This window comes from Pseudomyrmex gracilis, unplaced genomic scaffold (assembly GCF_002006095.1).
Source record: "Pseudomyrmex gracilis isolate BER0280 unplaced genomic scaffold, ASM200609v1 scaffold_147, whole genome shotgun sequence".
NCBI lineage: Eukaryota > Metazoa > Arthropoda > Insecta > Hymenoptera > Formicidae > Pseudomyrmex > Pseudomyrmex gracilis.
The window spans coordinates 56,929-129,017 of record NW_018020731.1 but is presented as its reverse complement, the minus strand read 5'-3'; the positions used below and the strand labels follow the sequence as shown (position 1 = coordinate 129,017).

Sequence of the window (72,089 nt, the reverse complement as noted above, 5' to 3'; positions counted from 1 at the left end):
TCTGACTGATCTTATCGCGCACGTAACACGACCCTTACGAGTACCTCTACGAGGGTTCGCATGTTGATTTATATCGGGATCACGAGGCACGAACGTATTCAAATGCTCGACCGGTGGCGTCACACGGAAGCAAAGGCCGGTCGGAAGTGAGGAAGGCATTCCCGGCCGCGTCAAGACAGAGACGAATGAGGCGGATATGTGGGATCTGGCCAGAAATTACCCCCGCGAGAGGAGAAGGAAAGGGAGCAAAAAGTGGAAAGAGTTTCCTCTCTGCGCGATGTCGTGTTTGTACAAATGCGAGCCGTTTGTAAATGAGACGCCAATTTCCTTCCCCCTCCCTTCCTTCAGGATAAAGCGAGCGGAATTACGAGAGAGCTAACTCTCTCTCCTGTATCTCCGCAACGAGGAAGATCACGTATCGAAAGCGAGCGCACGCGAAACGGGATATTTATGAATAAAGGAACCACTCGACTCGGGCGGACGTCGAGCGCGCGCGCTTCGGGGAAGATTCGTCACTCGAACTTGTTTCAAAGCATTCCAAAACTTCGACGAGTGGGTGCTTCATCGCACGCTACTCGTTTTCCGCGCATCGATCCGAAAACTCATTCCGTACAATTTAGAGCCGGTTAACGCTCCCGCTCTCACAAGCCTCTCCCCTTTTCTGTCTCCTCTTCTATTCTTTTCCAATCTATCTTGTTCGATTCGACGAGATTTGTTTGAAGAGATTTAAAAAAAAACGCGTTGGTGCTCCGGCGAGTTCGTGAAAATGAAGAAGATGACAATCTTTAAGATGATAACAGCGGTCACATCATCCGACGAGCAAAATTGCTTTCTCGAACACAGTCAGCGTCAAATTAGGATTCGACTGTAGGTCACTGCCGGCGTGGCAGTCACCCCTCATTCATCCGCGCGATTGCTATTTTCGATTCGAAGGGAGTACTCGGTTGGGGCGGAGGCCCCGGCCAGCTGCTGGTACTTCGCCGTTTGATCCCGCGGAACAACTCTCTCTCCCTCAGCGAGACATCGTTGTCTGACGCCGTAACACAGAGAGAGAGAGAGAGAGAGGAGAAAGAAAAAGAAGAGGGTACACGCGAGAGAAACGAGAGGGCGAGGATAAAAGGGGGAGATTTATTATGCAGAGGAGAGAGAGAGAGAGAGAGAGAGAGAGAGAGAGAAAGCGCGCGCAAGAGAAACGAGCGAGCCCTTTCGGGGCTTAACACACTTTGTACCGCGCCGCGTAAGCCCCGTCTTTATTTTTTCGGCTGGCGTTGATATACGCGGCGATGATACACACGCTCGGCGGTTTATATTCTGAATAATGCATCCGAATTTTCCTTGGCGAAACTTTCATCTCGTCCTTCGGGGTTACACACACACAAAAGTGTTCTTTCGCCGGGACTCTCTTTTTTCCAATATCACGCGAAAAACCAACGGACACTAACACAAGGATACGACACGCGTTAATTACGTTCCGGGAAATCTCATTTAAAGAAGCGCAACAACACGAATTTTCGGGATTTTACATCATCTGAACATCACAGAACGAATCGTCTTTCGGACGCATTTAACGCAGTAATATTTGCACCGTAAAACTCGATACACACGCACAATTCGCTCGCTCCCTCCCTCTCGCGCGCTGACATCGATCACCGTGTTGTATCCTTGCCAGAAAGGATCGTTGAGGGACGCAGGAGGGTCAGAAACGAGGAAAGAGAGAGAGAGAGAGAGAGAGACACAGGCAGCAGCCGAGACGAACGGCAAAGGGGATTTTAGCAACAGTGCCAGGAGGGTACATTTCCCACACACCCTCTATTGTATGCGCGCCGTCTCCTCCCTGATGCAGTCGAACCGAACTGCACAGAGGATTGCAGTGTGATCTATGTGTACGTTGTATTCAACGTACTCCGGCCCATACGGCACGTATTTTGCGACGGCACCTACTGCGTTACAAAGACATTCCCGCCGTCTTCTTCCCCCGATCGAATGACGATTGCGCGCGACAATACCAAAAACAAGCCCGCAATCTAAGCGATAAAGTTTCGCTCGCTTCTGCGATCGAATTTAATTGTTCAGAAGACGTTCGGAGATTGTATTGTACATGTGTGTATTTTAAATGCAATATCAGTTATTAACAACACGACAGTTCGATCGGAATTCGCACTTTGTGCGCACGAAGCTGGAAATCGGTTCGAGAAAAACAATCTCTACGGAGCCGATATTTGATATAGTTCTTTAAATATTCATCAGCGAATAAATAAACACCCGATGCGCGTTTCTTCTTTACACAACCGTGAGAAAAAAAAAAAAGTCAAGTATATTGCGGCGCAAGATTGTTTATTTAATATCGAGATATATTTGCACGTTCTCTTTTCTCTTTTTCTCTCAATTTTTTGTCGCACTGTCGACTCGATTTAATAAATTATTGAGTGACAAGATTTTTTTTGAAATCCCGGACGAACTCGCGATGGCTATTAATACTTGAATTCGAGCTGATCACGTGTCAGTTTTTCGTTTATTCGGCCAAACATAAAGAATAGTTCGACGTCAACCGCTCAATCTCTAATTATGCTAATTATCCGCCGGATTAATTAGAAAACTATATGAAGGGAGCGAACTCCGCGAGTAATTTCTATTCACACGCGCGTATATTTAAATTTTCCCTACACATTGTGTTTATATTCCACGTGTAAACAAATAAATACATGAACAAATATATACCCGTAAATATATACCCATATAAATATTTCTAAAATCATACAATTACACATTTGTTGTATAAATACTCATATTTTTACACATACGCGTTCACGTGCGTTATATATGTTCTCTCTCTCTCTATATGTATGAACACATAAGTGCCTCTGAAATTGTTCTATTACCCGATGAAATCTTCTAAGCGAATTACACGGTCGCGCAAGTTTGGAAGAGAAACGAAATTCGGTCGCGCGCCCTAACTTCTCCCGATGTGCGGTTTGATTCCGGGAGTGCTACTCTCTCTCGTAAGATCGAACTTCATTTCGAGTGTTCCCGTCAGTAGATAGACCTATCTCGTACATCTCGCCCTCCTCCTGACGGTTTCAGTGATACATACCGCCCCCGTTCCCAAGACCGCAGCGCGTTCCTCGAACATGTAACCCAGTCAAGACGAAAGGAGGGCGAGGGTTGATTGAATAGCTCGGAGATGGCGATAACAAGACATTGCGGTATACGCGAAGAGAATACCGGTCTCAATTGAGCATTTCGTGTCGGCAATAGCCGCACGGGACTTGAATCGCTTTGGGTAATTTGACGGGACAATATTAACAGCGAGGAAATCAATTTTTTTTTCTTTTAGGAACAGTAAACTGGAAGACTGAAGTAAATGAGCTACAAACGAATTACGTCAGCAATTATCTGAAGTGAGCGAATATAAACTTCTATAATCAAAAGACTCTGTTAACCTTTAGAGAGCCGGCATGTGTTTTTCCTCGAAATCTTGTATAATTGACCCAAAACTCGTCCATGCAACGTCTTACATAAAAGTTGTCGCAGAGCCTCAGAGCCTCTAAACCGGCTAAGGAGACAAAACGGTCTCTCTCGCACTGGAGAAGAAATATATCCCGGTAAGAATTTCTCAGATCAAACGTCCATTAAATATCCGAGAATGTTTTTCGTTTTAAATAATTACAAAAAGATCAAAATCGCGAATACAAAAAAAAAAGTAAGCTGCGGAAAACCGTCGATTGTTAAAACACACAGAGAGAGAGAGAGAGAAAGAGGCGTCTCTTGCGGTGGGATTTGCTCGAACTAAAAATCTCGCGGTTAAGTGGTTAATGACTCTGTGCGGAGTTTCCCTGGCGCAGAGACGAAAGTTTTGCTCTTCGAGAGCCCAGACTCTCGAAAATCGGCGAAAGACGAAGGCGCGGTTTCTTCTCCATTGGCTAAGCCAAGCGCCGTGTTTAAAGTAAGCGAGCCCGAAGAGACGAAAGCCTCTTGTCGCACTCGACGATCGCAAGAAGAGAAGGAAGAAGAGGAGAAGGAGAAAGAGGAGGAAGAAGGCAAAACTAGATTCTTTGCGACCGAGGTATCGCGGTCGGGATATACATTTCCTCCTTGGTGATCTTATTGAGAACACTCTCCTTTTGCTCTATCCTCTAACTACCACCACGTCGCGGCCATAAGACGCGGTCGTATAATAATAAAGGCGAGAAGATATGCCAGTAAGCAGCTTAACGTCCGTCAGGAGCCTATTACTCTCCTTGCAGACAAATATCGGTCTCTTGCTCTTTCTCTTACGTACATACACACACACACACACACACATACACACACACACTCTCTCTCTCTCATATTCGTGTATGAGAATATGAAACAAGTGTGCAAGGAAAACTATAATACGTCGTTTCGTTGACAGAGCCGCTTTGTTCGGAACTCGATCGACGTCGGAAAATAAGTACCGACAGTAAAAGAGACTCCCCGGAAGATGATTGCAGAGACGACAGTGGGATCAGGAGTCGAGCGAGAAGAAAGAGTAAAGACGAGGAAACGCGACGAGGAAACGAACGGCGTTACGTGCCGCGCGTGCAAAGTGCAAAAATATTCTTTTCGATGCGAATTTACGAACCGCGTGGGATTTTCGAACGGGTTTTCGTGTTTTTCGCGAGAAAAGAGAAGCAGTCGACGAAAATACGCGAAATACGTGCGTCGGGAGAGAACGTCGGGATGAGAATCGATAAAATCGAGAGGCCAACAGAGAGTGCAACCAGTAGGTTACTCCGCTGGAGTAATTAAGATAATGAAGGGCGGGTTTATAATTAGATGCAACGACGGATCGATGGGCTAAGTTACTGCAGGGGAGATGCAAAATGCTTTTTATCGCTCAAGCGTGGAGGAAAAGGGGAAGAGAGAGAGAGAGAGGAAGCGAGAAGAGAGAGAGAGAGAGAGAGCCCTTTGACCGTGTTGCGGCAGGGAAAGTCTGGCGTGATGCTAATTTCCATTTGAGCCCTGCCGAGCAATGGCGTTAATGCAAGCGACGGCAATGCATGCATCCATCCGCTTTACCGCCTCTTCGGCGAGAGAGACGAACGGTCGGGCGAGCGATTTTCCACCGTTAAAGGTCGGCGGGGCCCGAAAGTTATGACGCCAAGTATCCTACTTCTCGTGACAACGACGTTCTCTCCGCGCGACGTCGAGAGATAATAATGCAGCAGGCTTCAACCGTCGCGCACGTCACGGCCAACTCGCGCTCGTCCCATTAATAATAACCGCGTTCGAATTGCCGCTCCGAAGTAGGTCTCCTTGTTACGGAGACCGCGAGAGACTCCCGCGCGCGCGCGACAATTCCAAATTCCGCGTACAAAATGTCTGGGGAGGAGAGCACACACTCGGTGTGCCCTCTCCCCCTTTTCTCCCTCTCGAACACGCTCTGCACTCGGCGAATACGCGCCGACGGTTTGAATAATTCGTCAAGAGACAATTTTTCTTGCGCGTCGCGCGCTGTTGCGTGAATTAGTTTGACAACTGGTATACATCAGGAAGAAAAAAAAAATAGATTATTTGTCGCGTCTGTCGGAACTGTGTGCGCCACTTTAGACTTCTGCAACTTTCACCATTTGCGGCAACGAGATCGACCCGGTGGGTCTAGTTCTCGAACAAAAAAAAAAAAAAAAGGTTTACCAGTTTCAACTACACTCGTATTTTTCAAGGCGTGTCGCGAGACGAGAATTCAAAAAGAAGAACGGAAGAATAATTGCGTCTCGGAAAATCGACGACCGTGTCACTGGTCGAAATTAACGCACGTGCACCAGAACAGGCAATCAGATTCCGTGCGCTCTCTCTGCGAATTCCGAGCGTATTTTATTTTGTTTGTTTGTTTGTTTGTTTTTTTTTTTTTTTTTGGTCACAATTCCGGAAACGTCGTCGGAGTATGTCCGGTGAAACGCGAGACAAGCACTTGCTTGTTGCGTAACACACAAAAACACACAAACGGAAAGAGAGAACGAGAACAACAAACTCGCGATTGCATGCATTCCCTCGTGGAAACCGCGACGTCGCTTTGTCGCGGAATTGCGCAGATAGCAAAAGTTGGCCGCGTCGGTTTTGCGCGAATTTATATTTAAAAATTTGTAGAGATCATAGTCGCGCTGAATCATTATTATCCGTCGTCATCTTTTGGCGCAACATCTGACACAATGGATTGTGTGTGATATTCTCGCGTTCGAAAATCGACACGTGTTTGTCGAGCCCGGATGAAAGAGCCGGCACCGGCAGTCGTTTGCCATCTGAGGAGAATAGAAGTTTCGCAAACGACGCGACTTTATTATCGAGCTTTTAACACCGGGTGTCGAACGGATGGGCGGTTAATGATCTTACGCGCGCGCGTCCCCGCATGTTCTCTTCGAAAAACTACCGATATGCTCGCCTGATCTACGACCGATATTGGCGCGAATTCAATGGCACGAAGAGCTAAAAGTGTCACATCTGCAAATAGAGAAAGAATGTAAGTAAAAAAACAACTGGCTCGGTGCCATTCCCGCCCGGAGCCACGACGAGCGGAAACGTCGGAAAAAAAGGGCGATCGAGGGCTAACGTGTGACCATGCGCCGCCTAACGGAGGATGTTAGGAAGGAAGGTGAGTTTTGTTGTCGCTTATAATAATTACTATTTATCTTTAGTCACTGATAAGCGATTTTTCTCGTTGTACTTAAACGAAAGGCACCACAAACGAGCTCTCCTGAGAAGCCTGTCTTTTCTCGTTTTTTTTTGTATTTTTTTTATTTTTTATTTTTTTTCCTTTACAATCCTATCAGCCTGCGAGACTAGTTTCATGACTATATATTGGAGCCACTCTGCGACCCATATAAGAAATCAGTCTTCGACATGATTTTTCACAACCTACATTATTATATATTTATAAAAATGTATTGTGTATATATATATTACGACGTAAGTTCACACTCTCTCACGCATCGACGAGGAACGTCGTTTCGCACCAATTTCCGCGAAACGTCGAAAGACAATCGTACATCTACTTTTACACACGACTCTAAGTATAATTGAGAAAAAAATTATCAATACTAATTGTAATCTTACAATATAATATTAATGATTTTATAAATTATCGTACATTGTATTATATATGATAATTTATACAATAATATTATATATTTGTATATTATATGTTATATAATGATATTATGTATATATATGTATATATGTGTATATACATATACATATATATATCTTCTAAATGTAATACTGTCTCTCATCATTGTCTCTTTCTCCCCGAGATTCAATATAGACAATTTCAAATTGATGCGAAACTCTTCACGCGTGTAAGATCAAAATACTGATTTAAAAAAAAAAAAAAAAAAGACATCCATACAAGCCAACACGCTAATAGTTCGTGCGCGATACACACGTTTCTCGCGTGAAACACACAAACTTTATACTTAGATCTTTTCAAAAAGAACTTACGTGTATTATTTCTAAGGTATAAATTTACGTGTAATAAAATATACTTTATATAAAATAGTTGTTTTAAGAATACTTTTGTGTCGCAAACGATGCCGAGGATCTGGGAATTGGAAGCATCTCTGTAGTTGCGGAAAGCCGCGAATCTCTTCTTTCAGAGAGCGATTCGAGGAGATTTATGTGAGATTTGAAGTCGCGTCTTTCTCATTTCAAAAAAAGGAGAGATACGCGCGCGACTCATGCGACACACGACGATTAAGAGGTAGAGCACGTATACGCTTTTTTTTGTACTCGGCAGTTGCTACGAAGAGATCTTACGGGCATTGGTTTTTCTTTTGGGCACGCAAAAAGGAACAGATCTCGCATCTTAAATACTTAATAAGTAGATGCACAAGAGAATAAAAATATAGAGATTCTATTTAAAATTTAATTTAAATATATATATGTGTGTGTAATAAAATAAACGCGCGATACGGCGCACTTTTTTTTCTCTACGATGTAGATACCCGTCACGTCACGTCATACCGGTGCGACGAGATTTTCCATGGTTTTCTTATTTCGCGCATTAGACAAGTTAATGTGACAAAAATTAATGCTAATTGGTTGCGAAATCGCGAGCCGCGCCGGCTCTCGCCTTACGAGAACGCAATTTCGCATCGCGAATCTACGATCTTATACGATTATAGGAATAAATAATAAATTATACCTGCGGTATATGTATTATGCATGTGATATACGCTTGAAAATGCATACGACGTCAGATTAATAATTAATTTAGAAATTGGCAATTAATTACGATTTTTGCACACGAACGCACGGACACACAGATATTGCGCATATCGTTGTTGACATTAAATTACTATTAGGTCAAGTGAAATGATCTCGAGTCCGATTTGGCTAAAAAGTGCTTCAATTGTATATTGCTGTTACTGTACGAGCTTTCTTGCACACTGTGCTTTAGCTTAATGTGCCTTTTCAAATTGTCAGACCTGGTCAACGTTATCAGACAAATGTGACACGTGTGTTTGTCAGGGTTGTGCGATTTCATGTGTTTTTTAAGGTTCGACACGCTCTTGCCGCAGACCTTGCAGCATTCCGCGCCGAGTATCTGCGAGTGTTCGAATTTAGCGTGATCGTCTTTATTAAAACTCTTCTCGTTTTTCAAAGTCCTTGTCGTGCCTGGAATACAATCGTCCCGTTTTCAGTAAAATTTTTACCATCATGGTCTCTAACTAATGTGCCAACTCTGTCTATTGTCATCCCAAGATACTTCAAAGAATGGTCGATTTAACGTTATCACTTTTTTCTTTTCGTTATCCTATTGTTTTCTTTTCTCGTTTCAACCTATCTTCATTAAGAATATTCTTTTAATAAATTCCCTTTATAATACAAAACGACTGACAATTGACGAAAAAATAACCACGTTAATAAATTGTAGACGCGCTTTCGTCGCGTTGATCGTCTCAGAATTACACGTAAACATTAAAACGCGAACGACCATCAATTAAGCCTCGGCTATTAATGGCTCTTTTAATTATTTAGCGTTCAAAGTACACTTTGAAAAGCTTGTACAAAATTCGATCGCAATGACAGTCGCGTTTTTATATATTTCACAGACACGTTTCCCGGATGTTTTTGAAATTAAATTAATTGCCAACTGAACTTGTTGAAAAAAACAATAAAATTTCTCGAAACCGTATTAAACGCGAGATCGGAGGTGAAAAAAAAAAACACCAAGTTGGATGATAACGTTAAATTAAACATTCTGCATACTTTTTTTTCGAAAAGGTCATACTCTACTTTCAAATATAGTTGCAGAGAAGAGAAGATCTCTCAATTACGTTCCAAGTCAACAAGAAAATATATAAATATATATATATATATATCATAACGAAATACCACACACTTGTATTTATACAGGGTGATGTGTACTTAAACGGAATTGCTTGATTTTCCCTCGTGTTTACGAAACGCTCGGAATATACAGGAAGAAACAGCGTGCGCTCCCGCACACAAGAGAAACAAACGCAGTAACGTAACGACGAAACAAAATGTTTCCATAAATACTGAGGGAGAAAGAAAAAAACTACCCGGAAAATAAATATTCAAATAAATAAAAGATATCTCGCGGCGTTTCGTCGCGCGGAAACACAAGAGAAAATTGGTCAGATCCCATTTAAGACCTTCGGTCTCCCCGCATATTCTTTATATCTCGCGTCAAAAATTACCCACATGTAGCAAATGTCAATACCATGAGAAAAAATGCAATATTCTACTATACGTCATATCATCGCGTTCCAAGAGAGAGAGAAAGAGTGAGAGACAGAGAGAGAGAGAGTAAACATACTTTCACAATACGTACACAGGAGAGAGAGAGAAAGAGAAAGAGAGAGACACAAAGAAGTAAAGAAACGTTGAAACTAAAAAACAAAAAAATCATACAAAAAAAAACAAAACCAGACAGAAAATCAATCTCCTACCTACGTAGAGAATCTCAATGAGGAAAACTTGAGTCTCTGTGTAGCGTGACATCTCACGTGATGAATATGCTCTCGCAGAACTTCGAAAGAAACGCGAACGCGCGGACTATCAACTTTGTCCCCAACTCGTAATCACCGCGCAATCACACGTACATATACAGATCAAGTTTGTCGTCGTCACGGACCAATCGGACGCGTGCATTTCGCGATTGTGTTGCACAAGGCTCATGTAACATCTCGGTTGATTATATTACATATGCATGTATGTATGTAGGTGTGTATGATGAAATGTATGTAATTCGAGAATATGTCAATAGAGTGAACGTCGATAACGACGACGCGCCGATGAACATCAAACACACAGGGAGAGAATAAACAGAGAATAGTGTTAGCAACAAAATCGATTTGATGAGCGCGCTCCCAGTCGCGCACATATTTTTCTTAGTTTTTCTCGGCGATCGTCGTTAGAAGGAAAAAAAACTGACGAGAGCTGCGAGAGTTTTCCTGGTATCGCGAATTATTACTATTATTAATGCATCGATGATGCGCGATGACTTAGAGAGTCAAGTGACTATAAATAAGCGTGACATGTATTAATGCGAATAAACGATGGAAGGTACTTTGGTTAGGAATGTTTTTTTTTTTTTTTTTTTTTTTTTGTCATAAATTCGTCTGACACACGTATAAAAGTATCTTCTCGATCTCCCAATATTGTGAAATATTTTTCTCAGAAAAAAAAATCTGCGAGTGCGTTTCAAGGTGAACATTTGTTAATAAAGAGTGGGATTGTTATAAATCTCTGGATCCGTCCTTCCTCGCCGAACAGCCGCGTTGGTCCAATATATATTGTGGAAATAAATATTCAGTAGGCAAAGTGTAAGATAAAGATGTGTAAATAAGATCGAACTTACATAAACAAAATATCAGGAACGTTTCGGCCGCGTGTCCCGAGCCAACCGATTATTCTTATATTTCGGACGTGTCGAACGAGATAAAAAAATATTCACGTTGAAAATATTTCTGTTGCAACGCGCCTTAGATTGACAATAAAAATCAGTAGACTGTGACCTTCTGCTCTCATCGAGTCTACATTTTCGAAGAGCAACATTGAATTACTTCGTGTACCAAACAGTTAAATGCTCACACGACGGATCTTACTCGTTTTTTTTACGTCGTGATATCTTTGCTCTTCCAAACATCGTTTGCAGTTCATCTTTTTTAAAAAAAAACAAACAATAATTTAAACCGCGCGCATAAATTTTGAAATATTAATCAGTCGTTATGTTCAATCGGGGAAGTTACAAGTAGAAGAACAAAAGCCGCACGCGCGCGCGTCGTCAAGTTTCATCTCTCGATACCGCACAATTATCAGACGGCGTACATGTGTATTACGTACGGAAAATATCTTACGTAACGCGCGATTTTTCCCGCAGCCGCAGCAACTTTATATTAAACGCAACCGCCGACAGGATTGCGCAACGCGCGATGCGCAACAACACTGCACATTTTGTTGCTACTATTCTCGTTCACTTGTATAAGATATATATTCCGAAACGAACATAATAGAGAGCGCAAAGAGAGACGTGAGAATATAAGATCAAGATCGCTTAGGCACGGTGATACGGCAAAAGGTGTATATATATATATATATATATATGTATATATATATATATATATATATATACGTATGTATAAAAAAGAGACTAGAAAAAAACCAGCGTAAAAAAAAACATGCACAGAGTCCCGCCATAGAAATTGCACATGTGCGTATGTCTTGCGCCCGGGAAACGGGACACGCAATCGGTACGCATATATGCCGTGTGTATGACTACATTTAATATTGTTGCGCCCGGGGCTGCAATATATATTGCCGCGATATATTGCGCTCTTGTTTAAAACTACTACCTTTATAGGGTTTCGTATTGATCTCGTAGTTATATACAAGCGCGCGGGCGCAACAATATATATACATATACATATACACATATATATGGAATATACATACATATGTATACATATACGGCACACACGTATGTACACGTCATCTCGCACACACGGGACATACATTTGCACGCATTCGCTCAAATGGAGTTCGTTAAAATGTGTTGCACGCGGATGCGCACGCGCATGTGTGAGAGAAACAGCGAGATGAACTCAGCCAGTTCGCACGCACAACCCACACACCATCGCAATCTCGGAGACACAAGGAAAAAAAGGAAAAAAAAAAACAAAAACGAGGATTAGGAGTACAGTCCATTTGCTGATATACAACCATGTCCCAAACCAACGAGAGTTTTTGTTATATGTGTTTTCTGTATAAATATATATGTGTATATGTACACACATATACATATATATAAATATCACAACACGTGTGAATTATAAAAACTACCACAATGACGATAGCAAATGCACGATACCATCACCACAACACCAAGGGTTCATGTAATATACATTAATTAATTATATATGTATATGTATATATATATATATGTACATACGCACATATAGAGCGTGTCAGTATGTATGCATATATACGCATATACATATATACATGTACATATATGTGTATAAATATATGTACAGAAAGTGTTTGATAAAACTTTTCTAGAAAAAAAAAAAACAAATTTACACTCAAACTACACAAATTTGCCAGATTTGGAAATAGAGGGATGTTTGTTTTTCGTACGACACCTATACGTACGACTCGACTCGTGTCTCAAAAATCCATTGCAAATGTGCATGCACAAGATCTCCCTCGATTTCTTAGATGTAACATATTTCCCACACGTTTCGAGTGTCACAAACGGACCGTTCTTCTTCCCTCCCTTCCCACCTCGTCCCATTCGGATAACGATCGTTCATCACCAGACCAACGAGCTTGTTGCGAGAATTAAACGCGATATTTTACGGCATGATGACACTTTGCTGAATCCCATGAATAATATCGTGGTTTTGGAAAATTCAATTACGCATCATTTTATGCACGAGATAATACCGGATAATTATCTTCGCATCTATCGCGAAGTCGGTTTTTGCGTCGAAAACGCGCGCGAAGGAGAAATATGTTAAATCTAAACGAAATTTTGGTCGGAAAACTCTGTATTTTGTTTTTCTTTTGATATATGTGTGTGCAACTCTTACCATCATGTCCGTCGAGTAGTTCCGGGTGGTGAGAGTCCGATGATTCCATAGCCTGAATACCGTCAGCAAGAGCTCCAGCCGTCGCCCCTCCCTCTTCGCCCATCTGTCCGACAGGATGAGCCTGCACACGATAAGGTTACACATAAAAGTAACCACGCCGACTATAGATGTACTATTGATCTATAAATGTACCATTGACACACACACACATTTTATTTAATCAGAAATCGATTTTTTGTAAGATGAAAATTATTTGCGTCTCGCAATATGTAATCTATTTCTCACTGTGAACTTTTTTCTTCTTATCTGCGCGACTCTTCTAAGTCTCGTATTAAACTCGGAAGACATTTGTCAACCAATAAAATCTTGAACAAATTCTCGAGTAATCGAACAATAACACGAACATACATCGTAAAATATTATGTAACTCAAATAAAAACTTAAAAGAAACGTGTGTAAGAAATGTAAGAAACTTGGAATACTAATTCATAAATAGTTTTAAATAGTTTCATTCAAGATTATTATTTTAACAAAAAAATCAATGTCTCACTATTTTTATCCTTAATCAAAAACTACTTTTACTAAACTTTTTTTATATTAGAATAATACCAGCTTTAGGTTAATTTGGATGAGAGATCGGACATTTAGTGATTTTTGATTTTAAAAAATTTGTTTTTTAAATAATATTTATTTCTTTTTCATAAAACCAAAGTAAAGATCTATCACACAAAAAATATTTATATCCGTATATACATATGTATATATTATATATACCTTTACTTTTTTTCATATTTTACACAAAATCTTCGTTCAAACATAACAACAAATATGTAAAAACGCATTGTGTAGTTACAACGTAAACAGCTTTTTAAGAAATGCAAATCACTCTTGTCAGGTTCTTATTTCAAAAATATCCTGTGTCTGTTACCTTCTACTATTGCAAACATAATTTAACAAATTTTTATACTTCGTTGTCCGTATTAAAATTCCGTACACACTATGTGCGTTTCCGAATATAAAAACGGTAGTCGATATTTTTATGTATTTTACACAATCAATGCATTATATGCATTTATGTACACAAGTATGTGTGTGTGTACGTATAGATGAACACGTACCCACACAGCAAACCGAGACATCTTTGTAAACTACACATGTGCGCATGCGATCGCGCGAATAAAATATTAACATACCAACACGATCATATTATTTCTTCAACAACAAATAACGTACATTACATATATACATTGTATATTTATTTTATATACATAATGTACATTATATTTCTTTTATATATTTGTCGTGCAACAGTAACTTGAATAAAATTATGTAATAAGAAACACGGATCTCGAATACAATTCGCAGTATCAGCAATAAAATGCGATCAAACAGATAGACATAACAATTCTAACATCTGTTGAGCCACCATTTATAACGAACATAATGAGATAATAACAGATAAGAATAAAATCCAATAAAATCATACGTGCTTCGTGCAAGTAGATATACAATAAAAATATAATATTTGGTAAATATTACAAATTAATTTATCAAGAGAGAGAAAACGCAAAACCGTTGTTTTTTTAATTTGTTTAAACGCAAAATAGATCACACATAGATTCACACACACAGAATAAACGTGTACGATGTAAAAAAAAAAAAAAAAAAGAATGTGAGAGAAAGAACTCGATTGCCGTGAAAAATAGCTAAGACGTTTTCGTGGGGTAACTCTTTTTCGCCTCACGTTCCTTAGCCACACACAGATTGTGTGCTTTGCACTTAGCGTGGTGGTTCACAATCTCGAGTCTAAAATTGCCATTTCCCGCCGCGAACGAAGTGCGAATTTCTGGTATGGATTCGCTCCACTTTCTACAGTATTTGCAAAACATAAGATTCGATCGTTCGTCGTACTGCAGCCAGGAATACATGTCTAGCCACCCGAGTCTGAATCTACCGGCTTTTCTGCTCTGCGGAGTAAGACGTTGCAAGTTCGCCGCGCACACGGTCGACTGAATTACGGATATCCCCGACTCCTGATTAATTCGCAGCGACCCATGTACGTCCATGTTCTCGGCTACTTTAACATTCGGATCGCACTCGGTCTCGTAAAATTGAATTGCCTCGATATTGTTATTTTTACACGAACGGCGCGAGTTCACGGATGCGAATTGATTTAGCGGATTATGCAAATTCGCACAGAATTCGGACGCAGTCTCCGATATATCAACGCGTAGAGAAGTCAGGTCTCCGGCCGTGACGGCACTTTCGCGACAAACTTGCACCACAGCCGAATCTGGATGATTGGAAGTCATGTTCTGTACATCCATAGTTTCGACACTCTTCCCACCTCTCTGAACCTCCCACTCCGTATTAGTCTGTCAACAGAGAAGGAAAGGATATCAACATATTTCGACCGGTCTTTTTTTTTTTCGTTTTTTTTTTTGCTTTTTTCTTCTCTTTTTCTTTTAGCGCACGAAAAATCAGTTCCGTGATCTTTTAATTAGAGAATCCCTTCCTTCCCGTGTTTCTGTTTTTTTTTTGTCGGAGTAGTTTGTAAGACGATGAGTATGAGTAATCGTCGTCGGTAGTGGGAGCAGTAACGAAACTTCGTTATTGGAAATATTATGATACGTCACTTCATTCGCACCTCATTCACAAAAGCGGTTCTAAGCGAGAAGAGGTAAACGCAGCGTCTTCGGAGAACATGCAAGTGTGAAGTAAAAAATATTTTAAGAAGAGGGGAGTTTCAAAATTGTGCATGCTGCAATAACCTATTGCCTGCACTAATACTTTCTGACGTTTGTTGACGAAATACATCAGAAATTATTGACAGAGTTTACTATATCTCTATGTATATATATAACATATCAAACTACTGTTACACAAACATCTTACACCACGTAATGTTCAAGCATCTCACATGTGTATTACATCACAGTGTATTTACATTGTGTTCTGTTAGTTTTCATATAAATTTATTTTAAATATATGTTTGATAAATTATAAATGTTTGTGAGTAAAATGTGATAAAATGCAAAATAACAAAACTTAAAACGGCTTTTTGTTTATACAAAATATAAATTTTAGATAAGGAAGTAGAATCATAAACACTCTCTCCATTCTTATCTTTTTTTATCGTTCCCGTTATCACGATAAATATATCGATAAGAATTCTACTTCCTTCTCAATTGTATCAATACAAATCTCAATTAAGAATATTTATCATATAATCATTTTCTTTTCTCTCTCTCTCTCTCTCTCTCTCTCTCTTTCTAATAAAAATAAAAATAATACACATGTGCAATAGATTTATACAATATCATACATATGTAACATAAATCATGCGATCTAAAACACAATGCAAATAAAATTAATATTCACTTGCATGTCTAGCATACTGCTGTGTTAAAAGTGTGTATTCACGTGAAAGTTAAATAACTACAAACACATATATGTGTGCTATTATGTGGGTGCAAGATACATAAAAAAAAACTGATAAAATACAGTAGAACAATAAATGCGTGAAACATAGAGAATTACTTACAAAGAGGGGCATATTGTCATGAAAGTTGGACAAATGATGATCCACCTCCTGTTTTAGAACAGGTTGCGGTTGAGCTGCAGGTGATATAGGTTGACCACCATCTTCCATTTCAGCTCCCATGGCATTATTCGGTTTCGTAATCATAGGAGGACTTGACTTATAACTGCACTGAGGGGATGTCTAAAAACAAAATAATCAAACAAAAAAACTCTCTTTCATCTTGTCTGAGAATTAAATTTTTCAGTATCAAAATTATAGGTTTCAAGAATTTGCAGAACATTTCTTGTCAAGGAAATTGATTTTACATTTAAAAGAACATTTTTTTAGTGTAATATCTCTAACTTCTTATAAATAAAAATTATTCTATGTATTATATTTATAAAATTATGAATTCTATATTTAATTTGCCATTTTCATATTTAAATATATGTCTTGTTAAAATATTTAGCATTATGAAGATTTTATAAATATATTCTCAAAAAACTTAAAATTAACTTAGGCTTGAATAAAATAATACATATATATGCGTATGTATATATCAATATTTATACACACATGTTTTACATATGTTTTGGTAAAGTTAAAATATGCAAAAAAATATCAAAATTATCTTATGATAATATTTGTCTCATAAATTATACACTAAATATTGGCTTTTAGTCTGAACTTCTGAAGGTTACCAGTTATTTGGAAAGCTGAATAATCACATACATATGTATAATTCATTGATAATGATATATGGCATCACAATCAAACAGAATTTTAACCGGTAGCACCAGTCTACCATATATAAATAAAGAACAATATTAATATTCATTTAATCTCACACACACACACACACACAAAAGTGTTTTGAACATCTTATGAATTCTTATATTTAAGTAAATATATTATAAATTGTTTATATATATTGTTTATATTTTGTTTTATTATATTTTGTTTATAGTAAAAAATATAAATACATTCCTTTCATAAAGTTCATGCGTATCAAACTGGGGAACATATTGTCTATATATTGTTATAAATATGATATAGTTACATAAAAAGACCAGTGAGATAAAATTAAACTTATGTTTACATTGTATCAACTAACATTTTAAATACCCTATATTTGATCTTTTTATTATATCCTTAACAAGTTCACTGTATCATATATATACATTTGGTACAGTAGTTTTCTTCTGATAAAAACAATATTATAACAGTAAATATGTTACACATTTTAAAATGTCACATATGGTATATATACATACATATATATATGTGTCTGTGTATACAGGAATTAAAAAAAATGGATAGCAAGATGTCGCCTACTGTATATAGTATGATTAAAAAAAGACCAAAGAAAACAAATATTTACACATACCTGGGGAGGGGATAAGTATCTTTCATTAGATGGAGTAGAAAGAGGAACATCATAGCTGCCTGAACGTCTACGCTTCTTTTTCTCAGATTGTGATTGGAGATTAGGCGAATCCCTGATTCCAGTTTGCATTTCTGGCTCTGGTGATGGACTTTTTTCCTGTGTCTTGTGATTTACAGTGTTATTATCAGTGAGGCCCCTGATTTGCAGCGCCTCAGCAGTTTTGAGGAACATCGGGAGTAAGTGCTGACTGACATTGACTTCGCCTTTATACATGAAATGCAGCAGCGCCTGCATCTCAGCGTCATTGACATCCTTTAGGAATATGATTGGATGAGGATGGGTGTTTTGTAGGAAAATATGCTCGAAATAAGGACTGCAAGCCGAGAGTATAGTCTGATGCGCCTTGAAGGTGTCTCCGACACAGGCCAAAGTAACATCGCATAGTGCTTCTCTTGCAAGCAGTGAGCTCAAAACATCAGTAAGGTTGGATGGATGGTTGTTCCAACGTAGACAGTACTGCTGGTCCATCTTGTCTATCTCCAATCCTGACCCTACAACCAAACTAGGTCCCCTCAAACTGTGTACAAAAAATCAGCTGTACTCCTACCAAAGGCCACTAACTGTTTGGCATAACCCTTCTCCCTCTAACCATTTTCCTAACCCTAAACTAGCCTGACTCACAAACTTGCTCTGCGCACAATCGCCTCTATCCTGGTTTTGCCTATATATCTGTTGATTGATCAAGTCGCGATCTATCTCCGTACAGGTCCAACGCTCTACTGCAAATGTGCCACATTGCAGTCTAACTGTAAAACCCTACAGGGTTCAGGCGGCGCTACTATACGTGCAGACAACATTTTTTAACCTGCGCACCCGATCGAACTAGCGCGCGCCCGGATTTCTAGGCGATGGGATATGACACGCGCCGTCGCGACGTTTTCGTTTCACTAATCGCGACGCAATATAACATGTGGCCCCCCTCGTCTGTGTTCCCGTCCGCGCGTACACACGCGATCGCGATCCGATGATGTATACTCGGAGATAAATGTTTTCGGAAACGTCAATATTCGCGATGCTTGGGCGCCATTGTCGGCCGTGCTCATCTAGCCTTCTTCGCGAAACTCGATTTCGTCCGATGTCCGATTTCTAACCACTTCGCTAACAGTTACGCGTGATACCTCGTTCGCGTCGCTTATGATCCGCGCCGTGTGCCAACGCGCCGCACAAACACGCACTGCAAATTATATTTTCGCCACAAACGCACACCTACGGATTACTCACCTCTCGCAAGCTTTTTGCCATTACAACGCCACCCGTCCCTTAACAGCCACTGCCATACCAATCTACCAATGCCTGCGGCCTTATTTTTAAAATACTGACCTTCGTGCATCTGCCGGGGAATGGCGCGAAGGGCGCCCGAATTCAAACGCGCTTTCGGCCACGTGCTCCGCGTACTCGTGTACGAGACGCTTCGACGTGTGCGCGACACAACCGATACCTCACCAGGCCTCGTTTACGGGAACATATTCACGCGGAATTAATATTATCAGTCCGCTAATGTCATTCTCGCGAGATTTTATTGCGCGACACGCGTCGATCTGCAATGCCGACTTTAACCTTCGCACGTCAGCCGTGCGATAGCGCACCACGCGCCAATTCGTCGAGTTACATCGCGCGTTACATCGTAATGTGTTGTCCATGGCTCTCGCTACACCGATCAATACTCAAGCGCGCTCAAACCGGAAAACAATTAACGTGAGAAATTGTTGTCGCGCGTTAATTGTCGCGCGGATTTATACGGAAAAATTTCAAATCTACTTTCGCACATGTGGAACATTTTTTTAACTGTAAGTACTCGTTTTTATTTCGTCTCTTGTTTGTCGAGCGCTATCTTCTCTCTTCGAGAAACACATTTGAATTTAAAACGCTATTAATCTTAATGACCAATATTAAATTGCATTTGCCCGCTGATGCACGTACTGATCGATCAGAAATTTGTTGAAACGTCGATCGAAATTTGTTTTTGCGCAAAAAAAGGTTTATTTTTGTTATCAACAAACGATAACAGATCAACAAACAAAGGGTCGGTAAAGGGCCGGTGAACGGCGTCAATGTTTTCGTCAAATTTGGACCGCGAAAATGTAAAATTTTTTTTTTTCGGTTAATCGCAAACTGCACCAGTAAAATTACACTTTCTCGTGCGCGCTCTGATTTCAGTAAACCACATACAAACCCAAGCGCATCAAGTGATTACAGTATTCAGAAACAGAGTTGATGCGGCGGTTTCTACATTTGAGCAGTTCGCGCGCGCGAACCTCGGGAATATAGCAATTCCTTAATATAGTAACTCAATTTACTTATTCTCCCGCCGCGGTCTGGCATTCAATTTAATGCATACGTTAATTACAGCGCCAAGCTTGCGGCAAAAAGTTGGAGAACGCGCGTCTCTGTTATACGTTTCGGTTTCTTTTCATCCCTCTTTTTGGTAATTATCCGAGAAACGAAACGCGTGTTCTCAAGTCTTTCACAAACAAATCTTGCTTTATGTCTCTTCAATTATATATATATATATATACACGTGTGCACTTTGAACACAAAAAGAATATATTTTTTTACATAACGCCGAAAAAGAAGACAAGAAAAAAAAATCGCCGTTGATTAAAGTGCGGGAAATAAAAAAATTCGCTAGACTTTTTGAGGAAAAGAGACGGAACGTAAATACTGGTCGTCGAGACGCACAGCACGCCGTTTCGCAAAAGATGTTCTCACGCGGTTTTCATCCATTCGGTTTAAAACGCGTTTTTGCAGCACAAAAAAAAAAAAAAAATAAAATAAAATTGCACGCGCGCGCGCGTTTCGACCTTACGTTTTTCTCTCCGTTTCTTTTTTTTACCTCGATGCTCACTGCAATTATCGTAAAAAATAAAAACAAAACAAAACCCAACCTCATTAACGAACCACCGACATGTTGAAAGAAAAATTCTGCAGAACTTTGCGTGGTTTTCCACGCGAAATTCCATTGTGTGGAAAATCGCCACTACTCTCGTCCGGAAACCCTTTGGCTTCATTTAACCGCAATAAACGGTAATTTCGCGCAAATCGCTGAATTTCTGATATTAATTTGAGCTCTCTTCGTTCTTTGTGGAACGGTAATAGCGTTATTCGTGCCAAATCAATAGGCGTATCGGGGAAAATTGTTAAATCTCTATTCCCGGGTGTGTGTTTCCCCAACATGAGTTTACAAGCGTTGAACAATTAACACATTTAATCCGCTTTCGTTAGCGGAAGCCGATTCGCGAGCACGTAACATAAATCCGCGCGCATATTTTTTAAAAAAATCCTCAATGCGATAAAAATTAAATAAAAAATTCCGTCTTTTCGCGCCTTTATAATCGTCATTTTTTTTTTTCTAATAAAGTAGCAGTACATCGTTCGAGAAAATCTTCGAGATAAAATCGGCGAGAAACGGTCGCGCCAAATGACGAGAAGAAAAAAAAAAGTGCTCGATCGTGCATTTCACACAACTCTGTTTCCTAAATACCGCGCTCAGAAATCCCAGAACTTTGCCAGAAACGGAATTCATTTCGCAATCACGGACATGTCCTAATTGTTCCTACTTCCGTGTCGCAATATTCCTCGTTTTCCCTTAAATGAGACATTAATTGTGGAATATGAAAGCTGCGTGCGCATCTCTTCTCCCTCCCGTTTGTTTACTCCTCCCGTTTGGCTCAAGAGATACGACCGGAACGATATTAACGTTTAATAACTCCTCGAAGAAGACGAAGCGCTCGACACATGTGAGTCAATTGTGTGAATCCATAGCGCGCGCTTGTTCACACACAAGCGAATTTTTTTTTTTTCTACAGTTACGAATCCAATTACAAGAAACTTTAATTACACGTCGCGTCTATTCAAACACGTCCGAGGATGTCGCGGCCGGAGAAAAAGAAAACTTTTCTCTTTCTCCGGTACGTTATTAACGTGCAAGTTATAACAAAGTTATGTAATCGGTATTCTGTCATATGCTTTTTTTTTTTTATTACAAGCGGAATCACCGACCCGACGAAGCAATCGGCCGAGGCGATGTTAATATTTAAGAAACCGTTACAATTCGCGCTGGATCTTGAGCATCAGCGCGAGTTGGCAGATTGGCAGATGGCTAACAGCAAAAACCTTGCGAATCGCAACGTGGCACACATTCATCGAGAATCTTCTCGGAAACAAAAAAACTTTTCTCCTCTTAGTTTTCTTAATTACGTCTGATAAAATTTCTGAATATACGTGACCTGTGCAATAACATTCTCTAAAAAAAAAAAAAAAGAAGCACATTTATTATTCGTTCGAAACGGCATTCTCGTGCAAAAGACAATTATTTTCCAGAGAGAGAAAGTCACGCTGGAAGAGGCAATCGTTTCTCTTTTCTATTTTTGGAAACAGACCTGTCTGCGTCCTATTCGCCGGCGAGAGAGATAGCGGCCGGGGCATTGCCGTGAATGCACGCGCCGTTAGGCGACCTTGGCCTTTTGTCGACGGCCGGAAGTGTGTCCGACTCGTCGTCGCAGCACGTCGAAGTGCATTTTAGCGATCGATGCGCCGCAGCAACGCGAGGCTGTGTGTGGGCGGGCCTCATCTTCCGGATGAGACCACGTGATGGATCTTCAGCGCGTAGATCTTCGACGCGCAGCAGGCGCGCCCTCGCGCCTTTTCGCGATCTCTTCCATCGACGAATGAATCAACGGCGAAACGTAGTTTTTTGGTTTATTGCGCGCGCACCCGCAAATCCTAAGTCTCTAGGCCGACTCTATCCTAGCTAACTCTATATTCGAACCGATTATTACCTTTCCGACCGTAGGTAATCAATATGTTACTCCCGTTTTGCGTAGCTATAAATATATTGTTTATTTTCTTTGATCTATTGGTAGGCGTCTCGCTGAGAACTTGGTCTTTCTTGGCGCGCACCATCAATTTCTCTAATCAATTTTTTTTTTTTTTTTTTTTTTTTTAATACTTTCAAGTTAAACTAGTCATAGTTTGATATTTATCGCGCAACAAAGTCGTAACAAAATTTATCGAAAGATCTCGGTCGGAATTTTCTATTGAGCAAAGTACAGGCGTGAAAAAATATACATATACTTCGTCCGCTTTCGGAACATAGAAAAATAGAAGCTCTCTCCCGATTCTTGGCTTTCTTTTTTTTTTTTTTTTTTCTTTCTCTTTGTGTCTTCATCGTCGTAAACGCTGAAGAGTCTCCCGCGCCTCTCGCGCGCCTCTCTTTCAGCCGTGATTCCCCCTCGGCGGGGGCGCAGCGGATCGATCGGGAATTAAAAGTTCGTGTCCGCGACGCAAACACGAGCGATAACGCGGCCGGAGGAAGCGACCGGAATAGAACGTCCGCGTCGACAAAAGGACGCGTCTATGAGTTCGTGCGCGCATCTTCCTGACGACGACGCAATTCGCAGAGCAATCGCGCGGGACGACGATGTAGGGCGAAGAGCACTTAAAGCGCATTTTCTTCGAACGTGTAGCACAACCCTTTTCTCGTGAACGCTACATACACGCAAATCGACACACATTTTCATTAACGACGCTGCGCCAAATTCCACTTCGCGACGTGTGTGTGTGTGTGTGTGTGTGTGTGTGTGTGTGTGTGTGTGTGTGTGTGTGTGTGTGTGTGTACATGTACTACGCTCGCGAGAAAGCGCGAGCAAGTTACACGAAAGCGCGGAGCTCTCGAAACATCCCGCAAATGACTCGAGAGACCGAGTAGCGTTCCGAATAATGGAAACGCTTTGAGACGCTGCGAGTAACGGCCCTCGTGAAAGTGACGGGAGTCCGACAACTTCGGAGAACTAGAAGCTCACCCGGGAGTTTCTCCCCCGGAACCACTTCGAACTCGACTCCGCGCGAGATGTGCTCGTTTTCCTTTCTAATACAACCCAGAAATTACTATCAGTCATTTTCCGACCATCCTCGTCACTTGTTAATTCGTCACACGGATTCAGCGCGAAAAAGCGTTCTCGATCGCGAGGAAAGGTCGCCGATTGTTTTACTCCCTTTCGCGCCCCGCAAGTTCTTTTTCGCTCGATCGCGGAGTTTCCCTTGCTCTTCCCCCGTAAGACGTGAAAAAAAAAGTCAGCCGAGGCGTCTTCTTTTCGGCGAATTGAATGGATGTTTGTCTGCCGTTGGTTGGCAACGGCAACCGCGACTTGAATCGGTGCCCGAACTTAAAAGACACTCCCCGCGACGACGTCTACGACGACGACGATCGCGCGACGACGGAGAACATAATGGTCGTCGACGAGTTGAAGATTAAAGTACAGAACGAGAGAGAGAGAGAAAGAGAGAGAGACCGTCGCCGTGCGGGTTGAAACAAAGGGCGGATGTTCTTTGTTGTGGCGGAAATAAAAAAAAAAGGAAAAAAAAAGAGAAAAGGAACAATTGCCGCTCGCACGCGATAGTGAAGTTAAGCGGGAAGTTATCCGCGATTAGCGCGCCTTGCGATAAACGCGCGATTAAATTTGCATAATAAGCGACGGATTATTTTACTACGGCGCGCTATGCGGTGGATTAAAAATTAAGCTCGACAAGAGGGAGAGAGGCGGGAAAAAGAGTGAAACAGAGAGAGAGAGAGAGCACCTCGACGTCCACGTGTATACACGAAAGAACACGGCGCGAGGTGCGAAAAAGGCTGAAATACGAGGCTGAAATTCGTCGGTTAGCATTCCTAATGAGCCGCCGCATCTGTAATTAACACACCGTGAAACGCGCAACTACCGCTGACATAATCGCGCAGAAATTAATTGCGAGAGATCGATGGCAATATTTCCCCGCGGAGCTATCGTCAAATATTGTACTTTGCAGTCAAAGAGCGCGGGTATTAATTATTCTTGTTCAAATAGAACTAACTACCGTGATCGCAATTAACATTTTCGCGGAAAGATATGATACGGCGAGGTTGTTTCGTCATTTCGCTGACCTCTCGTCTTTGAATGTTGTTATTATTAGAAACATCGCACTTTTTTTTATGTACAAATCGATCGAACTGCTGATCGCCAAACTGTGTGTTATTCTCACGATTTTTCGAACTCGCGCGAATTACCGATGTCAGTCACGACGACCGAAATGTCGCAATTTATTTGCAATTTGTTTTTCTAGCTTGAATGCTATTTTGATAAAATATCGGAAAATGCTGCTTTTTGTATGTGCGAGAAGAATGTGGAAAATTTATATTCGAAACGTTGACCCGTCGCTATAAAAAATGTTATTAAAAAAATGTGCAAATTTACACAAAAAACTGATAATTTGCATAAAGAATAAATTCGAATATTGCGCGATTATCAACGAAAATGTACAAAATCCCGTCAATTTACATATTTGTTACGTGTGCAAATTTACACGAAATTGTGTGAATTTCCGATAACAGAGGGTGATATTTTTTTCGCACAAAATGTGGAATATGCAATATCACACTTTGTCGTACATTACGAATGAGAAACGGGAAATGCGAGATAAGAACCGTCTTGTGAAACACGTTCCTCTCGCAAGTGCAGCGTATATTTCATCGGAAACGCGCCGCGCTGTATCGTTTCTGGTACAAGCCGCGGCAATAATAGCCGCGGAAACGAATAGCGAAAGTATGGAAATTCGAATCCTCGCCCGCCTTTTTCGTTTATAACAGCGTTCCTCCCGCACCTGTCCACGCAGCTCTCGTAACTCAACCTCCGGACGACCTCCCGAGCGCGCGCTCGAATCCTCCTTCACAAAGGCATTTTTTTCCCCTCGTGCTAAAGAGCGTGCCCGCGCTTTGACGCGTTCAAACGAGCCGATAAGCACACTTCGCGTGCGCTATATATCGATTTGCGACATTAATATTCAATAATTTTGCTCGCCCAATCCATCAACGTTCCGCTGACGCAAACTTCACGCCCGCGCTTTTTCTTCATTTCTGATTCCCTGTTACTTCTCTCTCTCTCTCTCTCTCTCTCTCTTTACTCCAGCGCGACGCGCAATTATTTTATCGTATATCAAATTTCCTTCCTCGGGCGATTCCTTTTCCCTCGCGATCGATTATGTTTATTTACACGGCGCGCGGCGCTTTTCGCTCGTACGAATGGATGTTCGCAACGTCTTCTGACGACGAAGAGCAAACGAGACACAAGCGCGACTCAACGGCGCACTTTCTCGTTGCAGCGAGCGATTTCCGGGCGAAGCAGCGAACGTGACGCAGCGTCGTCGTGGTGACGCACGTAGCTGTCGTCCTGTCGTTTGTTTTTCTGTCCGCGCGAGCGAGCGACAGGACGACAATTTTGTGTCGCAGAGGGAGAATTCTGTTGGCCGAAACGCGAACGCCGTCGATCGGCCGATCGATAAATCCTCCCCCTCCCACCCATTTCTTCCCCGCGGATTAGCGCCGGCGTTCCCGCCCTTTTCCCGATCTGTCGCGGCAGACAGCGCGTCGGCGATCGCGACCATCTTTCGCCGATGGCTACGCCGTCCCGCCACAGCAAAAGATCATCGCGGTCGCCGAAGCGACGTACCGTATATCTTTGCGGATCGACGTCGCTGACGGGTTCTTCGGCGCATCGTTTTACCTGATTTACTTGAATTCATGAACGTAAAATCCCGTCGGCTTCCCGAAGCCTCCGAACGGCGCGTAGAATCGTCGTGATCTTCCTCGGACGCTGGTTATCGCTGAAGAAGATGCACCTGGATGACGATCTTCCACCGACGATCTTCCGCTAGGACGACACGAAGTTCCTCTTCCGGAAGTGGCCGCGGGCCACTTCGCTCTCGCCGTAAAGATCTCCGAAGTTTTGTTCAATTTTCGCGCACTTTGTGTGAATTATATATGCAGTTTTACAGAGAAAAGAAACTTGCACTCGTAATTTCGGTATTTGATGATCGCGCAATATACCGCTCTTCTCGTTGCACGTCGAGTTTCTCTCAGCTCGTCTCGATCATTTCCCGCACGTACAACTTCCGCGATCTCAGTCGAATTCAAGGACGATGCGTAACATAACGTCGTGTAACGTAAAGTGTGTTTTTGCACGCGCGCGATATTACAAACCACACGGGTTTCGCGGGAGGGTGGCTGGCGCGCGCGCGACGATGTAAATCTCAAACGACGGGACGGTCAACGATGCAGCCGAGCAAACAGTACGAGCGAACCCGCCGGGGAGGACCAACGGAATGACGTGTGCACCAAGTTGGCAGCGGAGCGCGACTGAAGCCAGGGGTGGCACCGAGAGGACGAGAGAGAGGGTGGCCGTGGATGCAGGTCGACAAGTACGCTGCACGGGCACATCCCCCCGTAATGAATGCACCAGGCATGTGCGAGGGATTTTATGTTCGTCGCCGTCACCGCCGCCTTCCCTCCGTTCTACCTCCACTGCCGGCACCACCCGAAGACTAGTGCCACCGCCGCCGCCGCCGCCGCCGCCGCTGCCGCCGCCACCACCAACACCCTCGGCCGCTCTTCAACCTTCCCTTCCACGCTACCTTCGCTCGTAAACCCCCTACCCCCTTTGCCGCTCGCCCCCGAACGCCACCTCGCCACTCCCGCGATCCCTCTCCCTCTCGCTCTGTATTTTCCCTCTCTACCCTTTCTGTCTTCCGTCGCCCTCTCGACACCACCGAGTCGAGTCGAGTTGAACCCCCTTTTCGCGCGCGCCACCCGATAGTTGCACCCGTCGCTCAGCGCAACCAGACGCGCGCCGGTTTCCTGGATCCGGCGTGGGGCGGTTTTGTCCCGTATGGTGGAAACCTCCTCCGCGCTCCTGGGGCTGTGCCCGGTTTTCGCGTCCTCCTCCTGCGTGCCTGCGGACGTACGCTGCACCCGCCGATTGGTACGCACAACTCACCCGCCCGTACGCGGATCCTCTCCTCTATGCACCTGCACCTCCGTGCACATGCCTCATCCCATCGGTCCTTCCTCGTCCCCTCTGCGCCCACCCTCCGCACCCTCGTGAATACGCAACCACCCTCGTGTGTCCTTCCTGCAAACTACTCTCTCTCTCTCTCTTTCCCTCTTCCTCTCCCTGGCTCCACTTTGTCCACCCATCTCTCTCACCTCCTACTCGCTCCTGCTCGCCGTTCCCGTCGCCGTCGCTGAGAGTTTCTCGGTTCCGCCGTTTGACGGCCGCTTGGCCCGCGCGGCGTTTATCTTCGTCGAACCGCCGCCGTGTACTTCGACCGTGGCGCCCGCAAGATCCCCGCACACTCCGCGCCCGATCGCCGCCGCCGGCCGTTTCGAGGTTCACCGGCGGATTTCGTCTTCGAGTTCCTGGCGCGGTTGCGAACCCGCGTAAGGACTGCACGTACGCGAGCATTCCCCAGCGATCGATACATCGATCCCGCTGACGCATCGTTGCTCACCGGTAGAATCGCTTTATCTAACGATAGCTGCACAATCGATTCCGACGTTGCAGCTTTTCGTTGATGTTTATGCGACGGGAGTGTCTAATACCTTACTTTATTTATTCGAATACAGAAGTCGTTTTCCTTGAACGAGCTCCGACGACGACGTGTAGACCTTCGAATTGTCTCGTAAAGAAATTCTTTCGAAGGTCGCGAAACGCCGTCGGAAATTCGACACACATTTCGGCCGCCGTCGAGCGCGTAATGCACCGCCAATTTCGAGTATAATTCCGTTACCTTGAGACGCTTTGTGCTCTGTGAGCTGTTCCATCCCTCGAAACAAATTCACTTACGCGCATAGGCAACTTAGAACAATGTATGTAACGAACAGACAAATGTGCTTTCCGCATCGAACATTTTTCCGGTTGTTGAGCGTTCGCGTTGTGTGTTTAATACGATGCCGTTGTAAGTGACAAATTCAAAAATACATCGCGGCGTTTCTTTGAGATGAAAAGATTCGGAGATCGCGAAGTCACGTTAAAAGATACAATTGCAAAACCTCGTTAAACGCCGATTTGACGACGTTCTGTGTGACGTCACATAGTTCGTCGGGCTTTGCGTCAGGCTTCTCGACTTCTTCCTCTATTTATTAACAAGCTCTTACATCGGATCGTCGTTTAACGAGAGTTTCCCGTCTGTAGATATCTTGTGTCGGAAGAAAAAAATAAGAAAAAAAATATATTACCTCCCCGTTGAATTTAAAATCGCAATATCTCTCTCTCTTTCTCTCTCTCTCTCGCTCAAAATAACAAACTGGTCTTCACGTATCAAAAAATTTATTACTCGGATTCAATTTTTCTCGGAAACCCACACATTTTGTCTTTTCAGTAATTTTATACTCGCCTTACAATTCGGACGTTCCTTTCCACAATTATCGCGCGACGACGGGATTCCGCGCGGACGAAAAGGAACCGCGGCAAAGCCGCCGTTCCACGTCGAAGTGCGCCGCAATTACGTCGAGCTTAAGATTTAACTCACGTCTGTGATGAAGTATTACAAAACGTAATGCCGCGCGTCCTCGTTTCGCAGAAACTAGTTGGATTTTCAGTTACTTTTGCGAGGTTTTTCCCTTCGCTTCTCTCTCTCTTATTCGCGGGAGAGAGAAACGCTCGCCGGATAAACCGTCGCAAGACGCGGTATTATTTCTCTTTTACGTTCCCGGGGCTCTACGAGGTTTTTAATTAAACGACGCACATGTGTACATTACATACAAATACATACATATATATACTAACGCTACATATTCTCTGTAGTTGCTCCGTCGTTATATAGCGCGTCGTAGTGACAGCGACGACGACGTGTCTGACGACGGCGAAGCTTGCGCTAACGAGGCGTAGCAGCTTCCCTTCGTCTTACTTTATTACAGAAACGTCACACGCGCGTTCTCTCTCTCTCTCTCTCTCTCTCTCTTCTGCTCTCGTCAATGGTTAAATACCCGTTATGCGAAACGTTCGCACTCTCGCTGATCTCAATCTCGAGAGAATACGTCGCGCGCAATAATGTTGTTTTCGCAATATCACAGGGAACGAGAGAACAAAGGTCACACATCTGAGTCGCGAAATCTCGCGAGTTTGTAATCGGGATTACAGCGACGTATAATGCGATAAGACTCGTTTGTCTCATATTGTTACACGTCGGATGATTGAGATCTCGAAAAAAACAGAAGCGAAGTTTCGGACGATTCGAAAAATCGAACATGGCCGAACTCTCCGGTTAATCCGGGGAATCCCAAACGCGCATTATGAGATACTGCATAGAAAGAGGAGGAGAGTGACTGAATTCCGAGGATGCGAACCAGCTTAAACTGCTGATAATATGTATTCATGTGAAATCTTTCGTTCGGCCGTCGGGAGACGAGCTTTAATAAACTTCCCTTGAGCTTTTCCCCCCGATGCTGAGCGACCGAGCACCTACTGCATGCTAGCCGTCAAGTGCAGGCTTAGAGGCTTAGCAGCTCGTAAGTACGTGTAAATCAGAGCGGAAGTAGTGGAGGGTGTGTACGCGGAAGGAAGACCGAGGTCGGAACGAGGGTGAAGGCGAGAGAGAGAGAGAGAAAGACGAGATACGGGGTGATCCACGTGTCGGAGCGGCTTTCACTCAGTCACGACTCGGTGAAGTCGACGACACGCGGGAAGCGCGTATATTCTGAGAAAATTATTTATTAAATGTGGAAAAAAATTTAATTTCTACGGGTTTGGAAGTTTCAGACCTCGTATTGCGAACTCGAAGGGGTTTGTTTTTGATTCCCCGTAGCAGAACCTTCAATGGAACTTGTGCTACAAATCGATAATGACTCCCAAACGTCGGATTATCTCGAAAAGGAAAGCGTGTAAATCGTGAAATTACCTAAATTGGGATTTTCAAAGCTGAAGCACGTAGAAAGTTAATAATCGCCCGCGTCAAACTAGCGCAAATGAATGTACAAGCATAATTATGCGAAAGCTCGTTAGTTAACGCGCGTAACGAGTGATGAGTATTTAAAGAGAACCGTGATTGAGTACCTTGCGTTTTTTGAGAGAGGAGTAATGTCCCCCAACTGGGGAGGGGGGAAGAGGGCAGCGCGAGAAGGGGGCGCGCGCCGAGCTTTCGTAAATTGAGCACAGGCTCTCTTTTCACTTAATCGTCATGCTCGTACCTCTCAACAGGGCCGTTCTTTCCGCTTCCATCTGTGCGTTTTATTTTTCTTTTTTTTTTTTTTGTTTTGTTTTCACGATTCAACCTGCCGGCAACAGCACGGTTCGCCGCTGTCTAGGGAACTCCAACGACGACGACGACGACGACGACGAGCGCCGCGAGGGGAAAAAACAAACCGCGCGATTCGCGCAGGGGAGGAAAATACAAAAAATAGAAATCCCCGACACTCAGCAGTCTTCTCTTGACGTCGTCATCGAAGCGTAGCGTAAAACGGGACCCGAGCCTTTACTGACGATGAACAGTGAACTGGCGATTATATTCAACCAGCGTCGTTATACGCAGTTCTTTCTCTCTCGCTCTCTTTCTCTCTCTCTCTCTCTCTTTCTTTCCGCGTGACGACGAAATATTAAACGACGGAATATTAAACGAAAGTTCCAGGTCGCTAGACGAGCGACCCCACGCACTAACATATCGTTGCGCTATATTTGATCGAGCAATGCCAAATAATATCAAAGAAACACGGTTGTACATATTGTGAACATAGGTATTTTCGGTTAGGTGCCGAAAAATTACGTTGTGTTTTGAGAGTGTCAATTACTATTGTTGTCAATTACTACGTAAATTGTCAATTACGCGCACCAATTAGTCTTTCAATCGCGGTGGTAAAGAGCGATCGAATAACTTTTCACATGGGAGAATTTCATTAAGATATTGTGGAAAGTAACGAGCCGGTGTGCGAGATCATGTGTTTATGTGTGACATTGTACACCTCGCCTGCTTTGTGTATTTATATTTGCTCACGCAACGCGCACGTACTGACTGACAATTGTAATTCTGTCAATTTTGAACAAATTTTGTCGATTCGAAATCATTTCTATGTATTTGTTTCAAATTTTGTATTGTTAAATGTAGATTTTTGAATATTTCTTTATAGTTATGATAATCTTACAATTTTTTTTTTCAGAGAGTAGATCCGGTAAGGATGGAAACGTGTTCCATTACAAATGTTACACTGGGTTCAAATGTAAAATCTCGACATCCTCGCACACAAAGCTCTTCCTAACTCTTTAATATAAAATTTTATGTATTTATGAGCGAACAGTTTTTTTATTAATTTTCAATATTGACACGATTTCTATGCACTCCCTCCCTCTTCCCCCGCGTTATATTAAAATCGCGTAATATTTACATTTAATCTTCGTGCAAATTTACGGATTTTCGCGCTAAATTTACGCGCTTTTTTTACGAGGAAAATAGACGAGAAAAATCCACATTTGAGATGTATGTACACGGTGTGTATGCGCACGGGGTTAGCAAATGAAAGGCTACTTTTTCACGCCGTGAAGAACTAGAAAGCATACAAGAAACAAGAAAAAAAATAAAAATAGCTTTAAGGAAACTTAAAGGCACGGAGAAGTGTGTTCCTGGTTTTTTCTTTCCGGAAAAATAACAATAAGTGCGTATAATAATTTCAGAGAACGTCAATCATATTTTGTAAATACACACGCACACAAAGCTCCGAAAAAAACGTCTGTAGAACGTGAAATTTTAGAGAAATATAAATAAATTTCTTGCCGAATAATTACGAGCCGAAATTGCATATGGCAGCGTTTTTACCCCTTCCCCCGGTGCATCTAATAATGTATCGGTCCGCGCAATAATCATTTCATCAATTTGTTGCGTATCATCGAACGGAGCCTGACGGCAGCTATATTAATTTGCCGTTGGGCCCAGAGGGCATCGATTTGTTCCCGTCGGTTTGCTAACTGGTCGGCCAACACGAAATTGCGATTCCTCGATGAATTTATGCAACCGTGATTCGTTCGACATTTCTATATAAAACTGTCGTTGCATACACACACACACATATACATTGAGGGGAGAGAGAAGAGAGGAGGTGCCGTCCGCAATCCCGTCCCTTCCCTGCGGCGAGTCGAACACACGAATATACTCGCGGTCGCGTTGCGTGGAACAGGCGGGCAGAAAAAGAAAATCGCATACGCGCGCGCGTGTGCTGTAAAAACACAACTGTTCTGTTAGAAGAGACCGGGAACGATTTTGGATTAAAAAAAAAAAAAAAAAAATACGCGACATCGCATGAAAGAATTCGAATCGAAATAACGGCTTAATTTCTCCCCGAAACAAGCGGAATACAAATTCCGCGTGACAATTGCGTCGTGATAACAAACACGGCAAAGAAACAAGTCGCGTGCGCGCGCGCGTAATCGATATCACACGTCTCTTCCCCTCGTGCTTTGTAGATACGTTCGTGCTTGATGAACAATTGCCGAGAACAAATCGCGCTGATTTTCTCCGGACTCGTCAAAGTTCTCGTAACGATCTGCGTAGATAGGTATAACGCGGTCGTCGTCACTTGTAGCGGGAAGGTTTTCGTGCCGCCAGGGCGGCTATCTCCGTCCTCGTTTCCGGAATTACACGATCCAATTCCTCCCCCTTCGTGTGTCATTTACTCACCGGGAGGGATTCTTGAGGGAAAACTTCTCTCCCGGAAAATCCCGGCCACGCTTCGCCGTCGTCTATTCTCGCACGCCTGCGGTGAAAATTGGCGTCTCGACACCGCGCGACCCGCGTCATCCCGCGTCGTCATGTAGGCGTTTGCGGAAAAGCACGCACGCTAATGAATTTCGGAAGGGCTCGCAAACACACACACACACACACATATATACAGATCCCGACTGATTACTCGATTCGGACTCAAACATTGGCCTCGCGGATGCGCGTCGTAAATATAACGACGGAAATGGTTGCGGCAGGGATTCTGTTTCCACTGACAATTGCGCGTGTTTCCGAAAACATATATTCGAAGTAAATAATTTCAAATCGCATCTCGCAATCTGTTTGAGGTCACCCATTCGATTATGTAACTTTGTAAAAGTTTTTCTTTAATGTGTTATTTAGTCGATCGCGCACAATCGATACAACGCGATGCAAAATTGCGTTCAAACTTCATTCGATCTGTCACGCAATATGCGACATCTACTTTTCCTCGGACTGTGACGTGACTGTGTGTGTGTGTGTGTGTGTGTTGTATCTTCAAGTTCATCTTCTATTTAAAGATTTCGGACCGTTAATTAGCGAAAGTACTTAGAAGTACGGATCCGACGAGGCGGGAACGGCGGGAGGGTAAACGCGAAACAACGTAAATAGCCAGCTTCTTATTTTAGCAAGTTTGTAGCGTGTAATAATTAATGCCTATGTACGGTAAACGTCGCCGCTACGCGTGTTAAGTCCGTTAAACGAGACGGTTTGTTTAATTTAACGTAGGCGGGATGGAACTTTTGGTTATTATATATTACTTCCTTTCTCTCGCTGTTAAATTGTATTTTTAATTCAACACTTTCAGACATTTAATAAGCCAAATATATAGACCAATATTTAAATGTAATATATATGTATATACACATAAAAGCATTTCTGTGTTAGCAAAGAAAAGAAACCGAGAATATTAAGAATTAGTCGCGACGTAGCGTATCTCCGTTCAATTCCAAGACTTCTCGTTGCGCGGCAACCTGTAAAGTCAAGCGTGTAATGTCGTTTCCGACGCGAGAACGAAAGGAGGGTTCGGGTCACGAGAATACGAGTCAGTTTGCAATATGCACCCTGCACCCCTTCCTCCCTTCCTTCCCCCGTGAAAGGATGACGAAGACAGAACCGACTTCGGGACAGAGCGAGGCGGCTAGAGAGGAAATTAACGACTCTATCTCTTTTCTTTTTCGACGTCAATTTTATTGCGACTTCCCGGCTCTTCACAGGCGGGGGATCCCGTGTCCCGGCTCCGGATAGCGAATGTCGGCTCTCTTGATTGCCGGAGACTTGGGAGAGAGCAAAGCTACTCCGAAGACCGGAGGATACGAAACGAGACACGAAAGAGAGAGAAAGAGAGAGAAACGAGAAGGCAAAGTAAGCGCGTGGTCGATAGCTGCACGAATATTCTCCCTCTTTCTCTCTCATACACACCCTTTTCCGCTTATTTGCCGTCTCTCCTTCTCATTCTTTTTGCTCTCTTTATTTCTCTCTTCTCCTCGTCCACGTTCTTAGCTGACTCTGTCATGCGGATATTCTCACTCCCTTTCCCACCCACCCGTCCTCAATCGCGTTTCTTCCTTCTTATTCGCGTTTCCATGAGAACACGCATTCCTTTTCTTCGATTCTCGCACTTTAACGCGACGTTCGTACGGTTTCGCGGCAATACCCATTATATGACGCACCCACACGACAACACATTGATAATGGCAATGACAGCTGTACTTTTTCTCTTTACGTCATATATCGCTGGTACCACCTTCTCGCTTTTATTTATTTGTTCGTTCCGCGCGCTGCGTCGCGTCGAATCTCTCTCTTCGTTTTCTTTTTTCCCTCACTTTCTTCACCGCGTTCGTATACTTTCAAGACGTGACGTCGAAGTATCCACGTCGGAACGATCTCGGATCAAACTGATTTACGACAACGCGAGTCACAGACAATATATTCGGGGGAGGACAATAAACGGAAAGAGAGAGAAAGAGAGAGAGAGAGAGATTCAAACATCGGGAGAAAATCCGGGAAGTTTAAAACAAGTGCGGAGGGGGGAAAAAAAAGACGGAATATTAAAATCCGACAGTTTCAGGGTATAGAATATTCTTCCAACTCTCTCCTCTACCCTCCTTTCCTACTCCAGCTGAACATCGTGCCGTATATACAATGAGTTATCCGACGTTTTACCGGGCGCTTCTGATTTTATTTTTAAAAAGATTTAATTCCTCGCGCTTTGTGGATCTTGCCTCGCGCTATATAACAACTTCCCTGAAAAAAAAAAGTTAAAAACCTTGTGGATCTTGCTGCGCGCTCTACGTGCTTTTATAATACGTTTAATAAAAAAAAAAAAAAAGAAGAAAATCGAGAGTATATTGCTGAAATGACTAAACGAGAAATGGGAAGGAAGAGCGCACCCAAACAGCGGGATAGGTATTTTACTTCGTTTGCACTTTTACACACTCCATTCATCATGTCGTCTCCGGCGTGATTTATCAATTATTCATACCATTTGTTATTCATGAAGGAAAGTCTAGTACTAATAGTCATCACTTAATTCCACTTGATTGTGCGAGTTCTGTGTGAAATTGGTGATCGTGAAAGCCGCGCGGTTACACTCGCGTTAAAAATAAAAATTTTAATTGCCAGTGAATGACAAGAGCGTGACGTGACAGTTGTTTCAATAATTATGCAACACACACACACACACACACAAGCGTTTGTTATTTGAACGCAAATATATCTCCGGCATAAGAACGATTTAATCAGCATCGAATAATAGACCCAAACTTCACCGAAGATATAATCAGAGGTCATCAAAGATCATCTTGTATATTCAACGCAAAACAATATGTTGTATATGTTAACATAACAATGTTCAACAATATGTAAATGCTTTTTTCTTGCTCGAGAAGGGAACAGGAAGTACGTGGCACAACGCGTGTCTAGCTCACGAACTAAATTAATCGATTCCCTGCGGCTCGAGTTACGAGGACACGTCGACGCGTTTCGGGTCGTCCGTGATTTCCCGCGTTGCGACGTTCACGGGTTCCGTTCAGAACTTTCCGTGAGTAACGATGAGGTGTCATGACGATGATAACTATTGTGCGATCGGCGAACATCTATCATATGTTTTCCATTTGTCCGGTTATTCGGTTAACTTTCTGTAAAACAAAAAACTATTACTAGATAAATGGAAAAACAAATAACAAAGTCACAACGTCTCAATAATAAAGATTTGAGAGATTTTTGTTATGGTATTTCTTTGTTGTTCAAATTAGCATCTACATTCACAAACTCTCTCGATTACTTATTACTTTATTACCACGTAATAAATTTGCAACGAACTTTCGACAGATGTAAAGACAAAAGTTGCCTCGTGTTTATTATTGTATTTTGTTTTGTAATTTATTAAAAACAAACTTAATCGTCGCGTAACGAGAAAAACGTCCCTCTATAATCTCGTTAAAAAGTCTTCGCAATTTTTGTGCGAGTAAACAGAAACATGGGAAGTATATTTTGTTTACATATTGTTTGTGTTTGGCAAAGTTAACAAGAGAACGCGACTATCTACTATACAATCGCGTGTATTCAGGAAACGCGGGAGAGGAGGGTTCCCCATTGGGATCACTAGGTCGGAAAAAACAGCGCGCGACAAGTAGTCGGCGCGCGTTCAGAATTCCGCGGGAATTCTCCCCAATGGGTAATAACGAGGATTCGGCCGTTTATCACCACTTGTAGCTCCCGAGCTAGTCTCACGCGCCTCGAGCGGAGTTCGCCGTCGCTGCTCCAACCTCTGGCTGCCTCGTGCACAAGAAAGAGACGCATTCAAGGCTGTCGCCCATCTCGCTCACGAATGCCGCCTATCCGTGACACGTGTTTGTCACCCTCACCCCTCTTGCTCGCCTCTAACCCCGGGAAACGCTCCCGGTTATATCGCGAGAGTTGAAGGATGCGATTAGAAGTCCGGTTACCAAATACGCTTTCGCTCTCTCTCTCTAATGCACCCGTGCACGGCCCATTAACACGGCATCGCTACGCAAATAGACTTATCTAGCGATCTTATCTGAGGTGAAAATATGTAACAAAGTAAAGTATATAAATGTAATATGTAAAATATACTATCGCGTGATATAAAAAATATACAATATAAAAGAGAAAATATTGTAATTTCTTTGTGTAACGTAATCTCATGAAGCATTTCTTTCAAATTGCAAAACAGATAAAAAATATATAGCAATTGTTTTACTTTATAAACATTCTACATCGAAAGTACGTAGCGGTTTATTTTTAAATGAAATTTAACTTACCGATTAACATAATTTAGTTTTTGTAAATGCTCATACATATATATATATATATATGATGTTGTTTGTTGCTTTTAGTATTTGTGCGATGTAATGTGTACATGTCTCGGGCATCTTTCCATTGCGGTCCGCCGCATAGAAAACGCTTTCGAACGAGCTTTCTAAATAATCCAATACATGGTTTTTGTCAATATTAACGGAAAATTAAGATATAGCATAATTAATTTTTCTTAAACCCTGATCACAAAGAGAAAATATTAGGAATAAGAATAAATATTAAGTATTAGGAAAAGAAATTGAAAATATAATGTTACGTTAAACAGAAAAAAGAATGAAATAGATTAATTATTCCAAATTCTTATTTTTTAATTTATAATGCATTAATAATTTATTTTATTTTCTATTGTAAAGACAATTCCAATTTCTTATTTGTAATACTAGCACAACACAGACGCGCGCTACGCGCACGCTGTTGTTGTTTTTATTTTAAAGTGTTGTGCCAGTAAACACACAACCTATCACCGTGATGATAGCTAGTATATATGTCTTACAAACCATATAATACACATGATGTATATATAAGAGATGTCAGAAATAACGCATGAAAATCAAACTCGAAAAATAAAAGAAAAAGGGAGAGTGGAAAATCAATACGTGACTGTATTTTAGTCACGTGTCTTTAAAACCGTGATTAAAGTAAAATCATGTGACAGGAAAAAAAATAAAACAGAAAATATTATATATATTATATATAATATTTCACTTTTATTTCTATTAATATTTTGTTCTATTGTACGCCGGATCTTATGATTTTCTATTCTCGAGCTGAGACGATCCAGGACACCAAGAGCGCTGCGAACACAAATACGATAGATGGTCGTATCACCACCTGTGTTGCTTCGAACGCCATCTGGTGTTGTGTTAAGCGATTGGCTGAATTCACTCGATTGAATCGACACGATTGGTTCTCGCGTCACGACGCGGATTGAGGAACCAATCACATTGACGCACAAACGTGGTCGCGACATCTGCGATCGCGACGTGATCGAAGACGTAAAATGCGCGCGAAGAGCCGGTTGAACCATATGTGTATTCGGCTGTTTCTTATCGCTGACAAGATGGCCACCCGGGTCTGATACGCCGAACACGCGGAATAAGAGAGAATGGAGGGGAAATTTAAGTATTGATCTTACAGACGGAAAACTCTAGATTTGGCAATCTCCGAACATTACATCGCCGACCATCGTATGTAACAGTGTTATCGTGTGCGTGATCGCAGTTGACACGTCGAAGTTGCCGTGATACGCGCAAGGTAAGAATTTGTTTTCTTGTTTCTGTTTTTGTTATTGAATCATTCCGGCTCGCAACGCTCGCGTAAATTTATAATATTTTGAAAATATCACGTCGATTATTTCGAGACTTACGACTTTACAGGATAATGGAAACAGCCGGTGGAAATGAGTGTTATGAGAAAGGTTGCTAGGAAGGTTGGGATGAAAACTAATGTAAATACGTGAAAAACAAAACTTCACAGTCACGTCGTGCCCGAATGTTTCATATTTTCTTGGATCTAAACGCGAAGGTGAGTAATTGTTTGGTTTTTTTTTGTGTTTGAAATAGTTTTGAGAATTTTTTCTTCAAAAATGATAAAGTAATAATTAAATTATAGTCAAACGTGTGTGTTTAGAACGTAACTTCAATTTGTTATACAAGTGTCTATTAGTATAATAACCAAAACTATAATTACATACATTGAACAAAAATTACTGAGATAATTTTAATTTCTTCAAAAGATTATTTAATATAATTAACATTACTTATTTAATATGATTAACATTACTTATTGTTTTTTGAAGTAGAAAATTATGAGTTGAAAATATACAGAGTCTCATAAGTCGAGGTCAATCGCTTGAAAGGTGATTGGGGATCCAAAAACAAGAAACAAAATATGAATATACGTCCGGAAATTAATTTTAAAATCAGCAGTAACTCGAAAACAACATTTTCGGACGTATGTTTATATCATTTTTTCTCTTGTTTTCAGGTACTCAATCATCGCTTTCGAGCGATTGACCTTGATTTACGAAACACTATACAGAAATTTCAAATAAATTTAAATTTCTAGACGTTTGTACGTTAAGACGTTACATTTATTAGAGGATATAATAATAATCGCATTTTGTGTGTATTTGCAATTAAAAATTATATTTAAATATAAAAGATACAAATTTATATAAATATATTAACACATATATATTTATCGGAATATGTTGCTTATTGTCAGACAAATGGCGAAACAGTTTACAACGCGACGTACGTTTATATACATATAAATAAATGTGCGATAACACTTCAACAAAGTATTAGGTACACGTAGAAAACAATGTATAGATCGTTTGTTGCTCTGTCGTAGCGCAAATACGTAGTTATTTTGATGTTTCAAAGTACATTTTTTTTTTTTAATAGTTTATATATACGCAAAGTAATTTCTAGTTGAATTTTTATTTATGGATACATGGCTAAACAATTCGTTGATTTTTCCCACAAGCACGATGTATAAACACACAAACATGTATGACTAGCAGGGAGAGAGACGTAAATACTAAAATCTCATCAGCCATTTTATACCCGTATGCACAGACTGTGATATAATATGTATATATATATATAATTTAACTTACTTTACGCGTCATATAAATGTGTTTTTTCCCTATCATTAGAATTACGCAATACTATCATGTAAATATTGCACTTTTATGTATGACTCCGCGCGTCGCAAGGTTCGGTGGCAAAACCTGCCGACGATTTTCGTTTCCGCGAGATAATTCGTACATTGTGATGGCAACAAGTCGCGCATGGTACACATCATACGTTAAGTTTAAATATTTTATTCATTATTGTCTAATAGCGCAAACAATTTTTACTATTCGTCGTCGTCGTCGTCGTCGTGGTCGTGGTCGTGGTCGTCGTCCGTTGTCTGAGGCTTGCCTTTATGTTTATCTTTGTCCTCCTGCTGTTTCTTCAGTTTCTTTTCCTTTAGTTTTGCCTCCATCTCTTTAAACTTGAGTTCCAAGTATCGATCCACTTCCGGTCCGGTAAAGTCCTCGGGAAATTTCGGCATAATTGGTAAGATGTATTTGTACAGCCGTTCGTTCAGCACATACAGCTGAGTGGTTGTTTCGCATTTGACGTTGAACCACCAATCGCAAGTTAGCGCTATCTGGCTGAATATCGTGCCGTTTGGGCATAAAAATGACGATTTGCCACCGTTTAGATCGCAGTAGTGCCACACCTGATGAAATAACGAAATTAAAAAAAAAAAAAAAGAATAAACATAATAAGCTTAAATAAAACAAGCTTAAATGAATAAATTCAAGATTTTTTATTATCTATAGAATAAAAATAAAATTACGAAATCAATTGCAGAACAAAATCAAAAGAAGGAGCGCGTGCAAAGTAAATTTTGTTACTTACTTGACATCCGGTTGACGGATCGCCGAAGAATCCCTTGTACCTTTGATCTTTGCAACTGAAATTGGTTTCCGGTATGATCGCGTACGCGGGATAGTCCACGTGAGGTTTTCCACGTGTCGCGCCGTACTTCACGGATGGTTTTGGTTTTTTTTCGGGACGCGTGAGTTCGTTCGGCGCCGCGTATTCGTGACTCGTGGACGCTTCGGTCGAGATGGGCGGGATATATTGTTCGTCTTGCAGGATATCGTCTTCCTGAGTAACCTCGTACGAGTTTTCGACGGATTTGTCGGGCACGGAGGTCGGTCCGAAGTGCTGCTGGGGATTACTCGAAATATCCTGAACGTAAGGAATGTAGTAGTGCACCTTTTCGTTCTTCACGTGATTTGCAACGTAATCGGATTGCGGTGGTCTCTTGATCTGAACGTCATCGTCCATCTTGTATCGGTCGGGATCCTCGGTAATTATCAAAGGACTCGGGGTCAGCTGAAATCTCGTCTCGGTGATCACCTTCGGTCGCGTTTTAGGTTTGTTGAAGTCGACGTGGCCAGTTAATCTGGACGACGCGACGGGCGGCGGTAATTGCGGTCCCCTTTGCGGAAAGTTTTCCTGTCGCGAATTGTGCAAGATTTTGAGAATCTCCACGAGCGTTTGTACGCTGCTGTCGAGGTTGTTTTTGTTCAGGCGTTCCGGCAGCCGCTCGGACAGCTTGAAGCTCTCGATCAAGCTATTCAGATTCACATTCGGCTTTCGGTAGTTCTGCGATACGGTCGACGGTTTCATCGATTGTTGTTGCTGCGCGCTCGAGTGCACCGCAGGCGCCGGGATATATCTGAGCCCTTCGAATCCCTTATTTGGATAATTGACAGCTGCGAGCAGCTTTGTTTTCGTATAATCCTGATGGTTGTAGTCTATCTGAGAGTTGCCGACTGACGGTTTTTGGATCAGATGTTCTCTCACGCTCGCGGACGGTCGCAGCAACGGTCTTGCGGGAATATAATATCGATTCTCCTTGAGCGGGATCGGGCTGGCGGTGGTAATCTCGGGGTATGTTTTACGCAGTTGATAGATCTGATAAGACGGGGTGGAATAATCCTCGTAATTGATCCTAGCGTTGTATTTGACCGGCGCGAAGTAGTCGTTATCACCGCCGATGTTTCTCGGATCGAACTGCACGGAGGGGATGAATTTCTTATCCTGACCGGGCGAGGTGACACGGTAGATGTTACCGTTCGCTCGCGATAACAGAGCAGCTTGTTGCTGCGGCAGGTCGTTATCCTGAAGTTCCTTCGCGTAGTTCTGCGCGAGCACCGCCTGGTTTTGCAAGTAATTGTTAGCCACGAAAAAGTTGACGTACGGTATCAATCTCCGGTATCTTTCCTTGAACGTCGTGAGGTTCATATTCGTCAGCAGTTCCTCCATGTCGTCCTCCGCTATGTCGCCGGTCACGTTCGGCTCGATCGACGCCACGATGAGGCTTTGCATCAGGAAAACTGCGACTGAAAAAGTAAACATTATTATTATTATGTTTTTTTTTTATTCGCTTTGTTTATAAATTTATCGCGATATGAAATATTCCGACGAGAAAACATCGCAAATTAGATTAGCTTTTCTCTTTCTCTCTCACTTTCTTCAATCAAAAATTGAAATATAAACGTGAAAACTCATTTGGAATTGCGCGCTCGTGTTGCGCGCTATTTTCTCAACACGCGCGTTTTGCAATCGCACGAACGAGCGTGTGTGTATGTGTGAAAGAGAATGAGAGATAACACGGCACGTCTGAAACGCCCTCGACAAAGACGAATTGTGGGCGGTGCGAAAGGTGAAGGTTGAGTTCGGCCGGAGAATATGGCTGATATGTACGTGTACAGACAGGTGCATTAATCTAGCGCTAATCCGAGCGGCAAACAGGGGATTGGAAGCGTCGTTCGAGATAATTGGGCCGAAAGTAGTGGCTTAAATAATTAAAATTTGTCGCTCCGATTGTTTTTGCAAAAGAATGTTTAATTTTCGCGCGCATTTACACAATTTTTATCTTTCGGTCGCGAATAGATATTTCCTTCCGACTTTGCGTAATAACTCTCTCATTTCTCTTTTTTTTTCCTTTTTTTTTTTTTTTTTTAATTTGCGGGCTCTCGTCATATCGTCTCGCTGGTGATATTGCGGGCGCAAAGAGAGGGGAAAGGGAAGATACGGGCGCGTGAAGTGGCGGAGAGAAATGCAGTCCGAGTGTGATGCCGGATATAAAACCCCGCCTCACTAGACTCGCCATGAATTTTTATAAACCGATTATTTAGCGTCGATGTAACAAAGCGCGGCGCGTTCCGCCCGCTAAAAGAGCATCGGGCGCGGCGGTGCTTCGAGCCGACGGCGCACATCAAAGGGATGTACGATCCAGCTCGTATTTCTCTCTTTATATATCTATCTCTCTCTTTCTCTCTCTCTTTCTCTCTCTCTCTCCGCGTGTTTCTCTTTCTCTATCCCTCTATCTCCGTTGCGGGTTACAGTTATATATACATATATACACACACACATACACACCCGACCTGGAAATCCAATTCGATTCTGCATGAAATGAGTCTTGAAACTCTTCTCGTGCGTTGCGGACGCGCGCTTTATTAATCCTGTCAGCGCGAAACGTGATTGAAAAATTTGCTGGGCGCGCGTGTACACGGGGAGAGGCGCTCGTCTTGAAAATTTTCAAAGCAGCGACGCAACTCCGTCCCGCGAAATGCATTTTCTTCGTATAAAACACATAAAGAGATGTCGGATTTTGCACGCGCCTCAAGATGTCGAGTTACGTCCGAAAAAAAATCTCGTTTTCTACGTCGAGAATCTCTTCCCGAGAGAATTCGCACATGATATTACATATCTCGTGTAACATCCATCTCATTCGAATGTTTGAGAGAACATTTGCCAGCAAATAAATATTGCCAATCAGATTTGTGTGTATCAATTAAGAACAACGTAAATAGACAAAGTGAAATTTCAAGCTATGTGAATAAATTTAATTTTAAGGCAAATTCTGTAAAATTATTTTCGCGTTGATCGAGGGTCGTCCTCTTGCCATCAAAGTGTGATAAAACTATCTCCGTTCTATATAGCGCCTCTGTATAGCGCAAGTTCTTTAGCGAGCGCGCTATGGAGATGACTTTCAAAGCATTCCGGCAGACGAGGGACGGTGTCATGGTTTGCTCGGCGGGTCAAAGGATCGACGGAGTGGAACTGTCGAGGCACAGCGTGATCAGGAAGGGTTAAGAGAGCAAGGCGTGTGCCGTAGATACGAATTGGAAATACTCGCCGGGATGGAAAATGGCGGCGGATCCGCAAAGAGCTTAATACGATTTATACGGGCTCGCCGCAAATTTAATTCGATTCCTGGAAAGAGCGATATCTGCCCGGCTTGATGATGTATACTGTTAATTAAATAGGTATTATCTGAATGACTGCGCTCCTATGTGCCTCTCGGTTATTCTCTCTCTCTCTCTCCCTCCGCCCCCTCTCCTCACCGCGCACAGATTCTCCCTCGAGAAAATAATTATATCGACCGCGATAATGAAAGACAATCACTGTTAGCTGATTAGTATTTGCGTTTATTAGGCTACCGATTATGCCCGCTAATATATCCATGAAACGTTTCGCATTAAACTGACGAAAGCGCGTGCATGCGCGGAAAATTGCCTCCAAAAACGGAAACGCCCGAATCAACATGACCGTTCAAGTCAACAATTTTGTCGGAAAAAAAAAGTAAATCAATTACACAAAAGAGCCGAATAATACAAATATCTCTCTTTTGTTTGCCGCGTTTTATTATTGGTATTATTATTATTATTATTATTATTATGTTATTAAATGTTACGGCGAAAAATTTTCATCCGTAGCGCGGCCAATAAGACTTGAATGCGCGGAATCGATTTAAATTTGCGGAATACTTGGACCGAATAGTTGAAATTATCCGACCAAATGAACGAGCGGGCTGAAAATCTGAATAATTGCGGCGGTGAATACAGTGAACAATTCTACGTTTCGGTGAGCTCAAACAATATTACGAGTCGTTGATTTTTCTAACCGTTTACGGATACCATGGAAAATGCGAAATTATACGCGTTGCGTTACTTGTATGCGCGGTCATAAATGTCGAGGCACATTTTCAAATACGTCAGCAAAATAAAATATAGAGTCAAAATCTGATAACGATAAGATATATTTCGAACTAATAAAAATTTTTTAAAATAAACGAGCTTATATTTTACTTGAATTTTTCATAACGTTCGTATTGTTAAAACTGTCAAAACTCGATGAATTGTGTAAAATTTCGCAAGACGCAAACGCGAATCTCTTGTATCTTTGTTTTGTTTATATATATATTTGATATATATATATTTTGATATATATATTTTGATATATATATTTTGAAAATAATAATACGTTGTATGTATTTATGCGATTGTTTGAAACAAATTTTGCTGAAATTTCAATGCTAGAGAGAATTTTTTTTTTTTTTTTTTTGCGACAACAAACTGCAATACTGGACATGTATTTCATCGCGTATTTTCATCAACGCGATGAAATCCTGCCGGTCATCGCAAATTCCCTCCCGGAAGCGCCGCGACGTTTATTGAAACGTTTCCTTTGTGCCGCGCGACACAAACACGAAGATTTTCAAACAGTTTCGAGTTAACGAATTTAACGTTGCAGCCTGCAGAGACGTTCTCGCATTTCTCCCCCGTTTCGCGATTTATATCGCATATAAACGATACAAACGTGTGTACATAGCCATTCGGTGAGTTCATTAACGATACACGCGGCCTATTATCATTCTTTGGGGCCGCTGCATTTGTAACGGTACGCCGAGCCAGTCTTTGAATGCGGTGCGATCCTCGAGGGGAAATACGCGGCGCGTTTCTCCTTTCCCCTCCGAATCAATTGATTTCGTTCGATTGTGTCCGACGCACAATGCGAGTCCGAAAGGCGTGCAAATGAAAATTAACAAAACCGCATCCCGCGGACACAGTTGAGCACCTGCGCGCGCACGTATTTGTCTTCTTTTTTTCAACGTCACCCGTCATTAACGGCAGTACTTTTCTCCTTCGACTCTCTTCCCGGAATCTATTCACGCGATTCCTCTTTGCCAAAGCTGTAAATTCATCAGCGAAGGCAATCCGTTCGATTTTACGACGACGTTTTACGAACGGTTCGGCGAGTGACGAGTCGTTTAGAGTCATTTAAATTTTCCTCGAATTATATAGGCCATCGACGTCTCTCTCGGCAACAATATTGAGTATCTCACGTTTCTATCCGCTACGGAGAAAGTTTCGCGACAAAAATCGAAAATCGAAAAAATTACACTCTTCATGTTTGCCGCAATCGTATCACGGTTCTTTTTTTTTTTTTTCTACTTGTCTTTGAAATCTTTCAGCGACAATAAAATATTGAAAAAAATATTCGGCGTTTTTCTCATGATACGAGTTTGCGCACGTTTTTCTCTCGCCCTCTATTCTGAATGTTATTGGGGGGAAAACTATCCCTAAGACGTAGCGTCTTTCACATTGTCCTATCCCCTCGCTACATCTTTTCCTCTCAGAACGATCTCTTGAACGGTGTTTCGCGCCGACGAGCGATTCTGCGCCTCCTGTGCAACAGGTAGATGGCTACGGGCTAGCCGCCAGTCTTCCACTTCTTCTTTTTATTCTCGAGTAATGAATAATAGAGTAAAACTTTGTACCGCGAATCAATCGAATATTGTCTTACGCTGCCCTTGCGCGCGTTTTTTCATCTCTTGCTCCCGAATCTTCGTTTGTCGGCGAACGATCCTCGGCTACTTTTTCGAAACGCACAAGTTTCCGTAAATTCGAGAACTCGAAAGATTTTCAATAGCTTAACGGTCGAAATTTATAGAAGAAGACGCTCAAACGTGTCAGTCAAACGTTCCGCATTTTGCGCTCTGCGTCTTGTCTCTTGCTACAAGTGTACTCTGCTTTGTCGACGGGCGATTATTCTCTGAACAGAAGAAGTTTGAGTGTAAATTTCAAAAATCGTATATTCACTTAAGATTTTCACCGGACAATTACATTCATTGAAAAAAGTTTGTTTTTTTACTTTGTGACCATTTTTATTTTGTCGTTCGCGTCGATGATTAAAATCGACCGTATTTCCATCAATTTCCGGAGCGCACCCCGATTCCTCCGCCCCAGACGCGCCCGTCTATTCCGCGCGTTGTAAAAGGGAAAAGGGATAAACTGGCCGCGGCGCTGCCGTTGCAGTTACTACCCCTCTCGCATCTCTGGCTTTACGACTGGCACTCAACGCGTTCGAAACAGGCGTCTCACCCAGGATGCGCGCTCGTAAAACTTAATTGCTACCTGCAATCCGTATATATCCACAAAACCTGGTGGCTGCGCCCCAGCGTCATGTACCCCCCGTATTCTATGTATGTTCTATGTACGATACATATACGAATCCATCGCGGGAGTTGTAGCGCGTACACACACCGCATATGTATCCCTCTCGTCACCTCTTCTTCGCCTCCCCTTTTCTTCCCTCTCTCTTATCCCCTTTATTCCTGTCTGTCTTTTTTTTTTTCGCTCTCTATCGTTCTTGCTCTTTCTCATTATATGTAAATCTCATTCTTCATTTGACGTGCGCTCGTATCTGCGAGAGTCCCTCTAATTCTTTTTGCGCTCTGACATTCTTGAGCCGTCATAATAGTAGCGTCTTTTTTTTTTTTGTTCGTGAGAATTTCACATACGATTAAATTATCATTAAAAGTATGATAATGTCAATCTCAATTTTTTACTTGCTTTTTACTTGTTTATGGTTTTTACTATTGTTCGCAAAACGCATCGTCTTTCCTCAGAGACATTTTTTTCGATTTTTGTATTTTCTCACAAAACGTTCGTTTCTCAAATTTACGCTATTGGTTAAAAACACTGCTGAAAATTCGCTATTGGCGTAATAAGATTGCGGTTTTGAAATATCGTCAATGTGTCAAATTTTAAAAAATTGAGAAGTTTAGCGATCGGTTGAGCCAAGATTAGACGTATCAATAAATATAAAGTGTACGATCAGCTGGTTGGTCGATCGGAGAAGACTTTCGATCGATCCCACTGTACGATCGAGACTGCAAGAAGACGCGAAATTGTTTCGTATTATATAGCAACTCATTCGGACCGCATCTCTTTGCCCGTCTCCTGCGACCGATCGTAATTCGCTGGGAACGAGATATCTCGGTTCAAGTTCTCGATCATCGCGGATCTGCTGTTGCATCCGACCCTCGCTCGTCGACAAATATACGCGCTTTCATCGGAACGACGCGCCGAATTCATAACTTTGTAGAAAATTTTACCGCGGCTCGTAAAGAAGGCGCGCGGCGCTTGCTCGCTTGCTATATATGCGGGATGTCGGCCACTCGGTAGCGGGCAAATAGCGGCGAAAACGCCATCACTGCAACCGTTCGCGCTATTCACCGTCGTCTCTCGGAAACCGCCGGCTCTTATTCTTTTCCGCGCGCGCGCGCGCGCGCATCGTTCCCCGCTGTTCTTCGCTTGTTTTGCCCGTCCGCGTATTTCCAATGGGAAGAGAGCGCCCGACGTCGTCACACCCTCCCCGTTTGATGACTACATCGCGCTTTATGACACGCGATATCCTTTATCCGAAATATTATGCTCGAAACCCGGCCGGGGTGCGTTCTCCCTGCATCGGCGATGAAATTTACCTGCATCAACGATGGATTCGTAAACGTGCGCGCGCAATTGATATTTAATCGCGGAATTGAATATCTAATAAACGTTGGTCTCCCCACAGACTCTTGGAGTCATTATTGACCTTCGCGAATTCTACTCGTTGCAAAAAATTGATAATTTAAGAAATCTGTGAAAAATTGCACAAGACACGTGGTCACACGCGCGTCCGCGAGTTCTCGAGAACCGATTCTCCGCACAACACCGAGACAGATTTAAAATGAGAAGTGTTTTTGTACACTTGAGACTCTTTCGAGTTACTTGATTCTTTGTCTTTAGTCGCAATTACGTTTCTTGCTCTTCCTTGTAGTACTATAGATTCGTTTTTCCGCGATTCCGCTGTAAAGAAAGGGAGGCGGGGTTTTTCCCTCTCGGCGAAAATTTCTTCGCGCCCGACTTAACAATCCACCTCTGACGTTTGTTGTTTCCGCGAAATCGTAGTGCGTCGCCAAAAGAGAGGGAGAAAGAGAAAATGCATCGGGAAAATAAATGAAATTCGTAGGGATAAATCAGCGCGAGACGCCAACATTTCGAACGTGACGTGGTCACTCCCATCATTTTATGCAAATAAAAGAGGAGGACGGTTGATTTCCCCGTGGTGTTCCGACGACGACGACGACGACGACGACCAGCATCGTCGTGTGTCACCGAATGTTAAGCATCGGCGTCGCCGACGGCGGCGAACACGACGATGCCTGATGTCGTCAGCCGGGAGAGATATAACCTTTCCAAGTCGGGATATTCTGCGGCTCTTCAAGGTTACGTGAAAACGATTTACAACTTCTCTTTTCTATCGACGGTTTTATTATTTTTTAATTTTTTTTTGTTTATCCAAAAATCATCTTTTGTCTTTCGATCGACAGCCGCTCGCTTACACGCGCTTATCATCTGCAAATCGGTCGAAACATCAATCGAAATTATAAATGGAAACCAAACGTTGAGTTCGGTTAATGTTCTGCGGACAGGCAAGCAGATGAGGTTGCCCTGACGTTGATAGATAGATAGTGAGAGACACGAGGAGCGCAACGAGAAGGGGTAGAGTATGGTTTTACAAGCGGGGAAGAGGGTGGGACTGTAAAGTGGTAACCACAGAGCTCGGTACGGCAGCCATCGGAAACAGATTGCAACTCGCCAACCTGCATCAACTATCTCCTCTTCTCTCTTTCTTTGTCTCCCCTCCGCTACACGTCTCTCGTTTCATCCCTCTCTCATTCAAGTTTCTCTCCTCTCTCTTTCCCTCCCAACCGTTTCTCCTCTTGAGCTCGCGCTCTGTCGTGCGCACCCCGTTGTTTCTCCCATTCCCCGAATTCTACGTCTTTCTCTCTCGCTCGCGCGCGTCCTGACACCGCCGTCTGCAGCAACCACCTCCGTGCTGCGCGAACGACTCTGCTTACCTCGCGGGCACAAAATACCTGACAGCCACATTGCCAGTTCCATTAACAGGTGTTAGAGCGCGCAATTAACTCGGAAACCCGGGTTTCGGCCAAGCCGAGATCGATCAGACAGACATTCACCCCCTCTTCTCCTCGGTTGTTTGTCTTTCCGTGACGACACGGGCGAAAAAGGAGAGCAAGCGCGTCGTATACACCGCGTCGAATCCGAAATCTCATCACCATCCTAACTTCCTCCCTCTACACCCAACCGATGGTTTTTGCGAAAACCACTCCCGGACGTCCGGATTAATCGCGCGTAATTTGCATGTCCGGACGGAGAATGCAAACGAAGAGAATGGGCGAATCACGAAACCTCTCTTTTTCTTGCAAGAAGGTTCTTGCCGAGATCCACAGATTGGCGCTGAATAAATCATTTCCCGAATAAGAGATAAATAATCGCATTTCAAGCGCTCTTTCTAAACGTACGTATCGAGTCAAGTCGCGATCAATTGGTTTTTTTTTTCTTTTTTTTTTTTTTTCAATCAACCGTGTCCGGCGAATCTGTTTCGCGCGACGCGGACATTAACGAAACGTAACACCCCGGCGTGGTGTTTTCACCACGTTCGATACGGAAGAGGCGGAGGAAACGCGACCGTCTACGGTTCTGTTTAGTGGATCGTTGCAAGGACGGCCTCGTATATCAGCGGATTGCTATAATTTCGAAGCGGCAGCGATGTACTTTTACGGCCGTTTCTCGGTCGAGTCCGCGGGGGCACGTACGCGCGCGGGGTGTATCCCCAGACATTTACGAACCGCGCCGCGCGAATATGTTTACGCAGCTGGTGCTAGATCGCAGGAATGGGCAAACAAAGTGCAAGAGTTGCGCGCACTGCCAATTAAGCGCGGATTTCACACAGGAAAAGTACATAGAACCTGTTATTTGACGGAAAACACCGACGTTTTTTTGTTTCGGTTTTTTATTTTTTTATTTTTTTTTTCGTTATTCAACGCGGGAAACACGCGCGGATCCTTCGCATAATTCAGGCGCTTTTTCAGAATTTTATACCTCGTAAATGCAACCGCGCCGACCATGATCCGTTGATTTTTATGAATTCGGGAATGCAAAATAATGTTTGCGCGCGGTGTTTTGTTTTCTTGTTTTACGCGCGCGCGCACATAGATATACGAACTGACAAGTATCCGAAATGACGCATAGATAGCGACAAGTAGCATCACGTTTTTTTTCGCGTTGACAAGTTTCATCTTTCAGAAGAACAAATGTCAAACGCTGATTGTGTGACAGCTCGTCAAAGTAGACGCTCTCATTGATTTTTTTTGACAGCATGAACTATCGTCGCTACGTCTCTGCGTCATTTCGGATACTTATCAATTATTTCTCGTATACGCGCGCACGCACACACACACACACACACACAGCATGAGCAAACTTGTGGTAAAATTTTATGTAAGAAGAATACTTGAAAACACTTGACTCTTGTAATTGACATGTTTATTTCTCACGCGACACTTGAAAGTAATGGAAAGTGTGATACCAAGCCAAGGGGGCACACATTCAGTATGGGCGCTGAGAATTCCCATAGACTTCCGTCAATTCTCACACGTACGTGCTTCAATCGTGACACAAGCGACGGATCAATAGACGTATTATTATATCTCAAACGCACTAGAATCCGTCATTCGATTGACGAGGAGGCGCATTGAAGTGTATGCGGTATGGAGACTCCTCTTGATTGCTTCGAAAAGCAGGAAGAGAGAAAGAGAGCGAGAGAGAGCGGATAAAGAGCGAGATGGATAACGCGTTGAAAGGGCTATAAGCAAGTAGAACGTAAATCTAAGTCTCGATCGCTTCGTCGATTGAGTTGTCAATTTTTCCCTCCTCGCCGAGATTCTCTCCTAAGAGACTTCGCTCGTTCACTGACGAGGCAGAAATTTATATTAAATTTTTTTTTTTTTTTATTTACATACAAACCGCCGTGTGTCGCGTCTTTCTTCGAAAGAGAGACGATGGTTGAATTGGCGCGTCGACAACAACTGGACTTTCACGTCCGCGTCGGCGAACGCACGGAGAGAGAGATACTTATCGCACTTGTCGCGTGCACGCACCAACTTCCGGCAAGTAATTCGTTGAATTGCGCGCGAGAATCGCACGTTTACTCACCGAACGAGAGCAGCGCGACTTGGGCGCGACGAGCGTCGGGGTGCGAGCGCATCTCTCGTGGTTGAGTTTCCCACCGCGTTGCGTTGCTACGTGTCTTAGTATAATATTCTATCACACGGATAGACACACACGTTTATTAGGAACAAACAAACACTTGACGTGACCGACGGCGCCGAAGACCACGCGGAAACTGACTCCTTTCGATGGCACACCGTCGGTAGTATCCTCCGCCGCCTCGAAGCGGAACCAAGCGTTATACCGTACGTACGTTGACTTTTGCTTTTGCCTGGTCTTTCGTGGTCGCCTTTCGCCGTGAAGAGAAGGGAGGAGATAGTCGGGCGCTCACGGCCGGCCGATCCTCCATGAAGACCGATGAACGAGAGCGTCAAGACGAGCCGGTTTTATATTACGTCTCTCGAAATGTCGGTGACGGTCGAATTTGTAATAATTGATTGCGTGCGGGAAAAAGTGGCACGTACGAGAAACATCTCGTTATTGCTTTTTCTGAATTTATATTTGAACAAGCGAGATGTGTTTTAATGAAGAAGATCGTTACGAAAATGCATTCTTGCCATTTCATCGTTCATGCTCTTTTGCATGAACCGTGACAACCGGGTCTCGCGCCCGGCCGAACCCTGGCAAGTTGCGAGTGTCGCCGGGAAAGACACGTGAGACCGTGCTCCGTTTGCTTTCCCCCCGTCCGTCTTCCGACAATCCTCTCACCGTCGCGGAAAAGACAAAGAGCGCGAAGTCGCGAAACAATGAGGCCTGACATCGCTCTGTTGAACTTCTAGTATCTTTCCTCTTCCTCCGGATGATAAACAATTGTTTATTTCTCGTCTCAATGCAAACACAAGCGGCTGAAAATCTGCACAAACGTTCTTTGGAATGTTAAGAATGCAATGCGTATATTCATTTCTTAGAGAATACGCTCTCTTTGTTATTTTTAAGTAAATTTATTTGTTGTATCTTGTTTTGTTTGTAATGTTTTTTTGAATGAACTCTAGCAAGCTCCTTTGTTTGTTCACGACCAAAACTATTTCTGCTCATCTTCTTTTCCTTACGTAGAAATTTTTTTTCGTGGCCGCAATCACCTGTCGGTCGCCATCTAAACGGTCTACTTCTTATTACGCGATCGCTCGAAAACTTCTACGCGGTTTTATAAATTCGTCACACAATGGGCAATATTTTTACTTATATCGGCAGATCTTTCGGTTACTTCGAGTTACATAATTGAAAGGCTATCAAGTCACGGCGTTTCTCAAACACAATACTTGCTAATTTAAATGTTGGTTCAACTTTTTTGTTCTGAGACTTTACACACAGAGATCACAAAATTTTCCGAATTTGTAGTTGAAAGCGGTCGACATTTCGACAATTTATTTCAAGAACAAAGATTCTCCTGTTATTTTTAACTTGTTTTCTCAGCGGGCGATTCTGTGCGCGACCGTGTGCGCGCGCGCGCGCGCGTGTGTGTGCGTGTATGCGCGATCATTACAATTTCGCTTTCATTGTCATGATACAATGCATCTCCGTGGAGCGCGGGATCGGCACGCGCTCGCAATTGTTTACGTCACGTCGCTTTTGTTTCGAGCGCGACTTCTCACGTGTAACCCTAGGCGAGGTTGCATCAAATTTTTACCCTCCGTCGTGCTCCGCCGGCCGCCGTCACTTCCACACGACCTACGCGCGAGGAAAATATTTTACCGACGACTTTCTCCGACGTTTCATAAAAGACACACGGAACGCGTTGTATATTAAAGTTCTCTTTTACATTCAACGTTGTTTGATACTTTCGACTTGCGTCGCGAATGCGTTGCTACTGCTGCTGCTCCCTTTGTGTTTAAAAAAAAAACAAAAACAAAAAACGCGCAACAAATCGAGCGCGAAACTTGATTCTTTGTTTTATTTCCGATCGTTAATCAAATATACTTCGGTTTAAATAAACTATCGAATATCCGTTTGCTTTAATTTCGAACCAGAGAGAGTATGTATATTGTAGAGAGTATGATGATGATTCGAGAGTAAGTACATATATATATATATATATATATGTGTGTATATTTCGAAAACAGTTATATAAATGTTAACGAGAGTTTTTGTCTCTATGACATAATTATACATTTTATTCTGTGCTTCTTGTGAAAGGTACTGAAAAATAATTTGTGTACTATTTTCATATTAACAATAATACTATTGATATATATGTAAATACAATATTATATTGTGATGTGTAATTATCTTATAATACATACCACGATCTTAATTATGAGACTACTGCTGCCTACTGCGCTACCGAGGCACTTCTTATAATATATGCCAGTAGTTTTTGCAAAAGAATTATTTGTCTACTTGATTCATCGCGCGCGCGTTGCAACGTTTCTTTATTGCGCTGTCTTTATTGCCGTGATGAAAAATACGACTATTTTCGCCTCTTTTAAATTCGGTTATAAAGCACATTGCTTTATTAGAAACTTTGTAAGATCGTTTTGCGCTCAAGGAGTTTTTGTATATACGTTATTATCTGAGAGAGCGCGAAGGTAACTACACACCGGTGTTTCGAAACGTGTAATTAAAAAAAAATGTACAATTGTAGCCTCGAGTTTTAGCTCCTTGTCTTTCGATACGAGCGGTAACGGAATATTCGATTACGTAAATATATAGTTGTAAGAAAAATTGTGTAAAGGCAGAAACGCTATGATCAACCGTCTCGCGAAGTTTCGAAGCGAGACATGCGAGTCACGCGTGAATATCAGGCGTGCGGTACAGGGCACGGTGTTTACCAAAATCGTCAAAGCGCTGGATACAGGCATTTGTTGTTCGTTCTTCCTAGGGAAAAGACACGATCGGATCGAATATAACGACTCGTTCGAACATAACGTTCGTTGATCGGCTCGCTTTTCTATTAATTTTGTTTAACAGTAATATGTTCTTTGATTTAAACTGTGCGCAATTAAAAACGCGTGTGATTTTTTTCGTGAATATCTTAAAACCTGAGTTGTAAGAAAAAGTGTGTAAAGGCAGAAACGCTATGATCAACCGTCTCGCGAAGTTTCGAAGCGAGACATGCGAGTCACGCGTGAATATCGGGCGTGCGGTACAGGGCACGGTGTTTACCAAAATCATCAAAGCGCTGGATACAGGCATTTGTTGTTCGTTCTTCCTAGGGAAAAGACACGATCGGATCGAATATAACGACTCGTTCGAACATAACGTTCGTTNATCGGCTCGCTTTTCTATTAATTTTGTTTAACAGTAATATGTTCTTTGATTTAAACTGTGCGCAATTAAAAACGCGTGTGATTTTTTTTGTGAATATCTTAAAACCTGTCTTCTGTGAGAGATATACATATATATACATTTATATGAAGTTATTGTTTTTCAGTTCGTGTTATTTTTGCAATCATTTTTTATTTTACTAGATTTTGCACATCGGTGTTTCGCGACGCGTTGCAGTTCACGCGAGTGGACTCTTCAAGCGACAAGGAAAACGAAGTTCAAGGACGGAATTTAGATACGGACCAGACAGGTAGTTGCCTGCGGCACCGAAACTCTCACTCGCTCTGATTCATCATCAGGAAATGAGTGTCAGACGAAACTATCCGATGGACGATAAGAGTAAGTCTAATAAATATTTCAATATATTTTACATAATGTATTATATATATATATATATATATATTTTTTTTTTTTAATAAACGCCTCGATTCTTTTTTTTCTCTCTCTCTTTTAAGTCGAACTAGACTCTTCTCACATTGAAGAGCCAGTTTTAGTAACCTTTTCTAATTTAATAGACGACTTTTGCAAAGTGGGACAAATGTTTTTTTCGAGTATTCGTGACATTCACTTTTTCGAAAGATATTTCCGTTTCGGACTCCCGGCAGCGTTCAACCGTTGAAGAGCGAGGTCGATGTAGTAGTCGGAAATTTTCTGTTTTCTCTCCCACGAACCTAATCGGCTTATAACGCTTCTTAGGATTAAACGCCAGCCCCTTCGATGTTGCCTAACGGTCGAGCACGTCATAAGTCGCTTGATCAAAATTTCAAAGCCCGACGTACAGGTGTTGCGGCTGCTTTATTAATGTTCTCTCTCTTATGTATATATAGTTTCTCAACTATATTTTTTATAAACTATAAGTTGTTATATATAATAAGTATATAACTTAAGATTTATAAAGAATAGTTTATATAATATAGTTTTTATATAGTTTTATATAATATAGTTTATATTCAAGTTTATATACATATTGTGTGTATATACATATATACATATATATATATATATGTAGACTATTCTATACTATTCTATTTTTATCTCAAAAGAAAATCTAGAAAATTGTACATATAAAACATTTTAAATAATCAGTAAACATTTACAGATTAAGTCGAACTAGACATTATTGTTTGAATAGTTTATCGATTTCGTTTGCCGATGTGTTACGGTTGAGAATATCGTTATTCGCATTTTTACCGAATTTTCTCGGACCGTTGTGCAAAGTCTTAATTGACTTCGTGGTAATTCGCGCGACTTCTGAAATTTTCTACGCGAAAGATAACGATCGACACTTTCACGCCGAGTCTCCTTTTTCACGCGCGCAAGATCCGTGCGGGCGGGTCCGCTCTCTTTATTTTTCCAGCGGAACCTCCTCTCGCTTTCCATCTTTTCACAATAAAACGAACTTGCGCGCGAAACTGTCGTGAGTATTTTCAACGGGTATACGACGACGGCCGCAGTTCACGACCAAGAAAAATTCGCGAAAAATGTCCACTTTATGTACGAGTTTTCTCCCAAAAAATGTGTGGCGTGTGCGTATCATGTCCGAGTTCTGCTCCGGAAATATTTAAAAGCGACCTTTTGCACTGTCCGAGAGAGAGAGAGAGAGAGAAAAAAAAGATTATATAGCTTGCAAATATTACAGGAGAAATAGCTTCCGCTGCTGAAAAACCGTATATGTTCCGGAAACGCGCGTAGTTCACGTGCGCGCGCGTCGTTCCGAAAATAAAATCCCGCACTTCAATGTCGTTTAATAACGCGCGTCCATTTGGATCGAGCAATTGTTCCTCATTTTCATTTATCTGTTTGCTTCACTTTGCCGTGTGTTTGATGATCAATATTATTCACGTCTCGGTTGCAAACACCGTATCGATGGACGAGGAACACAGAGATTGTATGTACACGCGGTGGTCGTTTATTACGTTTCATTCGTGAAAAATATGTCTGCCATTTTTTAAGTATTAACTGTTGTTTCAATTGAACAAAACGAATCTTTTTCTGTCTATAATGTATGATCTAATGATTCATATGTTCTTTTATTTTTTGTAAAACCAGCTTTTATCGGCCGTTTACTTACTTATCACACCTTTGTTCGACACAATGTTTTATTTTTATAAAAAATAATTAAAACCTTAAGTAAGAGACGAATTTCCTCTTCTTCTGTGATTCTCCTTCAGCCGTTATTCCGCTGGTTGATCTGTAAAAAAACAAAAAACGAAAAACTCGGTGTTTAAAAAGAGAAAGGTCTTCCTCTCTCCGAACTCGTTACGTTAATCCCGTCTACAAAAGTAAAATGCCGTTAGCATTTTTACTCATTGTATTATTTGTTATTTTATTTTACTTATTCTAATACGAACTCGAGCGTGACAAACAACAGTTGTTGAAACTTCCTGATACTTTCGATATATCTCGATACATGTGTATATATATATATATATATATATATAAAATTTATACATATAAACTTTCGTATGTGCATATTATATGTAGAATCAGTTGACAGGATATTGATATATATTTTTTATTTATATAATTGATATATGTTTTTACATGCGAGGTTCGACATACGAATCAAGTCATTTTCCGCGCGGGAAATAGACCCGTTGCGTTTATTAATTTACTTCTCTTTTTTTCATTGGCATGCTCTTTAGAAGTAGTGGGCCGATATGGACGGCGGCGTTATATATCGTCGACGACGATATCCCGGGTACACCGAATTAAATTCGCGTTGCACCGCCGCCGCTCCGATTGGACAGCCATTAGCCATCAGCGAATTATCCGGCTGCGACGGCCGGATTTTCTCGCGGCGGACACCATCGCGCGAAATATTCTCTCGGAAATCTTCGTGAAATTTACATGAATCTCGCCGGAAGCGGATCGCGCTAGGATTATAATCGTCAGTGCGTCGATTTTCACCGATTTGTGAAAGACCGCACACCGCAACGCTCTCGGATGGAGAATCGCGCAATCGTTCCGTTCTCATTAATATTCGCAATCGCATTAAACGCGTTAATCTCGAAGCGCGATCTGTGTAGTTTTGTCAAATACGACATAAACAAATACGTGCTAATTATCTCCGATAAAACTTACTGTCGCATATTTAATAAACACCGCGTGTAATTGCGCGCGATCTTACAAGAATCTCCGAGTTGCTTCTTTCGGCGAAATGTTGTAATAATAAATAATAACAAATAATGATAAAAAATAATAACAAAATAGTACCACGTGCTTGCTCAAAATTTCAATCAATATATAATCACAACGCACGACGAAAAGTGTTCGCACGAAGTTTCGCGGGAACGACACTCACTCAATTAAAATGTGACGTTGATAATCTTTCTTTTTTTTTTTAACAACTGTTAAAAAAATTAGTCATTTATTCGTTCGTTTAAACTCTTCGACGACTATTTTAGCTTTCAAGTTTCGAAACGCGCGTGCGGTCGAAGTAATACTGACCCACAAAATCTCGGCAAAAAAGACACGCGTGAAAATTGTAGAAAGTTTATTCCCGAAGCGTGTGTATTTATTCCGGTCAGACTCTTTACCTTCGATTCTCGCGTCTGCTACGGACGGGGAAAATTCGACGAAGGACGCTGGTTGGAAAAACTAGAGCAAATGAAAAGGTATTTACAAAAGTGTTATCTTTTTTTCTTACTCGAGTGTGTTGAGAGAGATCATCTCAAAAAGACGTATCTGTCAAGAGGTATATAGGTACGTACAAAAAATATACCGTTCGGCCGCAGCTACTGTTTAGGGTGTCTGCGCGCGCCTGCTTTGCCGAACTTCTTCTGACGACAAAATAGAAAGTGACAGATTCGGTTGGATGAGATTTAAATACATCTCGGCCTTGATATTTACATTCGAGTCGTATTCTCTGTTGCTTTTTACAAATTTCAGCGAGATCATTAAAACATAATTAACGCGCGCGATGTCTCCAAAGTTTGTTCTATGCATTTTCTCACGAAGGGCGGAGATTTCTTGGTTTTTTTTTTGCAAAGTTGTCTTGTTACGATATTTCATACAACACTAAGTGTTATAAAAGTTAACACTATTGTGTGAAAAAAAATATGATTAGTTTCCACTAGCTTTCATATAAAAAAAAAAACACTTTGCAGTTTCTACAAATATTCTTAAAAAACATAAAAAATAAATTTCAAACGTGACAGGCAGTTGGAACTAAAAACACGGGTGTTGTTGTGCGATATGTGATGGAAATATTATTGATTCATTGTATATAAATGAAACATAATAACGTTTCGACCTTCAGTTTAGGTCTTTATCAAATTCTACAAATATAATATAACAAAATATTAGATTTCTTTATAAACGTAAATGCGCAAAATAAGATTAATGTGTTAATTTACAATTATGTGCTGTTTAAAATAAAAAATAAATATTATTAAGATTCATATAATTCGCTGCGTCACGGAACGGTCGGCGAGAAAGGACCAACTCTGCGACGCGCGCGCGAGTCACTAAGTAAACTTTGATAGAGTTACTTGGATGCTGGGAAAATATATTTGTCCGGATATCAATATCGCGCACTCTCGCAAACCCGGGTGAGCCCCGGGTGTAGCTTTTGCGTAGCGAATGACGGTTCGTTATTGCGAAACTCATCTGGAAGTAATACTCGTAGTTGTGCGCGCGTTTACCGTTCGTCGTAAATAAATATCATGTCAACGATTCCCTCTCTTCCAGCTTCTCCCGACGGATGTCTGATCTTTTTCTCAGGACGCGGAGAGGGAATTGTCGTGCGAGGGAGAGAAAAAAATGGGACGCGCTCTCGCGTATACGCAGTGATTTTCTAATTAACCGGGCGCGGTCTCGCGGGATTCAATTGATTAATAAACCGATCGTCAGTGAAGCACGTGATAAAACCATTTTAATCTCTTCATCGTTCATGACTGGCAGGATTTCCGCTGATACGGAATCATCCAGCTTAAACTTTTAAACGAGCGTCGATCAGACGTAACGTTCTTTCATGATATAGCGCGCGCAGAAATCAAAAGGCTGAAATTATGAGTCAAGTTAATTAGAGATTATAAATACGTGTTTATAGAAACCGGACGCGATTATCCGGCTGTCGAACAAAAAGGAAAAAAAACACAATTTTTTCGGCGTAACCTCGTATTTTGTTGAACATTCGATCAACAAAAATAGAAAATAATTTTATTTGATTTGTCATTCTCGAGAATATAAACTTTGCGTTCAGATCAGTGAAATGCGAAATAAATCCGAATAAATCTGTCGTGGCCATGAAACTTTGTTTTACACTTGTTTAACATTTTTGACCCCAGTTTCTCGTAACGGCCACTTTTGTCTACCGGTTGTTTTATATTTCTATTTTCTATATCTACTAGTTTTTTTGATATACTATTTACTAGTTTTTTCGGTTTACTGTTTATTAGGTTTTTACTATTTACTAATTTGCTTACTAGAGTGTTATTGTATACTTTAGATAAAACGCGTGAAACTGTTAGTTACTATGAAAAAACAATGTATATTATATATTTTATAATAATTAACAATAGTTTTAATTTTTATCCAAAATATAACCCAGAGCTATTTATCCGCGACTATCATCGGGACCGATGGTTTGGAATAACCGGTCCGTTACCGCTATCGTTCCGAGCCGCTGTCCCAAGCTAACCGAGCAGCACTTAATCCCAGGCAAATATAGTCGGAATTCTGTTGTTGTGCACAACGACAAGCAGATTTTGAATATTACCATTGCGCCGCATCATACTATAATCGCTCTGTCGCTCGACTACACTGTGATTAATTATCGGCTGAGCTCGTAATCCTGGCTAGCGCGTGGGGAACGGCGAGCGAGACTTGATCAACGCGAAATCAATTTTTGTCGGGATCCAAATCCTTTCTGCGTTGTGATTGCGTTTCTCGTCGCTCATCTTTCGAGGAAAGCGCGCTGCGAAATAAATAACTACACGACGAATCGACGAGTGTTTTGCACATTTTGACACGACATTATCGACGACGATGATAAACTTGGAAAAAGTAAAGTCACCTCTGGCAGCGTCGGGAGGAAGTCGCGCACACCGCATCGGTTCGAGATCGATGCTGTCGCACCGCAAATACGCATGGGAGGCGAGTAACGCGCGCGGAGAGAAGGTTTCTTCTATTAGACGTGTGTTATCCCGTAATCGTTACCGCGTCATATTTCCGTTCGACGATGATCGGAAATTACACGGAGATACAGGCGGTGCGACTGTTGGTCGACGTGATACGCAATACGTGCCGGTTACAGGAAAATGCCAGTGAGTCTTAAATGAGTGAGCGTCAGCGAGCGGTCGTTTGAGAGACGAATCTTGTTATTTTCTTCAACGCGGCTGATATATGCGAGAAGTTGGGCAAGAATCTCCACCAGTGGAGAAATCCACTGATCTCAATACATGTGTTTACGCAATTTCTTTTCGTACATGAATTTCTGGATCGTTCAGAGATCGCGACGTCCTTGAGAATCATTTCGTTATAAATTGACCAGATGAATTAACGTTTCCATTTTGCAATTTAAAACTCGTAATGTGGGTCTATACATTTCGAGAGAGATTGACAAATTTTATTGCTTACCTCTTAAGAACATATTGGGAAAGCAATATAATACGGTTGTCTGTGATGCAAATTGTTCTTTTTATTTCTTTATTCCCTATGAGACTGGAGAGATAACTTGATGTGATATATATACACAGTACTGACGTTGGTTTGGAAAAATCGAACGATGAAAATTTTTGCTTCTTGATTCGTTTTCTTCTTCTTTGTGGTCGTAACTCGAAATTTCGAGTGTCGTGATTCCTTTCTGGACATTTTCCATTAAGAGTTTTCTTATAAATTACTTACTGTAGAGCCCCTCTCTTTTCCGCGGTAGATAGTATGTGGATGAAATAATTATGGATTATTGATTGTTCTCACTCTCTGCTATTTCGTTTTCTTTTAACACGTCAAGTGCTACGTCGATCCCTGGGGACCGACACTACACTTCCTGTTTAGGTGACGTCGATTTTTGCTGATATTTATACACAGAAAAAAAATGGCAAAAACATCATTTTTTTTCCGTGTATCTATTCAGTCGTGAATCCAGCCAACTAAGGCAAAATGGTCGTGGATCCAGCCAGCAAAAAAGCAAAGACCCAACCAAATCAAAATCAGGCATTTGGAAACCTGAAAGATAATCGACGGTAAACACATTTTGTTTTATATACTGTGCTTTTTAGATGACTTTGTAAAAAGTAATCGAGTGGCGATAAATCTGGCGATCGTGGTTTTTCCGCAATTCCAACAATTTTTTTCGCCCTGAAATTTATTTGCTATTTTATACATATATATATATCTTTCGCGCGAGAGTAATGAGAAAGGGGAAAAGCAATATTAGGAATAGGAATAGGAATAAGAACAGTGATAATTAGCAGTATTACGAGAAATTAATTAGTACTATATTACGATACTAAAAGGTGTCATATATTATAATAGAATATATTATATTATCTGTTTTATATGTGTTATAGGTGTTAAAATGTTAAAATGTTAATAGACTAAAATGAAAATGAAAATGAAAGTTATTTCGGGTAAAGATTAAAATGTAAAGAGGTAAAAAATGTAAATAGATAAAATGTAAGAAATGTAAAGTGTAAAGCAACCGGAAGTCATCCAAAGCCGAAAGGCAAGGATTAAGTTTAATAAATAAATAAAATAATATAAACCAATGAGTGAATATAAGGCCTTACGAGCCGTTCTCAAAATGTTGAGCGAGAACTTATACATGTATATATATATGTATACACATGTAACGAATTTACTTGTAAATTTTTACAAGTGAGTTTTTCGAATTGAATTCTCAATTCTTAAAATNATACGGGATGCTAGATTTGCATCTCACATATGAAAGACCCCGGATACCCCCCTAACTAATTATTAAAATATTGCGAAAAAAACTCCTCGGCCAGGAGTCGAACCTGGAATCTCCGGCTTAGGAGTTTTTTTCGCAATATTTTAATAATTAGTTAGGGGGGTATCCGGGGTCTTTCATATGTGAGATGCAAATCTAGCATCCCGTATGATTTTAAGAATTGAGAATTCAATTCGAAAAACTCACTTGTAAAAATTTACAAGTAAATTCGTTACATGTGTATACATATATATATACATGTATAAGTTCTCGCTCAACATTTTGAGAACGGCTCGTAAGGCCTTATATTCACTCATTGGTTTAAATTTCACGAGCCTTAAGTCTTTATTAATTGTTAAAATAATATATCTTTTGCACGAACATTCGGTGCAAGCTCTCACTGACCGGTTAAACTTCGGATTGTTGATTTTAAACATCTCAAGAGTCTTAACTTATTAATTTTTACATGCTACTTATTTCATTATATTATTGTTATATTATTTATTTATATATAAATATATATATATATATATACTTTTCTAAAATTAGAATTATAAAATAAAGTTTTCGATACTTGGTGGCAGCGTCGCGCGTTCCGCCTTTCTGAGGGGGATTGGTACGTCGACAGAGCGGTATGGATTTCTGGTTTAAGCACGCTGAAAAATTCATGCTCGTACCATCGAGTTGCTCGCGTATCCATTAGATCGATCGATACCGACGACGGGGCGGCAGTATGCCGTTGTAAATACGATACGTGAGCCAAAGATCCTTACGATCGTTCGTACGGCAAACGCTGACAAAGGTTCTTCAGAAAATCCCCCTTTTCCCCCGTTTCATGCGTCTCCAACCCTCCTTCTTCTCCTTTTCGTTCCTTTCCACCTTGCTTCGGGAACGATCACATCCCCTCTCACGAATGCACTCGGGTTCTCCTCCCGATCGTGAAACTCTGCGACGGTGTTTCATCGTGTTACGTGCTGGCTTCGGTCGTTTTTCTTCTTACAACGGAATCGATTTCCGCCGACGAGGCGACCGTAAAATTTAACGACGTTAATCTGGAGCTCGACGGAATTCGTATCGCTGTTGAAACAACCCCGTCCAAGTGCAGCGAATATTTGAGAAATAAGGTAAGGCTCGCTAATTTGTCGGCTGAGAGCTAATTTTCTATTTATCCCTTTAAAACAAAAAAACGAAGCGATATAGATTGATATTATACTAGCTAATTATATAATTAGCGAGTAACATATACAACATTTATTGTATACTAGAAAATTAATTTTTGTTTTTTTTTAATTTTTTTTTTTATTTTACTACAGTTGCTAAACAAGATTAATAAGAAGTAAAATGAAAATACAAATAAGCAAATAAATAAGGTCACATCGAGCAATAGAAAGATATTAATATAATAAAATAAATAATTTAATGATCACGCTTTAACTTAGAAATATTTCGACTCTAACTTGAGTCTTCTTTAGTTGTGAGTGTGAAAATATACGCAGTATAAATTAATTGATGTCAAAAGATGAAAAAGAAGAAGTCAATGTCTAAAAGCAACGCAAAAAGTTGGCTGTTGGTAGTAATCATGGTGAAATTACCTCGAAGATGACATTCTAAAAGATAACAAAGAAGAGTATTCAATCACTGTTACACACACAAAAAAAAACAAAACTCACAAGTGAACTTACTAGGATGTCAGATAGTCAGACTCTGAAGGCAGAGTTTATTTGCTTATTTGTATTTACATTGCGGTTTTGTCATTTTTATATTTTCTCTCTTTGTAAAATGAAAATTTTTAAACGAAACGAGATTGACATACTAGCCTCTCAATCGTTCGAAATTTATTTTTAAATAAATTTTCATTTTCTCATTAGAGACGGTCGAAAATTTATACATCAGAAAATTATTATTTAGTAACTATTTGAGACTTTTCGCTCTCAAACTTCCTTTCGGCGAGAACGGAATTGAAGAGATCCGACGACGGCCAATCGTGTGCAAAAGTTTATTAGTTGCCACTGTGCGGGGAAAGGCTCAGTTTGAATCCCCGCTGCGACACAAGTAGTAAATTTGTATTCGCAACAAGTTTCTCACGTCGGAGGTAACGAAATATATCGGGGCACACGCTCTCGCGGCTTGTGGGCCGTGGGCTTAACAAGTTTACTTGTGTTCGTCTAGAATCGGGCTGAAACACGTTAATGACGAAGCGCGGGGATAAAGGGAAAAGGAGAAAAAAGACGCGCGCGCGGGGAAAAAAAGAAAAAGGGCTAAAGACGACGCCCTCGCTTTTGCTCGACGGGACGCGTCGTCGTCGCGTCGCGTCGCGACGTCGCGTGCACTTTATATATATATATATACATATGTACATGCTGGCACAAAAGATATCACGCGCGCGAGAGAGATATTTCGAGGCATCGCGATAAAGCACGGCAATTTCGCTTCGCGTGTCGGCAATGGGGGACGGGGCGAGCACACCGGGAGGCCCGAATGTGTCTCCGAGCGTGTTACGTACGTACGTGCGTGCGCGTATTACGTGGGAAATTGTTGTTAACGAGACGCGATATTGCGTCGCTTGTGATTTTCATGGCATTTTTACTTTCGTCATTATGCGTCGTCAACGGAAACGGTATAAGATTTATTATAGGCCTTTCAGTTTATATATTTTCGTCTTCATCAATCTTAACCGAGGGGGAAAAGGAGGAGAGGGGAGCCCGGCGCCCACTGAATTACCGCAATCTTTCTGTCTCGTTTCGCTCGTGTGCGTTGGGAAAAAGAGCGGAACAATGTGAACGCGATTAGTCAATTAAATAAAATGCGGAAACGCTTGTTCTCTCGCTCTTAATTGATACAAATGCAGAACGCGCGCGGCTCGTGTTCGTCAAATTTCGACCTTCGCCATCGAATACGTCGTACGCTTTGCGCGCACTTTCGTCCATTCGTTTCTGATGTACATGTAGCGCTTATTTTTGTCGATCTGACAGTTCGCAATTTTTCAAGGTTGGCGTTTACCTCGTTTTTGAAAAGCGTGTTTGGACAGAAATGTGAAAGCGCACAATATAAATCGCTTAAAAGTTGTTAAAAAGAACGCCGTGTTGCACTTCGCGCTTTCTGTGCGTATAAAGTTTCGCGTGGCAAATCGCGAGTCGTATTATTATCCCGCGCACAAGTTTGCTTTTTCCGCGCGAGTGTGTACACTCCGGCGTGTATGCGTACATTCACTTTGCCTTCTCTTTCGCGTCGGAAGAAACGTCTTCTTCGAGCAGCTATCGTTTTCCGCATGGCAAGGTGCGCGTGCGCGTGATTTCTATTTTTCCGCTGCGTTTTATTTCTTTTTTTTTTTTTTTTTTTTTATTTTGTTTCTTCACTTCTTCGTTCATCACCTTCGTTCTCACGGTTTTCCGCGCGTTTCGTAACTTTCGTTCCTCCTCCGCGCGCGCGAGATTCGTCGCGTTAAATTCTCCGTGTGTTACCGATCTGTAATACAAATCTCTCGTTCGCTTTCACCGGCGAGTTCACCGGTAATAAAACCCCCGTAAACTGGTAATACAGCCGGTTTTAATTAATGCTCAATTTGCACGGTTTCTTTGCGCCGTGACGTTAATGTGCGAAATTTACATAACACTCATTGAAAGGATTTTGTTACGGATCCTATTTCTACGGTAATGAACGAGCAATGCTGTCAAATTTGCAATATCGACATTGTCGGTTTTTGATTAAAATGAAAAAACAAAACATCTTGATATCTAAGAAGTTTATGAGTAAAAAATAGTGTTTGTATTATCTCAAGCCAACATCAATTGTCTGAAAAAAACTAAACTTCGATGATCGTATTTTTTTTTTTTTTAAGCGATTACGTCTGGCGCATATAATACATTGCGTTTTTATTAACGTTCTCGCTGACAATGATTTTTATGAGCGCGATCAGCGAGTCGTTTACCAATGACTAATAGCGCGGCAATGTTTCCGCGAGCTGGAAAGTGCTCGTTGATAGCTATCGTTGCCCGGTTTCCACCTTCGTGGGTATCGATCGTGTTCGCTGTTCAGGAATTCTATTTATTAACGAACGAGCACCGGCCGATCGGGGAACGGACGTATGAACGTTGCGCGCCAAACGGATTTCTCAATCTGCTAATACTTCCCGCAGGAAGTTGTAAGGGAAAACGTAATTTCGCCGACGGGAATGCACACGAAATTCTGCATGCAGGAAGTGCTTTCTCGCGGGGCTTGATTTGTTCGACCGGCGTGGGAATGCGAACAAGGCGGGGGGGGGAGGGGTGAGAGAAAGAGTATCGAGTGCAGTGAAGAGTAAATGATACAAATAATTTGAACTTCAATTTGAGTTTTACAAAAAAAAATATATAACTTACTCATATCGGTACGTAGTCGTACTCTCGTTTTTAAATCGTCAAAAAAAAAACTGGATTGGAATATATATATATATATATATTCCAATCTTAGCGTTATTTCTCTTATTCTTTCACTTCTGACGCGATTAATTCGAGCTATTCTCGCCGATCTACGTCAAAAATCCATCTCCGTTATCAAAAGTTCATTTCTCAGTTGTTGATCTAGTTGCCAAACTTCGACACCGTACGACATGATGACACTCTCTACTATGGCATTGTAGATTAGGCGTTTCCCGATGTTTGTTACTCTCTTCGACCATAGGATAGTGTAGGAATCGTCCCAAGTTTTTTTATTTAAACACTTTGATTTATTCACTTTAACAATACGATTCTATATTTCATTAGATGTAACAATTTTTACACTGAGGAAGGTCCAAAATTGTGGACTGAAACGTCTGTTTTTTTGTCTTTTTGAATAAAGACTTTTGTTTATACGCTGNCATCCTGTATTTTATTACTCGTATCGGCCTATTAATTAATTTGTCTATATTTCTTTCTCACATCTTTTGCTACTATCTATTTCCGTACTTAAGTACGTAACTCATCGCATTCCTCGATTTTCCCGTTGTTTTTAAGCACCGAATGATCCTCTTTTGGTCCTTCAACACACATAAACTTTGTTTTTTCCATATTTACTTGTAGTTCCCATTCTTTATATTTCTCGATCAGCTTTCTTGTCGTGTATTGTATTCCAGATCTTCTTTATCGCTATAACTACTTGGTTGTCGGTGAAATGCAACGTACATAGAGAGTAATCCTCTGAAATTGAGATATCCATGCCACTGCATTTTTTGCGCCACTGATGTAAAGCAGCATGGTCAAGGTGTATTTTGAAAAGTGTCGGGGATAAGCAGCATTCCCGTCATAGGTCTTTTGTTATATTAAACGACAGGTTCCGACATGTATTGGTCAATTTTTATTCTATAAGTACTAATCAGTATAAAGTTGTTTTATAGATAGATAGATAGATAGAAGCTTTATTTATGATGCGCTCTGGTCTAAGCTCCCCTCAAGCGCAAAATAAGTATATATTTACAAAAGTTATTAACAATTGTATAATAAAATAACAAAAAGTAAGGTATATATAGATTGATTGATTGATTGATTGATGCTTTATTTTTTAGGCGCTCTGGGACAAGTCTCCTCAAGCGCAACTTAACAAACATAAAATAACTACAAACTAATTAAAAAAAAAAATTAAACAAAAAGTATGTCCACTGGAATGCCGTTCCATATGTCGACTGAGACGCATCTAAATGATCGCCTAAAAAATTCAGTACGACAGAGAAGCAAAACGAGAGTCAACTGCTCTTGTGGCTCGATCTTGCTGCAGATGTCTAAACGAACATACTGTATAAAGGGAGATTAGGATAGAGAAAAGCTTCTTGAAGGTCGCGGACAAGATCAGGCAGCTGATCAAGTCGTGGCTTCAATTACCGTTACGCTAATTGATGTCCATCCATAACTTCTCATAGGTTTTTGATCGATACGGCCAAAAAACCAATATCTGGATTTAATTACACAAGAATCCGCGTTTTCCAAATACATGCGATATTTTTTTTATCAATTTTCAACTTTCCTCGCGTCTAATGTTTTAACTACGAAACACCCTGTTGTAATAAAAAAAAGAAAAAACTCAGGAATTTCTACCGAATTCGAGATAGCACAAAAACTCGTGGTTCATAATCCGCTACATTTTACTTTTTTCTTAACATATATTCCAAATAGGCACTCAAGACCCCGTGGAATGGAAACGGCGCAAGACGATGCGCGCGGACGTGAATGCGAGAAAAGGAAGAAGGTGGGAAAGGTGGAGGAAGAGGAGGCAACCAACGGTGTGCGCATTCGATAATACAATTTACGGTCGCGGACGATGGCGTATAAATTTTTATGGTGATCAGGTAGTGGCAGCGTTTGATATAGCCGTGCGCGCGCGCGGACCGATATCCAGAATGCTTGCCGTCGTTGCCGCCGCCAGGATACAACGTGAATTGTGTGCGAAGGGCGATTGTGTGTGCCGAGGGCGGTGGAAGCGCTCAATGACTACGTCAGTGATGGACGTGGCTTGAATCGAACGAACAATCTACGGAATTGAGAGGCTCTATAGGCTTGTTCAGAGTGACGTCAGCCCGGCTTAATCACTCGCGGACTAGGCGCGAAAATGAAATTTAACCCAGCGTCGATCGAATTATGCCATGCCTCTCTTCCTGTCTCTCTCCGATCTCTCGCTGTCTCTGTTTCTCTCGCGGACAGAGTTGGTTGGTCTAGTTTAACCGGAAGAGCATCTATCTCGGAAAACGTGCTTTGACTTTAGAAGTTCGTTCTTGCCTAGAGGAGAGAGTAAAAATTCAATTAATTATAAGTAAATAAAATTTAATTAATTTTGCAAAAGAAAAAATCATTAAACTCTTTCGTCTCATTTTGTTTCTTATCAGTTTGCGGAATATTAATATTTAGCCGAATGAGTGCGTGCGATTTTTTTGAGGGAGTCATTTTGTTTGCCGCGGTGCAAAAAAACGAGGACGCATCAAGCCAGCGCGGTTGTATGTCGATGGGAAGAAGCCGCGTATTACGATGCATTCGCGAAACGACCATTTACCGCGAGACATCTTCCGCCTCGGTTTTAATGATCTGGTGCGAGAAAATGGGATTTCTTCCTACGCGGAAAGTGTAATTGTTGCATTCAAGAGACCGGAGCGTTCTCTTTCTCTCGCAAACTGCGTTCTTAGACGCTTATTCTCGACGCTCATGTTTTTCCTGCCGAGTACAATGTTGCTGTTATCTAGATGCGAAACTCTAAAACGCTCCGAGACACAGCGGCAAATTCCCGTTATCATCTCTGCTGGCGAGTGTTGTAGAAAGTCGAATTAATTCTCTGCTCATTTAACATCTCGTAAAATCCTCTCTCCTTCTCGATAATGGCTTCTCTCTTCATATAATCGTGTAAATAATTTGCAATCGATTTAATGGAAAGCCGAGCGCGGCGGCGGCGGCGGCGGCGGCGGCGGCAACGGCGACGGCCTATAATCACACTTTGCAAGTGGAGAGAAAGAGAAAAGAGACTTCGTTCTTCATTCGGGAGATGTTAAAAATATCATCTCGATTTTTCCACATCGTGGTTTGCGGTATTTCCATATCCGTGAATCTCTGCAGCTGGTCCATTGATTTGCGTGCGTGCGTGCGCGCGCGCTTGCGGCCATATCCGGTTATTTTCGCACGCGCGAGAGACAGGCACGCGAGCGAATTATTTTCGTTCGCATAAACAAAGCCACAACTTGAAAGGGGAGTTTAAATTGTTCGTTAGTTTTACGCGCCCGCGGGGCTATCTCTCTCGCGATATCCCATGCGCGCTTCTCTTCCGTTTCATTCCCCCTCCCTCTAATCCACCCTTCTCTTTCTCGTCTCTTCCTCGTCTCTTCCTCTCCTTCTCTTTCCCTCTCTTTATCTAACTCTCTCTCGTTCTCTTTTCTATCCTCTTTGGTTCTATCCTCTTTTTCTCTCTTTCTCTCTATCTCACTCTTGCTTCTTTCTCTCTCGCCTGTTCCGGCGAAGCGCGTGTATTGTTGCTACTATTGCCGCTGTCCATCAGGGAAAGATCCCGGGATGCGAGCCTGCGCTTGAAGCCCATTGATTAACCGTTGTTTGCCGCATGCTGCGAGCGAGAGAGAGAGAGAGAGAGAGAGAGAAGAGGCGGTTCCGCGCTCGTGCGCGCGTGAGAAGAAAAACGCGCCCGCGCGCATTTAACGTGCCCGCAAGCAACGTTTTATGAAAACTTTGTTGTGCATCGACTGCACCGCAACGAATAAAATAACGCCCTAGATTATCTCGTCCTCCCCCACACACGTCTCTTATATCTTATTTTGTACTTTTTACCCGCTTTTA

General features: G+C 41.8%; 2 protein-coding genes and 1 long non-coding RNA gene across 13 annotated transcripts in view; 1 reads left to right on the top strand and 2 right to left on the bottom strand.

Annotated features, from left to right (window-relative positions):
• Window positions 1–27,301, bottom strand: part of LOC109857143 (sex determination protein fruitless) — a 60,216-nt gene extending 32,915 nt beyond the window's left edge. For 3 of the 11 annotated variants that reach the window (XM_020433192.1, XM_020433193.1, XM_020433191.1), the window contains exons 1-4: window positions 22,426–23,612; window positions 17,987–18,537; window positions 16,621–16,800; window positions 13,077–13,197 (exon numbers count right to left, since the gene is read on the bottom strand). In XM_020433192.1, coding sequence (XP_020288781.1) covers window positions 13,077–13,197; window positions 16,621–16,800; window positions 17,987–18,537; window positions 22,426–22,471 — 898 coding nt within the window. In that variant the 5' untranslated portion in view covers window positions 22,472–23,612. The other 8 variants (XM_020433189.1, XM_020433183.1, XM_020433182.1 and 5 more) reach the window with 8 other exon arrangements.
• An 11,719-nt stretch (window positions 27,302–39,020) lies between these two features.
• LOC109857150 lies at window positions 39,021–59,320 on the top strand. Its single transcript, XR_002250459.1, has 4 exons — window positions 39,021–39,187; window positions 39,310–39,457; window positions 56,060–56,255; window positions 58,562–59,320. It is a non-coding gene; the product is annotated as an uncharacterized LOC109857150 (long non-coding RNA).
• Window positions 40,142–52,825, bottom strand: LOC109857149. Its single transcript, XM_020433201.1, has 3 exons — window positions 52,638–52,825; window positions 41,350–42,845; window positions 40,142–41,167 (listed from the first exon to the last, which is right to left on the bottom strand). The coding sequence occupies exons 1-3, from the start codon at window positions 52,687–52,689 to the stop codon at window positions 40,799–40,801; spliced, it is 1,917 nt and encodes a 638-aa protein (XP_020288790.1). The 5' UTR covers window positions 52,690–52,825; the 3' UTR covers window positions 40,142–40,798.
• Window positions 59,321–72,089: the final 12,769 nt, after the last annotated feature.

Coding starts and splice junctions, on each gene's coding strand:
- LOC109857149 (XM_020433201.1), bottom strand. CDS start 52,689: ATGCGCTCGCACCCCGACGCTCGTCGCGCCCAAGTCGCGCTGCTCTCG. Junction 42,846..52,637: donor AGTCGCGCTGCTCTCGTTCG/GTGAGTAAACGT, acceptor TTACTTTTTCAG/TCGCAGTTTTCCTGATGCAA. Junction 41,168..41,349: donor ATCCGTCAACCGGATGTCAA/GTAAGTAACAAA, acceptor TTATTTCATCAG/GTGTGGCACTACTGCGATCT.